The sequence below is a fragment of the Oryza sativa genome, chromosome 1, assembly GCF_034140825.1.
Source record: "Oryza sativa Japonica Group chromosome 1, ASM3414082v1".
Classification (NCBI taxonomy): domain Eukaryota; kingdom Viridiplantae; phylum Streptophyta; class Magnoliopsida; order Poales; family Poaceae; genus Oryza; species Oryza sativa.
The window spans coordinates 38570590-38631537 of record NC_089035.1 but is presented as its reverse complement, the minus strand read 5'-3'; the positions used below and the strand labels follow the sequence as shown (position 1 = coordinate 38631537).

Sequence of the window (60948 nt, the reverse complement as noted above, 5' to 3'; positions counted from 1 at the left end):
ATTCGAGGGCCCCTAAATAATACTCACATGACAAGGAAAACATGAAGCGGCATCCAGTCAAAGGCCCCGGCTCCTTAATCCATGGCTAATCAAAGATTTAATAACATCCATTCCGTACGCCATGGAATGGAATGCAGATCTTACTTAATCTTATCCAGAATCTACGGCCAATGGAGCCACAAGCTAGTGGTTTCTTCCGCACTGTGATCTTAGCAACATCACAGTACCCGCACAGTGAGCAACTTATTTTTGTCTCCCCAATCATAACGAGAGATGAACTACTGTGTTGACCACCTGCTGCCTCAACCATAGATTCATTCACAGGTTAATCCAGAAATATCATGACGCGACACAACATGAAGAGAGCAATCCAAGAACTTTCTCCAGTGCGATCTGGTGTCTACATATCAGCAAGTCTAAACACGAAGAAAATGACAATTATGAAATGTTTCATGGGCATCGCAATATATCATATTATATTATATCCCATTCCTTTTGGGCTCATAGAAGCTCGTTCATGCCTTCATGTTTCTGAATCATACAGTAGTCCATTGCAAACCTGGGAATGCAGTGCAATTAATTCCTTTGCTCGGGTGGATGGTTAGCATCCACAATGGCGACCCGTCAAGGGTACCTGGACATATTGTTGAGCAAAAGAGAAGTCAAAGAAACAAAGTGCCAAATCATGCTCATAACAGGTCGTAATCTAAATCTAGGTAGGATTTCACTTCGAAGTTGTTGTAGTATGCTACTGTACCAAGCACTATAAGCTTCAAGTTGATGAGCGAATCTGTAGCGATGGATCTCATTGCTGAGTTAAACTCCTTAAGAGCAGTCTGCCTCAATCGCAAGTGTTTTGGTGACCCCAGGGCATAAATCTTCTCCAAATCCCTCGTCTGACAAGGAGACGGTACAGCCATTCATGTTCAGACAGGCCTGCCAAGATAAAGTAAACAACAGTTCAGCACAATTATAAAGTTTGATGGTCAGTAATATCAAGATCTCCATATAACTTCAGTCCAGAAATAGTTATTGGACAACTCATAGGGAACTCATGGCTCCTTTGAAATGGAAAGTTTTTACCCTCCTATGTGCCCAACCCAGTGTTCCCTGGTTTGGAACAGTAAAAACATAATATAATTCCAGTTGCTCTATGGCTACAAGTCAGAACTGATGGATCTAAATCCACATGCATCGACGTATATCAGAAAGTCAGAATCAAAGGCTCTCAAGTTTTAGATTAGATGTGCACTTTTTGTGCAAGAACTGTGCATATTACCTTCTCAACAACAGATATTGAGTTCGGATGGTGGCAGCTTCCTTGTTGGTAAGATCTGCAGGTTCCACTGGGGTTTCCAAAACTCACAAACTTAACAGAAGAGATACTTTTACCCTTGGGGCAAGACAACTGTACTTTTGCTGCGTCTCTACCATCATTTTGGGTATTCCTATCCCAGGATTCCAAGTCAATGGAAGGGTAGTGCTCTGACACGAAGGAGCACACACTTGCCACAGTTCTTCTTGAGAATGTGATCTTTGTAGGATCCCCTCCCTTCTCCTCAAAAATCACAAGGGTGTTTCCTGATGGATGAAACCATGACCGTGGGACATGGTACCTTGACCAAATGCAAACAGAAATGTGAAATGTGAGAAGTATGAAAAAAAAGGTATTGTGAGCTGTGCCAAAAATCGTCACATACCATCTTTGAGTTGGCTGCCCACATCCTCTCCTGCACTTATTTGGAGAAAACGTTCCTCTATAGTCACAACTGGAAGTACACCTGTCACTGACAGGACTTATCCTGGGCCAATACCTCCCAATGGCATTTCCATTCAACCAAGCCAGGCCTTTCCCCATAGACTGCATATCTAATCCAACTGGATCATCTCCTTGGGGAACATCAACGTTTACCTAGAAGTATGTTGCATTAGTAGTTTACCGCAAGTAGTACGATGAGAAAAACACGTATGGAAAATATAGACCGAAGAAGGCTACCTTGTACCATGTCATTGGTTGATTTTTTGGTGGCTCAGACTGTGGCATCCACCTTATGTCCTTCCCCTTATCAGCCTTGAACAAACTATAATATTCCCCTTCCAATCCAATCTACCAACAAATACATAAGATTCACATAAACATTACACCTCACCTTGCCCCAAATACTGGATATGTCATCATAGAAAGCAAACCCAAGTACATAGAAAGAGAGGAGAAAAATTATAGAATGGCTTTGAAGGAACAGTATACTACTTTATCATCAATTGAGTTCATTACACAAATATCTGAACAAATTCAACAATCTTGTACCTTGTATTCCCATTTATTGGAAGACAAGTCAATTATTCTGTTTTCCATTCCTGAGATCTTCACACTTGTAATGCCGGCTCCTGCCCATTCGTACATGGGTCCTCCATTCTTAAAAGGCACACAGTTTTTATCAATCAGATGATTCAAGCATTTTTAACTTGAAGCTAAAATAGCAGGCTTAACAAACTATAGGGTACAGTTAGAACTTTCTTTTGACAAAAGTGGGTACAATTGACATGCCATAAATAGCAATTTGCATGTAAAGGATATGCCTCAAGTTTAGTCATACACTCGTATGTAAAACTCAGTAAACGTAGGCACTTACTTGCAAACCAACAGTCATACTCAATAGGGAAAGTTTGTTCTTCCCAGCCCTCAAATTGACGGGCATTTCCACGCTGAAATTTGATTTTGAGCCATTACCATATGCACTACCTAAGAAAGATTTGCAAGTAGTAATGACATTAAACAGAAGAACTCAATAATTGAAGAGAACTGTAAAGTGTATATATGCAAAGAAAGTGCTGCTGAAGATATATATGGTTGTCTTTTTGGGGAAAAAAAGATGAAGAAGAAGAGGTGACAATTATATAAAACTCTCATTTCAGGGATATATTTTGATTATATGGAAATGATTGGGCATTCAGAAGATTCGGCTGAACTGAAAATGGTATTGGATGGTGATTTGATGATGGTCTCTCAGCAAAGTAAGGGTAAGCAACAAACCTATAAGCTCATTGTTCAGGAAAGCCTGAACAGCATGGCCTTTGGATTCAATATGAAGAACATGGTTGCCACCTGCCAGATGACTTCCATCTACGTCAAAACTGCATATTCCACAAAGAATAAAGACCACATAATTAACTGAAAGTTCATAGTTAAAAAAACTTATAATATGGACAATACTAAGATCTCTTTTTTGGATTGTTACATGCATATCTATTTGCAATAGAAGTAGTATATATGAAACAGACTGCAGTATACCAACCTTGTTGTGTACCATAGGTAGTCAGTAGAGTCTTTTGTTGTATTAATATGGTCTACAAATCCATTTCGGACTAAGTCGATATTACCCCAAATCCCATATTTCTCTCTGAAAATGCTCCACCCATCAACTTTTGATGATTCCAAATTTGCAGGGACCATATCCATCATCAGAGTTTGAGATCGCACCTAAAGATGAAGAGCCAGGAGCTACAATTATTTGGGAGAAAAGAACTTCGTGCAATATGGCACTTTTTATATAACTCGGATTAAGCATAAAATATTCTGATATTTGCCATTTATTTTGCTCCTTTTTAATTCCTTTGCTATCCATGTTCCATTTGTTGAGAAGGGTGCTATCCGTTTTGTTTTGACAAGGCTTTTTTTCTTTTAAGAAAAACATTTTTTGCAGCAATGCATGTTGTAATTCAGAAGACCATTGACATAGAAAATCAAATACCTTTGCAGTGTTGAACGCCACATTCTTGCAGTCAGGCAGGATACTGACCGACCAAGCAGGAAGATCATACGACCGGCTCTGGAAAGTAACAACTTTGTCCTTTTCTGAATCAACATTAGAAAGGAATGCAACACATCCTCCTGATTGATCAGTGTAAACATCAGCCTGCAAGCAAAAATGGGACACTATCAATTCCATAAGTTGGTAGAAGAAAATAATGATTTAATCAGGGGATAAATACAGGAGCAAAAAGTGAATAGCAGTGTGCATTAAAACACCAATGGGTTACAGTATGGTAGACATAAGCAGCATTTAAATGTACAATGCTCCTTACAGCAGAGATGGGTTGAAGTTAATATCCATAAGAAGTTTTGATGCAAGCTTTCATATAATATTGAAACCAGATTTAGGTCAAAGGTTATAACGATAAAACCTACCTCTTGTTGAGGCCCCAGAGAAACAAATGACGAATTACCATACAACAGGGTATGCTCGCCCAATTTGATAGATTTGTGAAGGTCCCTTAGATGAGCCCATTTCGGAAGTCTCCTAAGGCCTGCATTTCAGATCAACTAATACTACTAAGAACTCTTTAGGCTTAATAGTTTGATGGAATTAATAACAGCAATAAATCCAAACCATATTCATCGATCGGTGCATCATAGTCATAGCTAGTAGTAATGAATGGCCCTCCAGTAGTGCGACCGAAATTTGTTCCACCATGGTACTTCAAAAGGATAGAGAAAACTTGATTCAACTTTCAGAAATATGGAGCTTCCACTAGTTATTCATACTGACAAATTGTATTCAAATGACTAAAAATGTATCAAGATGCTTGAACTTGACTGTAAATCTTTGGTAGTGCAATCAACAGAAAACAATTATCAGTGTGCCTTTATCAAATTAAAATGTAACTTCTGCAACAGCAATTACCACATAGTAATTCTGAAGGCTGCCACCTTTCCCAAAAAAACGTGCAACAGAAAATGCAACATCTTCAGGGGGCCTGTGGGGATTACTTTCGCCAAAGGTCTGGAACCTAAATTCAAATAGGAAGAAACAAGCAGCAGCACATCAATTAGCTTCTCTTTTAAAACATCTACAATATTAACTCCATATTGTGCTATAAAGACATGAGAAGTACTAGATGGAGTCTGTTGCTAATATGTCAAAATCGTTACCATCCTGGCCAATTCTCAGTCCAAAATTTTGGCTTGGTTGGTGAATTTGGCTTGAATTGATCACAGTAGAATGAATTGCAAGTGTTTATCTGCAAAAGTAAATTTGAATGCGTGAGTGTAACCGCAAAAGAAAAGTTACTGCATATGCAAAAACTTTATTTACATCAGTATCAATCACATGAATATGCCAAGATGTTATGAATCACACAATGACGGGAAGAATACTTGAAGACGTTATGGAAAGACAATCCTGATAGCTATAGCAGTACAAAAACACCAATTGCGAGGTTACGATTTCAAGTGCCACAGATTATCTGCTGTTCACTGTTCAGTTTGCCTACCACAATCTCTCAGATTTTGAAAAAACTTTTCAAAGGATTTTATACCATACACTGTCAGTGACAAAATATAGCAGATGTGCTGGTCTTTCAAAGAATTTTACACCATACACTGACTGCCAGTATGTTTCATGGAGCAATTCATGGTTGAAATGTTTCATTAAGCAAAATGTGTTGAATGTTAGAAACTAACCACTGGATCAGGCGCATCATACTGCTGGCACATGATCCAAGGGACACCAGTATTCTGAGCCAGAGCCATACTAGCTGCCCACATTGCATATGGCTTGGCACCAGCTCCGTACGCTTGTTCCATATCTCCGTATTCATTTTCAACCTACAGTGCACCAATTCTGCCGTCAATTGTGAAGTACACCTATCTCAAAGTTGATAGAAACAGATTGATGTTTCAGCGCCCCAATTAGGATTAGTATGACAATGTCCAGACCTGAGCTAGGATGATGTGCCCACCCTGCGAAGCGAAGAATTGTTCTTTCTTCATCATATCCACAATGTACGTCGTGAATCTCTTCATGTGAGACTGCGTAAGTAAATGTCAGTATAACCATCACCAAACTTGCAAACTCCCCAAATAAAACGCCACGAAATTCACAAGCCCGCCACACCTTGAACGGCTCATTGTTCGTCCGGAACACCGTCCCGGGCGCGTAATGCAGCCACACCGGCACGCCCCTGTACATCCACGCACACATAAACGGATAAACCCATCAACCCAGAGAAATCGAATCACCATAATTCTGCACAACTACAACCAATCGTGACACTGCATCAGTATAACGAAGAGGCAAACCCGAAGGTCCATTCTGCGGCGACGAACGGCCCAATGCGCAGGATCATGTACAGCCCGGCGTCCTTGACGATCTTCGCGAATCGCACCAAATCGAACCGCTCCTCGAAGTAGTACTGCAATCAGCATTCACCAATCGCACACAAAACACACAGGTTTATCACGGATCGAACATGCTAAATCCATCACAAATTTTGGAGAGGCGGCCCGGACCTGGCCCTGGGCGGGCTCGTGGCCGTTCCAGAACACGTAGGTCTCGACGCAGTCGGCGCCGCCGTCCTTGGCCTCGGCCACCAGCTTCGGCCACATCTGCGAGCACGAGCAGCGAGGTTACCGGTAGTACCACCGCAATGCGCGCGTGCTGGCGTTCGGGGTGGGGTGCATACCTCGGGGACGCTGCGGGGGTAGTGGATGGAGGTGGAGATGAGGAGGCGGCGGCGGCCGGAGATGATGAGGGAGCGGTGGTCATACGTGACGCTCGAGTTGGCGCCCGCTGCGGCGGCGGTGGTGGCGCCGAGCAACGGTACCAGCGGCAGCAGCAGGAGGAGTAGCCTCCGCAACGAGAAGTAGGAGGAGGCGCCCGCCATGGCCGCCGTCGAGGGTGGTGGTCGATACGGCGTATGAGCAAGTACCACGCGGTGGTGGTGGTGGTGGTATAAAATAGCGTGGGGAGGGAGACGCCGCGCCGGGGGAGTGGGGACAGTGGAGTGCAGTTGTTTGGATTGGATGCGGCACCTCTCTCGGTGTGCCGCGCCGTGCCCACAGTCCCGACGACGGTGTGGACGCCCCATCTCTCCCGCCGTTCCGCGCAAGCAAACGCAACGCGACACACGCGATGGGCACGCACGCAGTGTCACTCGCGGCTTGGGTTGGGCAGCCGGCGCGAGGACGGTGCGTGCGTGCGCTGCAGCTGGCCGTGGCCGATGGGTTCGGGGGATAGCGGACGCAGCGGATTGGGGATGGATATGCCGTACGCGACGCGACGCGGGGAGGGAGGGGAAGCCGGGGAACCGTGGATCGCGTCGGCGTCGCGGAGTCGCGGGGCGCATCCGCGCATGTGACCTTGGTCGGGCCTCGGGTGACGATGAGTCCATGAGAGCGACCGCTGCTTCGGCGGTGGACCCCCGTCCCGTCTCCTGGACGAGTGCCACGTTTTCGTGACGACCCCCGTGTGATGCACAGCCTGTACAGGGGTAGTGGAGTGAAGATGCGTTCAGGATCTGTGTCCAGCGAACGGCGCTCTGTCACAGCTTTCAACAAGTTTGATCCTAACTTCTCAACTCAAACTTGTACTACCAGAAATCGACTTCAATTAGGGTTCCACATCTACTTTCCAACTTCAACATACAAACAAAATCCCCGAAGGAAAAAAAAAACAGCTTTCGATCACAAAAATGAACAATCACCACTTTTCACATATCTAGTGTTTTATTTAAATTTCACTTTGGATACTTTTAGGAAGCTCCAGGGCAGGGGCATGTTGAAGCCAACCTCAGACATGCAAAATATAAATATTTGCCATTATCACATTTTGACAAGGTAGGGTGTAGAGTCAAGTGTTTGTTACATTTCCGAATTTCAAGGGGAAATTATAGTATTGCGTAGGTTTGAATTTGTTGCTGCGTATTTTTTTGGTAAGATAGTGGTATTTTTAAAGCATGTATGGTTTGTTATCTTACCAAAATCAGATGGTGCCAAAATCTAATAGTGTTAGAAATTGCAGCGAACCAAATATGCCATTGGAATTTGTTTTGTTCCAGATTTAGGCGCTACAAATTTTAGCAAACTAACAAATCATGTTGTTTAGCCCTTCTAACGCGTTGAATTGTGTTAAAAATTGATTTAGTTTTATTATAATAATATATTTATTGTTATGAATACAATTCTCTCTATTTAAAATTATTTTAGCTAGGTCGAATATTCTTACCTTTGACCGTATTTTCTTTTAAAAAATCATATAATTTAACATCATAAGATTTAGGTTTATGTTTTCAAATTCATTAGAGAAAGCAATTTTATGATATATGATTCACATGTCGTTAAGCTATATAAATTTCTAGTAATTAATGGTCAAAATTGAAAATATTTGACTTAGAACAAATCTCAGATAATAAGTAGTTCAAAACGAAGGGAGTGACATCATAACAAAATCAATGTTGAAGATACAAGTGGTTGATGGTTACTCAAATGCACAACGTCTAGATTACAGTCGCAAATGCAAGTACTCAGGATTCCATCAAAAAAAAAATAATACACAATATTTAAAATTTATCCTAAAAGTAGTAACATTTTTTTCACCTACATTCTAATTTCAATCAATCACAACATCTCTTTGTTCACCAGACATACAGAGCACAATCTAATTTAGAGCCCAGTCATCGAGCCAAGCGTTGTTGGGACTTAGGAGAGGAGAGGAGCGTGGTTAGGAGGGAGAGAGAGGAGTTTATGTGAATGATCGATCGGGTAAGAGTGTGTTTAGTTCACGCCAAAATTGAAAGTTTAGTTGAAATTGGAACGATGTGATGGAAAAGTTGAAAGTTTATGTGTGTAGGAAAGTTTTGATGTGATGGAAAAGTTAAAAGTTTGAATAAAAAGTTTGGAACTAAACAAGGCCTAAATTGGGTCAACCACATCAGTTAGTCACTTATAATGCCCTTATAACCTATTTGATAACACTCTAGCTAACTCCAAGAGCGAAATCTCAAGTATAGCTTTGGAGTAGTCTGAATCCCGCTTCATCTTTTTAGTTTATCTTTTCAGATCACTCTAACATGCTCGGCTCTTTTTAAAGGTAGAGTTAAAGCCTAAAATCGCATGGTTGGACTGCAGCTATAGATGATACTTTTTTCGTCAATAAAAAACAAACATAATACGACATTTGAGTATATCCAAATCTATAGTACTAAAATGTGTTACATCTAGGTGACACTTTTTTCATCCCATAAAAAACAAACATAATATGATAATCCATTCTCCGTAGTATTCTCGTATTAGGTTTGTTTTTTTATAAAATTTGTACTAAATATGATCTGATGGCTTAAAATTGTTGATGATGTGGCTTCTTGCATGTCTTACTTTATAGAAGTAAATGTCTCTTAATGGGTACCAACTATATAAGAAGATAGGATGGAGGGAGTATGGATCTCCAATAACAGTGCAGGCAGTGGCGGAGCCAAAGCCCGGCTTGAACAGGCAATGGCCCTGGCTCCACCAGCTGCACGCAACAATTCACCAGTAAATTAGTGCCTAATTATCTTAGTAATCACCTTTCTTAGTCACCGGCAAGACAGTACAATGCAACTAGTACAACAGTAAACGCGCTCAACACAAACTTTTAAAACAAATGTTCATACTAAAGTTATCTATGAATTATATAGGCTTGTATATACCTCATTTGTTGTTAGACTTGCCCGACTCATAAAAATTTTTGAATCCGCCACTGAGTGCAGGTTAGCCCATCCGTTCGCTATCTTCGATCTGCTGTTCAACAATTCCGCTTCCGCCTTCCAGTGGCGGTTACGTAAACGCCTGGCCTCCTGTTATTCTCCGCCCCGTACAGAAGGAACAGTAGAGCTGTAGAGCACACATCATTCTCGTTCTCCTCCCCCAAAACCTCCACTTGTTTCTTCAGACCCCAAGCCGATGGCGGAGGCGTCCTCGTCCTCGGCGGCGGCGGTCCCGCCGCTGGACCCGGAGGCGATTGCCGCCGTGGCGGAGGCAGCGCCACCGGAGGAGATGACGCTGGTGGCGAAGTGGAAAGGGAACGACTACACGGTGCGGGTGGTCGGGGACGACACGCTGGGGGAGCTGAAGCGGCGCATCTGCGAGGTCACGGGGGTTCTCCCTAAACGGCAGAAGCTGCTCTACCCCAAGTTCAAGCTCAACGAGTGCAAGGACTCCGAGCTCATCTCCTCCATCCCCTTCAAGCCCAACGTCAAGATCAACATGATCGGGTAAGCGCAATACCCTCCTTCCTCCTCGAACCCTACACCTCCATGTGCCGTCCCGTGTCTACTCTCGCTCGTGTTCTGCAGATACCTGACTGCGAAAACATTTGGTTACTCGTCGTTGAACTGGATGATTAGCTCGTAATTCGGGGGAATGTTGGATTTCGGTTGGTGATTCGACCGATCTATTCGATCCAGTGGCATCGCGTTGTTCATGATTTGAAATTGTTGTTTATTTCCTATGGGTTCTCAGATGCTGGGAACGGTATTTGAAGTTTGGGATTGACATCCAGTAGCAGTATGTGGAGACGTTTGTCTATTAGATTAGTTTCACGAATGGACGTGGAGTAACGTGGAGTGACTGAGGTTATGTGGTGTTCATCTGAGAGGAAGGAATAACCTTCTCAAACCTTGATTCCTCACAGTTTGAACACATTCGGGAGTGCTGTAGTTGCAATGGAATCATCCGTGGAGCATGTGAATTTATTGTTAAATTGATGCATTAGTGTTACCAATGGCTGCAAAATGATTATGGATTAGTGGGTTTTTTAAATAGAAAAACAGCAGGATGTTGTTTTTCTTAAATCTCTAGAGGCCCGTTATCGTTTCTTTTCTGATGTGTTTCTGATAGTGATGCGAAATTGGATGGTGGTTGATGTTATATGTTCAGTTGGCATGTTTTTGGTGGTGATTGAAGAACCTGAATGATGATCCAGGGGCAAACTAGTTAGTCTGTTTGTACAGTACCATTTAAGCCTATGATCTGTGTTGATGTGTTCTAATCTGAAAGTGTGCTTTGTTGAACTTGAACTTTAAAGAAAGTCTGTTTCGAGTTTGGACAATACCATTTAGGCCGGGAGATCAGATCATTTACCGTTTAGATGGAAAATTGAGGATTTACCCTCCTATGCCAATGACATGTTTGAGTCATCTAAGGTCATTTACATGTGGGTCAGCAGGGTGAATCCTCAATTTCAATCAAAACGGAGGGTATATGGTCAAAATTTTCGTTTAGGGTATAGATCTGTGTCCTATTCTGAAAGTTTGCTTTGTTGAACTTGAAACCCTACCTATGGACATAATTCGATTAGCTTCCTTTTATTCTGTTTTATAATGTGAAGTTACTCATTATGCTTTGCCACTTATGTGAATGTTATTTCTTGGTAAAATTTGCAAACTAATTTATATGTCAGTATGTTCTTGACTGTTAAATGCTTATGTGCTATGTGGTTTGAGCCACTGATGTAATCCGATATTCTGCACATGGTTGGATCATGATTCGTTATTGCTAACTAAACTCATGCTTTGCAACAGATCTCAAGTAAATATACCAGAAGAGCTAAACATGAAAAGTTGTATATGTTTCTCAGAGAACATATATACTTCCAACCATAAATCAATGAGATAACCCTATTACAGCACATGTGCACAAATGAGCTATCCACAAAAACCCAATTAGTTCAAGAGGTTCCTTATTATCCGCATGAATCGCACCAACTCAAGGAATAGTATTGTGATGGCAGACTCACCACCACCACCACTAATATGTCCCTTTTATGTAGTAGAGATCTTAATTATACACAGTAAGGTTGTATAGCTGGCAAATTGTAAATTGGGTGTAGATTGATTATTATTGTTCATTCATGTGATAACCTTCTAATGGTGTAGAAGACTAGGAGGATCTTATGCTATTTATATTGGGACGGCTGTTACAAAGAACTTTCATTTGACACACCTTTTTGTTTCTAATATTTTGTCCACTCCATAGTACTTCCATTTGTAGGATCAGTAGTGGATGCTTGGATGGTGAGAAAAATGCATGTAATTGCGCTAATTATGAACACTTGTAATGTAGTATTCCTCTTTAGGGAAAAAAACATGCCTTATGGAGGGCTTGCAGAGGAAGTTTGTGAAGCATTTACCTTGAATATACTTTGGTGTGACACTTGTGGTTTTTCTAGTGAGGCACTGTGAGGTGAGAGCTTTGATACCTTTCCTGATTCAGATCTGTTTTTATCATTTCCAAGATGAACCATGGGAGATGGACCTCCTCTTAATATTGATTTAGCACTCTGGCTTTACTCAACAGTCAACAGCAGCATATTCAAGTTTTCAGGGTTTTTTTTTTCAATGGTTCAAATCACTCTTTTGCTGCGTTACATCTCAAAGATAATGGTTCTGTTTGAAAATTTGAATTTGTACACCATGTACTTATGTCCCATTTGAAGGTGCTTTCTATTTACTTTGCATTAATTTTGTATATCTTTCAGCACTGTTGAAGATGAAATATTTGTGGACCAAGAAGATGATCCAGAGATACTCAATGATTATGAAATAGGCCAGAATGAAGTTACTGCTATCAAGGATAAAGATGTCTACAAGCAAAAACTAAAACGGCGTGCAAGTCAATATAAGGTATATTCCCGTGTCATTTTCGTTTCCTGTCATATGCTTCTTCCTTATCCATGCTTTTATGGTTCCACAATATCCTGTTTGTTCTGACAGCCTGAGCCACATCTTAGTGCTTGTTCCTTTGACCTACATGAAGTTGGTAATATTTCCTAGCGTGGTTCAGGTTGTTAGTATGTCAGCATGTCGATTCTAGAAATATTTTGTGGTTTCACTTGCTCATAGACCAAAGCCATAACAGTGACGAGGGTTATTCTCTCTCTTGTGTGGTGCTGATTGAAGCCATAGCCAGAAACTTCTTTTCTTAGCAATGATCCATAAGTCTAAGCCCCTAGGGGAGGTAGTTTTTGTGGATAGAGATTTTGGACATTTGTGGGCGCTATAGCGATTTTCAGGTTACTGCAATGTGCTACTATGTTCCACAAGTTATCGTCAATTCCTCATCTAGCTATGTAGATGTACTAGTTTTACTTCTAATTGTTGTTTTGCATGCTTGGGATTTGTAGTAGATGTCTTATTGTGCTGAAAGGTATCATATAGGCACTTGGAGTAGAATAGTAAGTAGTTTTTGAAATTCCTCTATAGGCTGGCATCTGCTCTATTACCCACTATCTGTTGTCACCTTGTCTATTTGCTACTCCCTCCGTTTCATATTATAAGTTGTTTGATTTTTTTCCTAGTCAAACTTTATCAAGTTTGAACAAGTTTATAGAAAAATTCAGCAACATTTAAAATATCAAATTAGTTTCATTAAATCTAGGATTGAATATATTTAGATAATATGTTTGTTTTGTGTTGAAAATACTATTATATTTTTCTATAAACTTGGTCAAACTTAAAGAAGTTTGATTAGAAAAAAAGTTAAACGACTTATAATATGAAATGGAGGGAGTATTTTTTATCTGACTCTGGCGTGTGTCTTCTACTTAATGTAATAATCTACTACTCATACAAGTATAGTGCTTTTTGATGCTGTTGGTTGTGAAAGCAGGTCACTGATCTAATTGCTATCTTGTTAAATGTACATAGACGTCGAATTTATTATTTATCTTTTCTTCTTCCTATTTCTGTAGATCAAGATATTGAATCCATGCCGCAAAGGGAAAAAACTGCTTGTCTTAGACATTGATTATACTCTATTCGACCATAGGTCCGCTGCTGAGAACCCTATCGAATTGATGCGTCCATGTAAGGGCATCTCCCATCACCACTATTATGTTTTCCAATGAGCTGTCATGAGGATTGATGCCATATTCCTCTTCACAGATCTACACGAGTTCCTCTCTGCTGCATATTCAGAATATGATATCATGATATGGTCAGCAACTAGGTAAGCGTTTTGTGATCCTGATCTATCAGTTAACTGGTTATGGTTGTGCTGTGAAACAAGTAAAGAAAAATACAATTGGCCTTTGAATGCAGCATGAAATGGGTGGGGATGAAGATGGACCAACTTGGAGTTCTTGGCAACCCCAACTACAAAATTACTGCTCTTATGGATCACTTGGCGATGATAACTGTGCAATCTGAAAACCTGTCAGAAAAGAAAACTTTTGATTGCAAGCCTCTTGGTGTCATTTGGGCTCAGTTCCCCGAGGTTAGTAGTGGCGTGGTACTGTGAATTTGTGACTGATTCTCATTGAATTATTTGCTCATTGCTTCTGTTTCTTTCATATGCAGTACAATGAAACAAACACAATCATGTTTGATGACCTCAGAAGGAACTTTGTCATGAATCCACAGAATGGTCTTGTGATCAAACCATACAAGAGGACCCATTCAAACAGAGGCACTGATCAAGAGCTGGTGAAGCTTACACAATACCTGCTTACCATTGCAGAGCTAGAAGATTTGAGCAAGCTTGACCATAGTGCATGGGAATCCTTCACAGAAGAAAATGCCAAGAGACGCAGACACAGGTAGTTTTTTCTCAGTGTATTGATCAGCAGGAAAGAAAAGTTCGCCCTCCTTTTTGATCACTGCTATTAACTGCATAGACTAGAATATCTTGGATTGACCATGACAACCACAATGCTACTTAGAATACTCTACATATATCCCTGCGTTCGATCTGCACAAAAACATTTCCAAACTGCAACAGTTATTTTTTAACCTTCCTGTGTGCATTTCAACGTTAAACCTAGAAGCTTTGCACTATGCTCATTTTTCATTTACATATGCAATTTGGTTTTTGTCTATCAATTCTTGTCCTCACTGTCTGGCATCTAGCTTGCATTTGCATGGGCAGTGTTCTGCAAGAGTTAATGGGACTGTAGAATCATGAGCTTGTCCCTTGACTCCCATGGGGGACTTGACTGGGTTTGAGTTACCACTGCCAGTATGGCGTGGTAATGATGAGCAAGGCTAGCCTCTGGCTAACTGGCTCTTCCAACGTATCATTTCAAGTACCATAATGGTGCTGCAGCCTGTTTGGTATCTCTATGTAGGTAATCAGGACAGCCAATGGTCCCTGGTTAGTGGCTGCATTTGTCTCCGTTTTAGTAGTGCTCTGTCCCCGCGCGGGACGAACTTGATAAATACTTTCTTTGGCTTAGCTGAGCTATGTACTAGAACTGATCTCTGTATTAGTACTCTTCCCTGTCTGCTTTAGACCTCCGTTACCGTAAATTCCATCGACCATAGAAGAATCGGGCTTGTGTATCTATCCATGTTGATCTATTATCTATTGGCCGTGCGCCTTATGGTAGAATCTGGAGATGTAAACCATTTCCATTTTCTTAAAAAAAATGATCTACTATCTATTGTATAACAATCTGTGCATAAATTGTGAGTTACCAGTCCTTAAGTGAGAAGTGTGAGATGTAGTATGACTAGTATGAGCTACCATAAGCATTAGCTGCAATATTTTGAGGAGGTTGGTTTTGCCATCAGGCTATTGGTGGCAAACTGGGGATCTTGATCCTTGCCTGGTTGTTTGCCCCCTAGGCCCACGACCATTGAAGGCGGTGCCCCACGGGCAGGTGTGTGCTAGGATTCAGAGAATAGCGGTAAAGAGGACCACGCCCAAGCCTGAAACCAACCAATGCAACTGCACCTCTCGTCCTCTCCTGCTCCTAAGTGAGAGAGAGCTAAGCGAGGTCCCCCCTCAGTAGCCACACTCCAGTTCAAGATTTGAACTAAAAATGTTACTAGCTGTTAGATCTTCATGTTTCTAGCTGTTGCATTGGAAATGCGACCTTCAGTTATGGAAAATAACCTGATGTTGCTCTTGATTTCTTGGTTTGTAGCAGTAGTGTTAAGTTGAGGAGTTGTTATGAAAGTAAAAGTGTAAAACACGTGACAACAGAAAACGGCCATTTATGCAACATTACACAATAGTACAGCACAAGATTACACAAACTGAACTTGAAAAGAAGATGGGAAGTAGGGTTTGGTCAGATCTAGGGCTCCTTTGGGCTTTACAACGGATGGTAACACTTGCACGGTGACGCAACATGGCAGCGGGGAGGCTTTTATGGCGCACTCAGTTAAAACAGAATGGCAGATATACGGGGGTAAAAATATGATTATGTAGAGACTTGAAAGCCTTGGCAGAAAATTGAATAGTCCTTGGCTTTGTCAAGCCAGGAGCCAGAAGTTCTTCTGCCACCGTGTGCTGATGAGGTACCCGCCGACGCCCTTGCTCTGCTTCCTCACTGCCAACGTCAGGCACTCAGCCTGGTTGATGCATTGCTCGACGAACTCCTCGCTGCTGCTCCGCAGGATGCTGTAAAATCGCAGGCAGACATTTGCATTTGCTCAACAAGGACCATAGCTATAGTTTACGACAAGATGAAAAGTAACTTTTCCTGACTCAACTTCAATGTGTTGGTGATGGTGATTGTTACATTGTCCACGTGAACGTAGCAAAAATTAGGTGAGTGAAGTGTAGGAGTCTTGCTTTCATTTGGTTGAGTTGTGACCAAAAAAGGACAAGGAAAGCATCTGTGATTTATGGATAGCACATGGAGGCTGCTGCCTGGTGTTATTTTCCCGAAAGGCAGGGGACCCTGCTATTGAACGGTGGTGAAGGAGGATTATTTCCCAAACAGTTTACTCATTGCTTGTTAGTGGGCCTGCTTATCATAAAAGATGACCAGATCTCTCCCCATAAATTTAGATCTAGTGGTAATTATGTATCCTGATAAACTGATACTTGTACGATATAAAAAATGATGTACAACTAAAGGTTTCTATTGGAACCTAGCCATATGCATTAATCTGGGCATTGTTTTAAAATAACACTAGGGACTGACTGACACCATGATACTATATTCTCCCCGCCAGTTTCCATTCATAGTTGACCTGAGCCTCACATTTTTAACACATCCAATAGGGATGAGAAAGATAGAGCTACAGTGGTAGGAGGTGAGAAATGCTTACCAACTCAACCAACAGAAATGGGATGGCTTGGATTGGCTGAGCACAAGCACAGACGCCTCCAATTTCTTCACTTGGCTGAGGACAGTGGCCAGCTTTGGTCCTTGGATCACAAGTGCTTCAACCTCCACCTACCACATTCACACCCATTTCGTATGAGCCCTCCTTTGCACATGCTATAGTAGGACAAAGGAATAGTTCATGGCTTCATGCACGGTACTGTTGCTCTTACGCAGGGATGTACTACTAGTAGTACACTACTACATTGAAGTGCTGACTTTTGATTCAAGCAATGCAAGCAAATCAAGGAAGGAATGATGATATGATCTCATAATGCCATTGTTTACGGCCGGTTTAGGTAGGATTTTACTGATGCATTTTACTAATGGTTTTAGAACCTGGGATGAGCATGAGCCCCACAAATTGTTCTTTTCTAATTACTTCCTCCGTCCCAAAATAAGTGTAGCCATGGTTTTCCGCGCCCAACTTTGACCGTTCGTCTTATTAAAAAATTTTTGAAAAAATTTAAAAACATAAGTCACAAGTAAAGTACTATTCATGTTTTATCATCTCATAACAACAAAAATGCTAATTATAAAAAAAATTCAAATAAAACGGACGATTAAAGTTGAGCGCGGAAACTTATGGCTGCACTTATTATGGAACGGAGCTGCACTTATGCACTTATTATGGAACGGAGGTAGTACTTTTTAACTTTTATCAAAGACTCGAACCTTTTTGGCCTGCCAAGATGCAAGATCCGTTCATCCATGAAAAGTGGAATACGATCCCCTTTTCATGTATGTTCTGATATCTGATCTGATCTACTGTATGATTGTCCCCCAACAAATAATACTTTACAACTATCCCTCTCAGGTGACCTTCAGGATTGATAACTCTACAAACCGTACAGTAAATTATACTTTATTTTTATCCTTCAGTTTAGTCAAGTTCTCATGAGCCAGTACACTAACAAAAGCTTTTTTTTCTAATTCTTTGTGAGCTAGCAGTAATAATTCCCTCGTGCATTGCCTCCAAGCAGATGCTTCCAAATCCAGAATGACCAAAGCTAGACAGCAGAGATCAGACACATGATTCTCTAATCGAAGCGCCTAAAATTTTGTAATTTGAAAACACATATTAGAGCACAAAAGTAAAAACAGCACACAAAATGACATGCATCCCTCTAAAAAAAATAAAGAAAAAAAAAGAAACATCATGCACGTATGATGTACGTATACGCGTATACGCTACCTCTGGCCTGCAGGCCTTGCAGAGCGTGCCGAGGGAGTTGGCGAGGGAGGGGGTCTCCTCGCCTCTGCCGGCGCCGGCGTACGGGAGGACGTGGAGCAGCGTGAGGAAGTCCCCCTTGTTGGCGACGTGGGTGAGCGCCCACATCATGGCGTGCTTGGCCCCGGAGGTGTCGTCCACCACCACCATCACCCGCTTCCTCCCGGCCACCGCCGCCGCCGCCGCCGCGGCCGCGGCCGCGTCCCCCTTCCCCCCGCCGCCGCCGCCGTACCCGCCCCTCCCCGCCCTCTTCTTCGACCACCGCTTCGAGCCCCTCCTCCTGCCTCCTCCGCCGAGCTCCACCTCCTCCTCCGCCACCACCCCTCGCCCCATCTGATACTGCGCCGCACCACCGTATCCCCCGTTGCTCGCGCTCAGCTGCCGCAAGAAGTGCTCCCCGCCACCGCTCGCCATGCAACCAACCAACCAACGACCTCGAGACCTCGATCTCCTCTCCTCCTCCGCGCACGGCGATGGCAATGCGTGCGTGCGTGCTCCCGGCCGGCGCGGTGCGAGCTAGCGAGTGAGCGAGCGATATAAGGGAGTGAGATGGAGGGGGAGGGACCGAGGAGCTGAAAGGACAAGGGCCGCTTAAAGAGTGGGAGCCAAGGAGAGGGGATGGGGGGGTGGTCACGAGAGCGTGTTGCACCCGTGCTAGCTGATTAGTGAATACTCCTCCACTGATTACTTACTCTAGCTCATCTTTAAGGTTCTAGCTCGGCACAGTAATCTCCTAGTGGTATACTCCCTCCGTTTCGAAATGTTTGACACCGTTGACTTTTTAGCACATATTTGACCATTCGTCTTATTCAAAAACTTTTATGAAATATGTAAAATTATATGCCTACATAAAAATATATTTAACAATGAATCAAATGATAGGAAAAGAATTAATAATTACTTAATTTTTTTAAATAAGACGAACGGTCAAACATGTACTAAAATGTCAATGGCGTCAAACATTTTGAAACGGAGGGAGTAGTATATACGTGCAGAAAAAAACTTAATGCAGACAAAAGAGTACTGCTGCATATCTGTGCAGAGTGACACGATAATATATCATGTATACATAAGCTTCACGCGTACATCAACTAATAAATATTATCGAAAAATTTAGAAAAATATGTGCATATACTTTCAATAATATTATACTTACGTGTAAAATATGTTAACATTAAATTTATTATATTTTAGTCCTAAGAAAAACTGACAATTTTAAGACTATAAGTCTATTTTATGTATGATGAATTTAAAGATGAAACTTTACACGTAGATGTAATACTATAAAAATACATATGTGTTTTTTAAAGAATTTTTGGGAATTTATTAGTTAGTGTGCACGAGAATGCTTGTGTACATATAGGATAGGATATGTTCCTGAAGTACATAGGCCGTGTCCAGAGGGATTCTAGGCTCTGGCAGCCTCAAATTCTCCTAGAATTTTAGCTCTTTAAGGCTGTATTCGTTTTAAGGCGTTGGGAACTAATCTTTCATGCACGTTAAAACGGACCGACTCATTAGTGCATAATTAATTAAGTATTAGTTATTTTTAAGAATAGATTAATATGATTTTTTAAAAGCAATTTACGTATTTTTTTTTTATAAAAACACACACCGTTTAGTAGTTTAAAAAGCGTGTACAAGAAAGGCGAGAGTTGTTGAGTTGGTAACTTCAATAAAAGAACACAACCTAAATAATCTACTAGCTAGTATATTCTTACTTAGATTCAAAGAGCCCATAATTATATCCAAATAATGAACTAGAAGGAAAACAAACTGAAAATCCAGACTTTTCAAATCCTCAAAGTGCATATGCTCGTGTTTATTAATTAATCTTGGGCCTTTGATCATCTCAGTGTGAAGAGATTATTTTTACTCACTGTTGCAGTACACTGAGGCTGAAGTGGTAAATTAATGCCACAGTAATAATCGAATCGACGTATATACGTATGTGTACTATCTACTGTTGTTGATCCGGTGGCCTATACTATACCCTTTCACATGCTTACGGATATGTTTCGTGCATGCCCGGGCGCGCAAAAAGAATCTGCCGGTTTTCGTTGGCATTATTGTTAGCTCCAAAAACCAAGAGATGGATTGGTCAATACGGCATCAATCGTAATGTGCGGGATTCTTGGCAGGACATCCACATATACGTATCATGCACCGTAAGCATTCCAAATGCATTTTTTTCCTTTGGAAAATGATACAAATTAAACTCCTGTTTTTATACATGCATGTGCTATGCTAGCCCTACTGCCCCTTTCCACTGTTTTGTTTTTGAAGCTAGCTTAGGGTCAGCCAAGAAGAGAAGAAGAAGAAGCGCACTGTTTTCAATACTGCTAAGACACACCCTAAAACCATATAGATTTCCTGGGACCAGTCTGCAAGTTATTAACACCTAAAAACACACTTAAATAACTTAATAGTACTACTATATGTCTCTGACAATTCTCACGCACGCAAGGCTAGCTGGATGAACACGCATATCTCTACGGTCTGTGTAATTTATCGTGAGAAGTGAATAGTACTTCATGGCCGCTCAGTGAATATGGATGGACGAGACAACTAGCCCCTCTGTTGCTCTGCATGGCTGCAGCAGCATGGCAGCTGGGTACGTAGGAGTAGATTCTTACGTATTCCTCGCTCCTCGACGGAACAGCCTTGCCATTTTTTAGTACACGCAATTGCTTCAAGGGCGACCTGATATTGTTTGTGTCATCTGCACAAGATGATCGCATGCCATGGGCAGGCTTGCATTGCAATTGGCAAATATACTACTGCATGCAAGCCACAGAGCTCATCTACTGCGAGAGAGCCCATATTGTGCTTAGTTTGCTTGCAGAATTTATTACAGGGAGACATGCTGCTCTCGTCTAGGTTACTGTTGCTACTTGCCGGTTTTGCTGCGAGGGCAACCCAAATGGAGCAAGGAAATAAAGAAGCCATGAAGTGCATAGCCTGAGTTTTTACTGCTCTGTGGACCGGGAAAATGTTACAAATGAACATCAGGTGTAAATGTTGCGCCGTGGAAATTCGTTGCACCTAGTACTACTAATCGATTTTTATATATGTGTATGGAGACATTATTGAGCCGTGGATCTACACTATACAATATTCCTACTTGGCGTGTATAGAATGTATAATTAGATTCAACACTACTACACGAGATCCTTGTTTGATCGATCGGCTGTGGCCGAGTTTAGTTACAAACTATTTCTTCAAACTTTTAATTTTTTTTATCACATCAAAACTTTTCTAAACATATAAATTTTTAATTTTTTCGTCACATCGTTTCAATTTCAACAAAACTTCTAATTTTAGCGTCAACTGAACACACCCTATACTACTCCATTAAAGGAACCGTTTCTAGTACTATTAAGAAAAGGCCAAGAACGAATAAAACATCAAATCAAGGCAGAGAGTGGGCAGGAAATGTCACGTAACTGTGGCTCTTGTGAGGTTGAAGGCCAAAAAATGAGGCCACTTTGATTTGTAGGAAAAATGTAGGAATTTTGGAGGATTTCAATCCTATGAAAAAAAATCCTATGAAGGCCTTTGAGACAAAGGATTGAATCCTATCCAATCCTTTAAAATTCCTATGGAATGGGTAATCCTATGCACATTTTGGAGGAAAGTTAGCAAGAGGTCTAACCTCTTGGAACATTTCCTCTGAGTCTATCTCTCTCATCTGATTCCTGCGTTTTTCCTGTGGTCCAATCAAACTGCCATTCCTGTGTTTTTCCTGTGTTTTGCAATCCTCTGTTTTACAATTGTATTCCTATCAGAATCCTGTGTTTTTCCTATTCCTCTGTTTTTTCATTCCTACGATTCAAAGGGCCCTGAAATTGTTTTTTCTCTTCCAGGCACAAGCAATCGAAGGCTAGCTTGTGAAGCTTCCATCTCCACGTCAAAACTCACAAGCACGGAGTACTATTCCACGCTGGCAGTCAGAACCTCATTTAAGCCCTGAATTAAAATCGTGACGTACTCCGCTGTGCTAACTGCCCCTGTACGGTGTTAATCACCTGGCGCTTGATTGCATTCGCGTGAGCGGTGAGCCCGAGAGTCGATTAATTATTTAACAGATGCGTGCCCATGTTTCAGGCACGGAAATTCCACACCAATAATTCGCTGATTAAAATCGAACGTGCACACGCATTTCTTTGTTGAACGCTGCTATACATACGAATCCAGCGTTCGACTAGCGTCCGACTCCGTTATGGCATCACTACGTATGTCAGATTCTATTACGGAGTGAGACTTTTACCGTCTGTGTCTTTCCATGTGACCAGAGTCATACACAGTAGCCGGACAACAGGGTCATATGTATATCATTTTCGTTCTTTTTTCCTTCTTTCCTTTTCATCGGACATGCACACGCATTTTTCATCGTGATTTGTGGTTTTGTACCCTACGATGACCGTGACTCTCGCCTCTCGGGATGAGGAGTGGTCACAGTTTCACAGCGGTACATACTACTCCCTCCATTCCAAATTGATCTACATATAGTTTTTTTTGAGGTTATTACTAAATGATCTATATATTTGTGTTCATTCATTAAGTCTATTCGTTATTTGTGCATTGGAGTAAATGAACATTGATACATGCATCTATGCACACAAGTATTTATAAGTATTTATAACACATGCAATATATTGATTTGCTATTGTCTAGGAAAATAGTAGGGATGGTGCATAGAGTTTGTTGCTAGAATAAATATAGTATGAGAGAGTTATTAGTTTTTTTGGTCTTAGTGTACCTATGAAATATGTAGATCAATTTTGAATGGAGGGAGTACGTAATGATTTGAGCTCAGCTTTATGCACGAACGTTTGATGCAGTGCAACCATGGATGCAGCCACTGGTAAAAGAATTTGTTTTTACTCGCTTGAGTAGTTGTACGCATCGTAGCAAACCTCCAATTACCGGCGGGTAAACAGCCAACACGGTATATATAGCCAGTAGAGTAAATCCAAAGAGAGGAACAGTAACTCGACACCGGGGCTACTCGTCTCCAACCGAGCCGACACTTCACCGATATTCAGCGACAAGAACCCCGATCGGTGGAGCACGTCACGTCCCGAACCCCGGGACAAAATGTTGCGTCTCCGCGTCCGTGCGCGCCGGGGCGCCGGGCACACGCATGCCCCCCGCGCGCGTACGAGCCAATCGCGTCTCCGTCCCCGTCCCGGCGCTCGATCGGGCAGGGGCGCGGGCGCGCGTCGTGGTGGGGGAGCCCGCGCGACCGTGCAGACGCGTCGCCCCCACCACCGTGCACGCGTCGTACCGGACCAGATCTGCGCGCGAGCCAGCAAGCAATGCCACCGAGTCTCGTGGCCGCAGCGGATGGATGCGGGGTGGTGCAGCAGCGGCGCTGCCAAGCGGGCGTACAGCGGAATTGAATGCTGCCCGGGTATTTCGCTTCTTGAGCTCCTGACCGCTGGATTTTACTACAACTCTCGCAGCAGCAGCAGCGGTCCCGGCCGAGATCCGGATCACGATGCATTTTAGCCGTTCATCCGCTCCCATCGACGGCTGCGGCGGTGTCCCCACCGGGACCCGTTTGTGATACGGGGCCTGTTAACCGGACAAAGACAAGAATCTGTAGACTGTGGCCTGTTCACCTGTGGGCACATCCTTGATAAGTTTACGCAAGTTTGAGAGTTGAGACATATAGTAATAGTAACAGGGTATAGTTGAATGAGCGTCTCTCTGTTTCAGACCGATAGCTAGGGCCTTAAAGTGTTGTGGTTGCAGACTTGCATTCACAGATCTAGCGGCAGCGGTGCACCAGCTGAAGTCCAGATTTGTACTCGAGTTTGCGACTGTTGCAAAGTCCAGCTTTGCGAGAGAGCGCCGGCAGAGTCCACTGTGCAGTGCGTAAGGGAAGTGAGATGGTACTGTAGTCGTGTTGATGAATCCACCACGGTTCAGCGCCTGTTCGTCGTAGACAACCGGAAGCGGACAACCGACAACAATGCACCTTGTTTCGCTCTCGTTGTTGTCAACCTATAAGGTTCTATCATCAGGCGAGTAGCAAAAGAAAAGCGTCAGCAAAGCCGGAGCAGCTGCAACGCGACCGGAAAACTTCAAAACTCGTTGCATCTTCTGAGCCTGCAACGTCAACATCCATTGCATCGTTCATTGCAACTCGTGACGCCTCCTCGGTGGCGAACTGGCGGGTGACACCGAATCGGCCGCCGGTTGCGTGTGGGCCGCCAATCTACAGCTGGGGCAACGTGTAGGAGACGCGACGCAGGCAGAACGTGCACTTGGTTGGTTTGGGCCGCGCCGCGAGGTGCTCCGCTCGCGTACGCTGTGACTGTGAGAGCGGACCGCATGCGTACGGGCCGCGTTACGTCGTCGCTGCTATTCGGTTGGTATTGGGCTTCGAAAGCGCAGGAGTTTGGTTCTAGCCCACACAACGATTGCATACATGACTTAGGCGGTTAGGCCCGCGGTTTTTTGGTTTTTTACTGGACCAGGCCCGATGGAAAGTCCGTGCCGGCATGACTGAAAACTTGTAGATCTTGTCCGTTCACTAATAACCCCTTTACCTCTGCGCAGCAGATGAAAGCAAAGCAGCAGGCGAGCATGTGATGCTGCGGCCGGCGGCCCCTACAACTCGATCGACCCACCCGGCCGAGCCGGCGACCACTCCTGACGCAAACGCACCAAGCCATTTCCCGAGCGGGCAGCCAACAAGATCGATCAATCCGAAAGAAGCACACGAGGAATCCACCAACGCCGGCGCCGAGCGGGCAGCCAAAACCAGCACCCCCCCCCCCCCCCCCCCCCCGCCAAATGACTCAAATCCGGCACGATCGATCCGCCCCGCGATTCGCATGCAACCGAAACGAACGCGTCACGCAGCGCGCGCGCGCGCCGTGTCGTTTCCCCGCGAGGCGCAGCGCCACATGGTTGACAGCGCCGCGCGCGCGCGCTGCCGATCGGAGCCAGCCAGACCGGACCGAATCATGCCTTGCCTGGCCGGCTGGCTGCGCACACACTCGCTGTCTCGTTCTCGTCTTCCTCCGCCCCGTCGACGCGGAGGCTGCAGGAGCAACGGCTGAGACCAGCCAGCGTCCGTCGATCCGTCCATGCTGGCGTGTCGGCCCGACAAATGATAGATTTCGCTCGCCCCAATATTGAACCACATGATGACGGCGCCACTGCAGCTGCACCCATGCACACACGCATCCATCTGTCCATGCATCCAAGCAAGAATTACTCGTGCTCCGCGATCTTTACAGCCTAGCTCAACTCTCCGTTCTGCAACTAGGAATAGTAGTGCTAGTAGTTGTAGCGGTATTAAAAACCAAGCGGATCATTAGCAGTACTGATTCTGAGATTGTGTTACCCACCGGCCAAGACAAGCCCTGCAGGGAAAAAGAGACTGCCCGTACTATTAAATACTGGCCCTATTGAATTAGGCCGGGGCCATTAGCTCACGCACTGTCCAAAAAGAATCGAAGGGGAGAGGAGAGCTTAGGCCGGGGCCATTAGCTCACGCACTGTCCAAAAAGAATCGAAGGGGAGAGGAGAGCTCGAGCTCGAGCTCGAGCTCGATCGGCCTCACTCTCAGCTCACATTGCAGCTGCAGCAGATTTTGCAGCCTTTTCGGGGGTTCTGTCTAGGCCGAGTGCCCTACAAACGCAGCACCATCATGCATGGATCCCTTTGGCCTTTGTGTAGTGTGTTGTGTACAATCCACCCCTGTGATTAGTGCTGATATCATCGGTGGTCAAAAGCATCAAACGAGGAAATTATTGCTAATCCCCTCCATTAGGGTCGGTTGCATACTTGCATTTGGCCCTGCCCGCCCTGTGGGCTTTTGGGCAGGCATAATTGCGGCCATAATTACTGCCATGAGTGACCATGATGGGACTCACTCAAGAGGCTCAGCAGCAGTCTTTGTCCCCCTTGAATCCTTCATCCATGTGGGTTGGTGCAGCGCAAATCTCATGCCTTCCAACTCCATCGTCTCCCTGTCTCCTTAGCAAACAAAATAAATGCAGGATTAAGTGTACTCCACTGTATAATGCACGCTGATTTGCTCATGTGTTCTTCATAAAAAACTTGGTCACACATGACATTTTGGGCTATTTTATATTCAGAATGCATACACATGACAATAGTGTATTCACTGTATTTGACAGTACCTAATTCGGGGATGGATACAGACCGGATAATCATGTTTGGATCACACTGTCAGAAGGCAAGAGAATACCTAATTCAGGGATGGATACAAAACCGGTTTATCATGTTTGGATCACATTAGCAGAGGCAAATCAAGCTTTGCCGGTAGTATTAAAATGCAAGCTTCTAGACACCTATCACATGTTGGCGATACAATAGACCGTGATTAGATTACGCGAGATCACGGTTTAGGATCCTGTTTGCTTCTCCAGCATTTGTTTATACCCCTTAACTGTTTCTTTCTACAAGCATCACATTCTCCAAGATCCCACGAGTAGCAGCTCTAACAACGCATGCGCACGCACACACCCGAAATCTCTCCCTTTTGCGAAGATTTATCCATGTGATTAGCGATTGCATCCGTTTGGTTTGCAGATATGATAAACCACACGGTTCTTCTAGCGTATCAAGTGGAATGGAAAAGCGTCGTTAAATAATGAGTTGGGGAATATGTCCAATGGAAAGGAACAATTTGCTGCCGCTAGCTTCTGCCAATTCTTAGTCAAAAGTGCAGTTTAATTTGGGGACCCTAAGCATGATAGTGTTGACCAATTTTAGCTCAAATTGCTGTAGTTATTGCAAAGATGTCTCATTACAGCAGGTGACAATACAAAAGTGTTTCTTGCATGCGTTTACGGTAAGCATAGTAGCTAGGGGCTCCTGTTCCATGTTCATGGTCTAGTAGACCGGTTTTTTAATTAACCACAACCCTGCTTTCAGATGTTTCCAAAAGAAATTATGCAGCATACAAAGAAGTTCCATTCAGACATTCAGAGTTCAGAGTTCTCATTTCTGAAGAAAAAGCCTTCCGTTTTTGTCCTCTTGCTTGGGAGCTGCCATGACCACCTTCCATGGCTGGTATCATCATTCATGTCCCTGCTCGACGAGGCTGTTTTGCCGTGTCTCCACAGGCTTTACGCGCACAAAGAGCAGGATTAGGATTGATCATCTTTCAGTGCTTGACAAGATGGGAACACAAAGGCGCAAAGGCGCATCACAAGAAGTTCGCTGCTCAGACCGAAAACCATGCTAATCCCATGCATGTCGGGTAATTGTCCCTCTCTGAGCAGGGAGTGGTGATCTGAGTACACTAGCCCTGACAGTTAACTCTTCGTCTGAAACTTACTGAGACGGCCAAATGGCAAGCAGACAACGCTGAAATCATGCCACACAATGGCGCCAGTTAATTTGCTACTCGCTCCATTTCATGTTATAAGAAGTTTTGAGTTTGGTCAAAATCAAACTGCTTTAAACTTAATCAAATTTATAGAAAAAAATAGTAACATTTTCAACTCAAGACAAATTTATTATGAAAATATATTTAATTATTGATTTGATGAAACTAATTTAGTATTATAAATATTACTATATTTATTTATAAACTTAATCAAACTTGAAACAATTTGATCGACTTTGACTAAAGTTAAAACGTCTTGTAATCTGAGACGGAGGAAGTATTAGCCACTGTTCATGTAAAGGAGGGGAAACAAAAAAGGGGTCAATTTGACAACCCGAATAAACAGGAGAATAGTGCATGATTTAAAGCTCAGGATGTTTTCTACTGGAATTCTATAAAAGTACAAAATAGCCTTACCTAGGTAACTGTTCGTGTATTGCAATAATTTCGACTAGATGTCTCTGGACTCTTGTGATCTTGTCTGAAGATACAGAATGAGTATAATTGTTTTTCGTTGGTGTAAAAGTAGTGAAGATCTTTAGCTCCTTGCTAATGGGAGTTGGGATGAACTGTAGAAGAGAATTCGAGTGAGCTATGATATGTAGTGGCTTTGGCAGGATAAGATTTGCATCTCTGAGTTGGAAAGGGAATAAAGGGGGAGGAAAGGGAGGTATAAGATTGAATCGAATAACGCATGCTTGGGATGTCAAATGGACTGATGGGATTGATGGTACTAAATATCGCATAGCTTAATTTAACCCTACGCTGTGTTGTCGGAGCGTGATCCACAACCTACAAAAAGGAAACTGCTTTTTCTGATGATATTTGTAGTACCAGGCAGAATACTGATGCAGTTCACAATTCGCAAGCAGAACAAGTTGCCTCTACTTTGTACTATCTGCGTTGTTGTGACAAATAAGATTAAGACTGAATTGTACTTTATTATCAAAGTTTTATTTTGTACCACCCTGTACGTAATCTTTTCACTTTGAACTAGTTAACTTTATCTTTGTTGCACAATGGACAACCCTAACTCTTTTCGCTTGTGATGTCTAGCGTCTCTTTCGACAAAGTATATCATGCATATAGATATGAAAGTTTGCTGGTATGTCGTTAACAATTTGCTCGAAGTCATCGAAGAAATGAAAATGTGTTTTGGGGTGGTCCATTATGCGACAAAGGTAAAGTTACCTAGTCCAAAGTGAAAAGATTAGATAAATGGTGGTCCAAAATAAAACTTTGGCAATAAAACATAGCCCAAAGTAAAATTAACTCATTAATTAAATTGCACCATCACTCATCATATCTGTCCCTGTGGCTAAAATAAGTTAATCCTACCAAGCTATAGAAAAACAGTTTTTTTTACTGAGAGAACTGAAAACTCTATATTCCTCACAGCAATAATATATTTTTCCTCTATGGAAAAGAGCCTTTTTAAAAAAAATTGATGTTTTTGTATAATGTTAAAAAGGATATTTCTATTTTGCCGCTTCATATAGTGGCTTTTGCTTATTTGTTATCCTGGTCCATGCCATTGGTTGTTATAGAAGTATGAACGAAGCAATCAGAAATGATTTATAGATAAAAATTATGTTATTCACAGACTAAAAGACGGTATTGAAAAATAGACAATGATAGAAAACATCCCAAATTCAACTTAAAATTAAGTTTAAAATTTAAATCTTGGCTGCGCAAACCAACAAATAGGCTCCTATCGGATGGCCTAATCAGCCAAAAAAAGGCAATTTTTAAATTTTTAAACTTAATTTTGAGATTTTTTTTATTATAGTTTCTTTTTCAGTATTAGCTTTTAGGCCACCAATAACACATATATAAAATATAAATTTATTTTTATAGGGAAAAAGCCAAACGATGGGGCTGCAGATGCTAAGAGTCAAGTCAGTAGGTGGCAACATAATCAAAGTGACAATATTTAGTGGCATGACAAGACAATGTTACCACATGGGTTAAAAACTATGGTGTGGTAATGATTTGGTTACTCCACAATAGTATAGTAAATCACCATCGCCACATCTTGGCTTTTTGCGCTACAAAAATTCTTTGGCATGACATTTGGCCTTAAATTTGGTTGGTATGGACGATTTATTTTCAAATTTTTAAATGAACAAATGTTGAAAGAATAACAAAAAAATCTAAAGGATGGATGAGAGAATCCTTGGTAACTGTAACTAGAGGTGGCTACAATGTGCAGTTGGTTTGACATTTTAGCCAACATAACCACTCAATGGCATCGCTAGAGCAGCTGAACTATTTGCAAATATTCAATGCCAAAAAAAAAAGTCTACTACTACTATACTCTCCAAGTTCAGTGAACCATACAAACCACACACGACCAAGTCCCTCTCCAAGACTGTTTCTAGTGCTCGATTGTTTTGTTTCCGTAGTCAAGGACTGGACGTTCCATGCCATGCCATTTTGACCGCTGAACTATGCAGAAAGCGCAATATTCCGGTGGAGAAATTTCACCAAAAGCTGATAATCTGGTAGGTATGTTTTTCCCCCCTACCGTAGGCGGGCCACCCCATGGAGCAACAACCTCCCCCACCAACGCCCCCCTGCGGTACGCGCTAGAAATGGCTAAAAACACATGGGGAATGGATCTTGAACTCTACTAGTAACATTATGTTTGCATTATAAAATATTTTTTAAAACTGACAAGATATATTAATATGTGATATGCCACTCTAAAATTTAACTTGATTAATATTGTAGGCTTATGGAGTTTGATCTCGTTAAATTTTTATACTTTTCCTAATTATTTTGATAATATGTAAATAACTAGCGAACTAAACGTAGTTTAACTAGTTAGTTTTCTTGTGACGGAACCAAATCACCCATTAAAGTTCTAGGCTTAAGATGGGTGATATTCTTTCGGTGCAGGCGACGTAATCATCGATAGTGAGACGTTCATGATTGACGAGGATATGTCGGTCTAGTGTTTCAAAAATCGAAAATGCTATGTATACGATTTATATGTACGATAATTATACGATTGCTAACAGATAGTGAATGTCACGTGTTACTTCGTTAGAAACGGCTAGAAAATACCATGGGATTTGGTTGTGTAACGCTACATAATCGTATATACAGTAACTTTTTTAAAAAATGTTTATAGATGTATTGTGTGCGTGTTTATTTATAGCGATGAGTATGCGTGTTTTATGATTACCTATGTTTCTGTTGTGTTTTAAAAATACGAGGATGCCCTCTAGAAATTAAAATTGTTTCCCACAACATCCGCAGTGAAACCGAAGAAAGACGGCGGTTAAGCCTAACCTCCTCCGGAAACCCGGCAACGCGCGGTGTCGCGAGGAGGCAGCCATTAAACGCGCCCCGCTCGTACGCCGCGCGCGGAGCCACAGACCAGACCAGAGCACCGCACACAGCACAGCGAGCAGCAGCGAGCGAGCGAGCGAGACATCAGCCATGGCTGTGCCTCTGCCTCCCCCCAACCTCATCATCACCCTTCTCCCCCTCGTCTAGACACCCATCATTGCCCCTCCACGCCCCCCGCCTCCTCCTCCTCCTCCCCGATCGTCTCCTCCTTGCCCTTCTTGCACCGCGCGCTATATATAGCCAGCCGGAGCTCGACCTTCCAGACGCATCGATCGACCGGTGTTCGATCTTTCTTGCTGTGGGGATTTCGCCATGAACGCCTTCTTCACGTCGCTGGCGAGAGGGCTGGACGACCTGAGCAGCGGCGGCGGGCTGTCGTCGCTGCCGGCGCTGCTGCGGGCGGCGGCGCTGCTCAGGGGGCTGCACTCGCAGCTCACGCTGCTGGTGGGGCAGCTCCACCTGCCGCCCGGTGGGCGGTGGCTCGACGAGTACATGGACGAGACCGCGCGGCTCTGGGAGGCTTGCCTCGCCGTCAAGGTCGGCCTTGCCGCCGTCGAGCGGTATTGCGCTGCCGCGTCTTGTGCTGCGGCCGCCATGGATGACTGGCTCCAGGACCCTTCCCCTCTCTCCACTCGCCAGGTTGGTTGGTTGCGAAACGTGTTTGTTTCTGTGCTGCGACACGCCATTAGTGGTTCTTGCTCTGTTTGTGTGTTTGATCGATTGATCGCTACTATGTGTTCTTTGTTGGATGCTCTGTTTTTTTGTGTTTATGGAGATTTGTTTGATCGGTGCAGGTGATGAGGGCGATCTCTGCGTCGAGGAGGGAGGCCATGGCGGCGGAGGAGGAGAACCGTGCGCTGTCGGAGGCGAGGATCGCGCCGCTGTCGCTGCAGCTCGACGAGCGGCTGCTGCTGCGCGCCGCGGACGCCAGGTTGAGCGGCTTCAACGGCTTCCGCGGCCTGCTCTACGCGCTGCACAACGCCAGCTCGCTGCTGCTCCTCGTCCTCGCCTCCGGCGCCGTCTCCTGCGCCGCCGCCGCAGCGGGGCCGTGCTCCGCGGATGGCGCCGCGGACGCCGGCGGGTTCGTGGCGTCCATCGCAATGCTGCAGCAGAGGATGGCGGAGGAGGCCGACGCCGACGGTAGCGCCGGCGCGGCGCGGGGGGGCATCCGGATGTACGAGTTCCGGTGCGCGCGCGCCGCCGTGGAGGCGGCGCACGAGGAGGTGGAGCGCGCCGTGGCGGCGGGCCCCCGCAAGCAGCAGTGCGAGGACGGCGACGGCGGCGTCAAGGACAAGGTCGACGAGCTCAAGGCGTGGCTCGACGTGCTCCGGACCGGCACCGACGGCCTCGTCTGCCAGCTCGACGACTTCCTCGACGACATTGTCGAGGGCAGGAAGGAGCTCTCCGACCTTTGCAGCCACTGATCGATCGACTGCAACACCATCATCATCGCCATGGATGATGGCATGAAATGCTTCATGCTTCGCGTGGTAGAGTACTCGTACTGTACGTAGTAGTAGCAAGCATAATCTTCAGTAGCGAGTACGAGTAGTAGTTAGTGGTACTCGATGAGACAGAGTGTGTCGCTGTCACAGCATTTTGCTCATGATGTTGTTGTTGCTGCTGCTGCTGTTGTTTCCATCCTGTTGCTGCGTCTCTGCCATGAAAGGTGCCATGAAAGGAGAGGCATGATGGGGATGAGAGAGAAAGGAAATCTTTCTTGTTGCATTGCAGGAGTAGCACAGGCAGTTGCAGTTGCACGACGGAAGGGGTCGCCTTTTGTTTGTTCGCCTGGGGAGGCAGACGTGCCGTAGGTCGGGCTACTATCAGAGTTCTACCATAATGCGAAAAATGGCCGAAACTTTGGTTCTCTCCTACGCCCAGTAGACCGTAGCTTCCAGCTTCAGCATCAAGAGTCCCATTCTTTCTTTCTCATGGGAAGCATGAAGCATCTGCATGAGAATTACGTCTACCATACTACTTTCTCCTTTATAAATTGATCATCGTATAAGTTTATACACCAAAACTAAGTATAATTTAAATCACATCAATAAAGATATTATGCATACATTCTCTCATAATGTATGCATCGATTAAAACTCCATGTCAATTAAGAGTATACCCTAGCACGCACACGTTCTCTCATACTGCATTAATTGTATTCCTATAAAATCCTTGTCCATATAGTTATACAATGATCAATTTGAGAAATTTTAGATTCTATTATATGATGATCAATTTATAAAGGAGGGAGTAATTTATTATGTCTCTCATTTTAAAATAGATACTAAAATGACATGGTATGTGAGTATGTCTAATTGTCTCTTGTTCATATTAGAACTGTCAGCTATCATGAATTGGGATAGGCTTGAACCAAAAACCTTAAAAAGCCCTTGTGATGACTGATGAATCTATGCTAAGACACATCCATTTGCTATCAGCAACTTCTTTTTCTAGGTTAGGTGATTAATCAATCACTGTGAAACTTGATACTGAGAAACGAGAAGACCTTAAAAGGAAGTGTGAAATGCCAAGATCTCGCCCTCTTTTCTCTCTCAATTGTTTTTGTCCCTTATACCTAGTGATCAGTTCTTTACTGGTAGTGGCGAGCTCACTTCCTCATAAGTCATCATTAAGGACTCCACTAGAACAAGAATAGGGGGAGAAAAGGGGTTTAGATTCCTTATATCCCCCTCAATGAGAAAAGAAAAGGCAACAAAAGGAAAGCTTAACTAATGTTTCATTGTCTCTAATCAGGAGAGATGCTAGACAGAGGCCGAGTTTAGTTTCAAACTCCTTCAAACTTCCAACTTTTTCATCACACTAAAACTTTCCTACACATACAAACTTCCAACTTTTCCGTCGCATCATTTCAATTTCAACCAACCTTCAATTTTGGCGTGAACTAAACACACCCAGAAAGATAAAAGGGATTCGGGAGGAGTGATTGAGAGTCAGAGAGATGAGCAACTGAACACCATCAGTGTAAAACACAACACACACTGCGACTGCAGCTGCGACCTGCTAGTCTACTCCTCCGGCTTTTGGTGTTTGTCTGATTGGATTGATGTCCCAAGAAGCAGAGCAGATGGTCGCAATGATTAAAGGGGTTCTGGAACGGCAGCTGGAAGCTGCGCCGCTTTCTGCTCCGCATTGAAGAAAAGGACCTGTGTCGTGGCTTTCTTCGCCTTAAGCCCCCCGGATCGGGCGATCGATCGATGGATCGGACGCCGCACACCATCATTTGCACGGAGGAAAAACGGAGCAAACCGATGTGATGTCCATGGATCGGCAACAAACCGGAGCGAAGCAAATCATGGCCGAAAAGAAGCGTATCAATGGTCAAGTACGGGCAAAAACAAAACCGAGCGAGGGAGGCGGCAGGCAAGGGTCAAAAGAGGAGATGATAACCCATCTCAGCTGCAACCGGAATTAGGCTGCTACTACTCCTACTCCTACTCCTACCTAACATGCCAGCTATACCAAATCTTCATGATGGGTTTCTCCCTATACAGCGAACAGGGGAGTACCATGATGCAACCTGCACTGTGCTTGGCTTACAGCGTTTAGCGAGTAGGAGTACTCCAGTACAACAAATAGTCAGATCTTGACAGCCATTATTGTCAATGCGTCAGTGCTATACTGATAGTGTTACTACTAGTCTCACTGTAATGTCTTGGTTGTTCAGGGCTTCTGGTTATCAACAACAACATGCAGGCAGGGCGCACGTAAGTCAGCTACTGATATCACAACTACCCTGTAACATCTGGATCAATACAGTTCAGGCTAGACATAAACACAAAATAGATTTAAGATCCTTACGCATGGAGGAAAATTATCTCCTATACAAAGCCGTTATATGAAGGTTCAATACGTTACATAAATGACAACTCAGAAGTATGCATGTACAGCTTCAGTCAAGACCAATTTCCAACAAAAGAAAAAACGATCTTTCCCTATTCTGCTCCTGTTGAAAGAAACACTTCGGCAAAGAGTGAAACGGTTGCTAATTCCTGATGAATCTGGACAACCTCACCAAGATATGTACACATACATGCACACTCATACATCAAAACCTGGCATTGCAAACTGCGATGCAAAATTCTCAACCTGGTTACGGAGTTCTATGATATCTTTATTGTTCTGTAGGCCTCTCAGGAATTCCTTCTGCATTTTTCCATGTTCTTTCATAAGATTACTAGCTATTTGGGTGGCTCTGATGAGGAAATCTGCGATCACCTCAAAGTCATCTTCCAAGCAACCTCTAGTAGTCATTGCAGGTGTTCCTGTATGTAACATGACAGTAAGTAGAATACAATAGTCTATGTTTTATGTAGAAATGACAAAACAGTAAGAAAAAACAGCCATGGTGTATGCACTAACCAATCCGAACACCCCCAGGAGATATTGAGCCATTATCCCCATATATCGGCATCTTATTTATGGAGATGTGGCATGCCTCACAGACCTTCTCAAAGTTCTTTCCTGTAAAAATTTGAACACAATACATTAGAAACCACATGCATTTCCACATCTAAATTGTAGAAATAAAGTGTCAAAGAGCAATAGTACTAGAGACATGACTTTAAGCAATTAAAGAATGGATTTTTTTTTACAAAACTCTTACAAACGATGATATCAACCGTTTCGTTTATCTAGATGGAAGTTATAACATAACTAGATGTACTCATAGCATGACACACGTCAGAGTTAGTAAGAATTTAATAAGAAAAACTAAGTACGTATAGACTTTTTTTCCAAAAACTAAGTGCTAAGCTACATTAGCATAGCAGAGATATTTCAGTTTCCAGGCACCCACTATGAAATTAACACACCCCCTGATCACAAGTTTACAAACAGATTAATTAAGAAAACAGTAGGCAGAATTATACCAGTCAAGCCTAAATTTCTGAGGTCCCAAAGTACCAAGTGGTTATCGGTGCCACCAGTAACCAATCTGCATTTTCTTCTGAGTAAGGCTGATGCCAAAGCTTGGGCATTTTTCTTAACTTGTATGATGTATGCTTTGTATTCAGGTGTTGCTACTTGCTTCAGAGTTATCGCCAAGGCTGCAATATGATTATTATGGGGTCCTCCTTGCATTGAAGGGAAAACTGCAAAATTTATCCTGTCCTCGAAGTCATAATCATTCTCATCCGCTTGAGAAAAAGATCCAGTACGCCTCCTTAAGTTTTTCCCTCTCCTGAAAAATATTATACCACCTCTAGGACCTCTCAGATTCTTGTGAGTAGTTGATGTAACCACATCACAGTAATCAAAGGGACTACGGCATTCCTGCAAAAGTTAACAAGAAATAAACTGTCAGTAGTCAATAAATGCTCAGCAACCACAGTATGAGCATCTTGTATAAATAAGAATCTCGCAACAGTAAGGAGCATGCAACAATATCACTATTACAATATGAACATCAAGAACATTGAACTAGCTAGATTTAGCAGTAGAACCAACTAAGAACTTTTGTAGTTATTTATTTTGATTCAGGGGGCAGACCCCCGGCTTCACACAATGATGCCACACATTAAGGAAATAAAACATTTCTGAAGAGTAGCAAGTGTAGGTAGCATCTAAGCAAACATGAAAAATGCAACAAACTGATTAAGGATAATTCTAACAAAAGCTATTCTATATGTTTCTAAATGTATAACCTAGTCATCATTCTCAAAGTTTGACATAACATATATGTGAAACTATCTCAAGTTGCCATATAAAAATGACATTGAAAAATGCTTTGAAAATATTATATTGTGTATTAATATTAAAACAGCAGTAAGACGTACATGGAGACTGCAGTTTCTTAATGGAATGAATATTGATAAGATATTGCGGTTAATAACGATAACACATGCTAGTAACTTAGTTCATCAGCATGATTTCCATCACCAGGGGAAAACCCCATAAGCTAGCACGAATCGATGTGGACTCGCAGAAAATATAGTTATATAGTTATCTTTAACAGATGTAAACATGACTAGAAATGTTACTCCTGCCTTAGGTTCCCTAAAGATCAAAATGTTCTATGATAAACTATGTTCAAACTCAGTTTGAATATGATACATAACTAGCTGCAAAATAGTTTCTTCAGGACTACAGTATCAACTCAGTTTGAATATTGTGGTTAATAGCGATAACATGTGCTAGTAACTTAGTTCATCAGCATGATTTCCATCACCAGGGGAAAATCCCAGAACTAGCATGGATCAACGTTGACTCACAGAAAATATAATTCTGTAGTAGTTATCTTTAACTTATGTGAACATGACTAGAAATGTAACCTTAGGTTCTCTAAAAATAAAAATGTTCTATGATTACTATGCTCAAACTCAGTTTGAATACGATACATTGATAACTGACTGCAAAATAGTTTCATCAGGACTATAGTATCAGCCTAATCGTCACATTAGAAACATGATAAAGAAAATCTTGCATTGTGATGTTGAATGGTTCAAATCAACAGGACTTAACAGATAGCCAGGTAATGAAGGTAGCCAAAGATTGAAACTCTTCTTCAACACGTTTCTGGGCAGCTAGCAGCAAACCATACTAACAACTAGGCTTTTCAGTCGTGATTTGAGTAATTCTGCTACATTTCATACAACATAAATAAATGATCCTTTATGGTAGTTATTTACCTTGGCCGCAACAAGCCCGCTGATATGTGCCATATCGCACATGAGCACCGCACCGCACTTATCAGCAATGAGCCTCATCCGTGCAAAATCCCACTCCCTGGGGTATGAGCTCCCACCACATATGAGAATCTTAGGGTGGAAATCCATTGCCCGCTCCTCAAGCTTGTCGTAATCAATATACCCAGTCTGCGGATTCACCTTGTACGACAAGCTCTCGAAGAATATGGATGCTCCAGACACCTTCTTACCACTTGGTGTGTAGTACCCGTGGCTGACATGGCCACCGGAAGGCGGCTCGAGCCCCATGATACGGTCCTTGGGCAGGAGGAGACCTGTGTAAACAGCTAGGTTTGCAGAGGTGCAGGAGTATGGCTGGACGTTGACCCCCCAGCAGGCGGGGTCGAGACCGAAGGCGGCGAGGGCGCGCTCATGGCAGAGGCGCTCGATGCCGTCGATGTGCTGGTTCCCGCCATAGTACCGAGCCCCGGGATGGCCCTCAGAGTACTTGTTGGTGAGGTGGCTGCCGAGCGCCTCGAGCACCGCGCGGCAGACGAAGTTCTCCGACGCGATCAGCTCGATCCCGCGCACCTGGCGGTCGCGCTCGAGCTCCATCAGCGCGTGCACGTCCGGGTCGGCCTCCGCCAGCGCCTGGTTGCCCCACGCGCGGACGGCGCCGCGGCGGGCCTCCAGATCCGCGCCGCGCTCCGCCGTCGCCTGCCGCTTCGCCGGGTGCAGCGACGAGGAGGAAGACGAGCAGGAGGACGCCTCCCCTCCTCCTCCTCCTCCACCTCCTGCCCCGCCTCCGCCTCCGCCTCCGTAGAGCGCGCGGCGTGGACGCTTGACGCAGAGCGCGTGGCCGAGGAGGGAGAAGTGCTGGTCGCCCCCTTCCTCCCCATCCTCCTCCTCGCCTCCTCCTCCCCCTCCTCCTCCGCCGCCACCGACGCTCTTCTCCGGCTTGGCGTCCTCCATGTCATCGAACAGCCGCAGCGGCCCCGTGACCGCGTGCCCGCGGGCGTGGCCGAGCGAGTGGAAACCCAGCGACAGGTCCGACGATTCCGGCCGCGAGAGATCCATTCCCCCTTCGAAATCCCCCAACCAATTGGCCGCAAATCCGCAACCCTAGCCCCTCTAACCCCTCACCACCACCACCACCACCACCGTTACCCCCTCAACAACAACAACACCGGCGACAGCAACAACACCGGCGACAGCAGCAAAGGAGGCGGTCGACGTCGGCGGAGGCGATGGGAGAGAGAACCATGAGATGTGGGGAATTGGGGCTTGGAATTTCGCCGAACAGCACACGCGACGCAGCGGCGGATTGGGTGGAATCTGAGAACCGGAGAAGGGAAGGTGAGGAGGGGAAGGGGGGGGGGGGATGTGTGGTGGACTTCTCTTTGTTTTGTTTTTAGGGGAGGCGTACTACTATTGATGAAGACGGAAGGGGAGGGTTGGTGGGTGGTGGTGTGGGCGTGACGAGAGACGCGGATGCGGCTTGGAGCATGGAGCACGGACGACGGGGGGAAGAACCTGGACGGGAAACCGGCTGGGAGGTGGTCGACGCACCTGCCGCCGACACGTGCCGGTCGGGCTACCCCGTGTGGGCTGGGCCCTTTTTCTGGGCCGTGTCGACGAATCGACGATTGACTTCCGACATACTGCAGGTAAAATTTGTTACATGACAAGAAAAAAAAGTTAGTAAAAATGAAGGATAAATTAAACTCGATACAGTGGGATCAATTGTAATTTTAATATAGTATATTTTTAAAAAAAATTACACAGTACAACGTAGACACTCACACGAACGTACCCTCACCCCTATAAACAAAGTAGAAAACATTCTTATTATTTTATCTTTGTATTAATTACACAGTACAACGTAGACACTCACAACGAACGTACCCTCACCCCTATGAACAAAGTAGAAAACATTCTTATTATTTTATCTTTGTATTGCTACGAAGTTATTTTTGGACGATGAAACTAGGTAAATTCATAGATAATTTCCAAATATTAGCCGTCTGCTTGGTTAGCTAAGACATTGGCATTGCTAATTATTTGACTTATTTGATTCTATAACGTATAGCTTTGGTAGTAACGAAACGAAGGGCTAATCTTTTTTTTTTTTTTGCCAAAAGTTCTGGCAATAACCAAATTCTTTCTATAGCTACTAAAAATGACAATTTTTTTAATACAAAAATGACAAAGTTAGAATAGCACTAAACTAAAACAAGGCAGTTCTTCCCTTTTACTAGGTTTCTGGGGTGACAGTGACACCGTGGAGTAGACCGGTAGTACTGTACAGAAGAACTTTGGCCCTGTTTCTAAGATCACGGCGGTCCAACGTGATGCACATGTAAAGCGTCCGGGTTTCGTTGCGATATTATGAGTTTTTTTAAGAACTCAATAAAAATATTATGAGTTAGTGTCCATTTTTTTTAAGTTGGATAAGCTTGCGTTTGATGTGCTAGTGCCTGCACATGTCACAGATTGGGACATCCCTGCGCTTTGCATTCTTGCACACCATGGATATGGTGGATGAATGATGAATCAGCTTACATTTTTGGGAAAAATTCAGTGGCGTATGAAGGCAATATTTGTATTCTTTGCCAAAAAAAAAAACAGATACGAGATAGATTATCCTCCAATAATGCGCACCTTTTCTATACTTTCAGGAAAGCGGAATTCCAGTACCTCGTATCCAATTCCTTTGCACACAGCAGTTAGCTAGCAAACGTACCAACCTCTTCAGTGAAAACAGAAGTACCAGGAGGGATCCTTTCAAAAATACTCCCTCCGACTCAAAATATAGTAACGATGAGACCTATCGACTATGAATACGGACATAAAGTATATCCAGATTCATAGTCCAATAGTGAGTCTCATTCTATATTTTAGGATAAAGGTGGTAGCAGTAGTACAGTACTGTACCAGCTGGGTTTACATCAAACAATGTTTATTATCAGGACTAATCTTTTTCGCTACTAAAATTAATGGAATTGTAACGTAAAATAAGCATTAATAGAATTTTGTACTCCTACTTACCACAGAAAACGGGCAAAAGAGACTTGCCGGCAAAGCATAAGCATCAAAAGAAGTCTAGCTTCTGGTCTTCACTGTCACAGGTCATAGATACACTGAACTTTCCCTGTTGTTGCTAGCCAGACAACCTAGTCCAGGTTCAGTGAATCTGTACCACAAATCAAGTCTAGGATATTTCAGCGTATTACTGGTTGGATTCAAGCCGGGAAACGATAATAACAATGTCTAAAAGAATAAAGTTATTTTCAAAAGATAGTACATGAATACTTGTCGGTTTTGTCACGCCGTGATATGTCTCCCTCTGAATACTTTCACTAGTAGAGGTACATGGTTGCAAAGTTTTTACTGTTCCGTCCCATAAAAAACCCAATCCTAGCAAACAAATCCGGACACATACTAGGGTTAGTCTTTTTTTTTTGGGACGGGGTAGGTTAGAGATGAGAATAAAGGTTTCGACCCATATACTTTATGGCGGTCCATATATTGCTAGAAAACTTTCGCAAGTTTTTTACCCTCGAAACTTTTAGATTTGTGATCATCGGATCATCCTGAAATTTATGCATGAAGGGAAAAATTGCTAGAAAGAAATTTTCACACACGTCACGCGCAAAAAATTCACACCTAATCGTCGCGGATCCACTCGCTCGACCTCCTCTTGGCGAGGCTGGTGAGGGGGTTGGGAGGTCGGTAGCGGCGATGACATCGTTGACAGGAAGGGCCTTTGACCGCGATGACAACGGCTTCATCTTTGCCACCGAGCTTGCGCGCTCCATGGCTGACACCAACACCGACCTCCACGTGACATCTCCCACTCCGGCGGCGCGGCGCTCCCATTGGCCGCCCTTCTCTTTGCTGCTCACGGCTAGCCGCCGGATGCCATCGGGGAAGAAGCAAGAAAAAACAAAAAGGAAAAGAAAACTAGAAATATAGAGAGAAGAGGGAAGTAGTGATGATGACATGTGTGGCCACATGGGCCCACTTGTTTTTTTGTTTTGTTTGTGTAACCGATATGTGGGCCCCACATATTTTATTATTTTTCCGCATTGAATTGCCATGCAAACACTATGTTAATGCCACGTGGCAACGAAAAACTAGTCAAATGATCCATGTATGCGCCACGTTAGCTAAAACCGGAGTCAATACTGATGAGGAAACTCGTTTGTACAGTTTTATAAGTTGGAAGATGCTTTGTATCCTATTTTCTAGACCGAGGACAAAAAAAAATCATATTGGACGATAAATTGAGGGACCTAGAGAGAGAACTTATTCATTTTATCTAAAAGCTTCATCTTTTCGCTTATGCTTATGCTTATCATGCAAAATTTGATTTTTTTAACCTTAAATTTGTAGTTGATTTTAGGGTTTTCTCATTGAAGTTTATTTTTCAGCCTTTACTTTTAGATTGCTAAGAACACATATATAAAAGATTTATTCACATATTATTTTCTGTTTGTAAATACACTGTTGGACTTATTTACATAAATTCACTCATGTCTTGATCCCTGCTGTGCCGTGATCTTCCTTGTACACACATGCACATCTCTCACTCAACTCAACTTACTCAGCCTTGTTTATACTACTTTCTCCGTTCCAAAATATAGCTACCTATTACATGATGGGACATTATCTAGTACTACGAATCTGGACTCCAGATTCGTGATGGGACATTACCTAGTACTACGATAATGTCTCATCATGTACTAGGTAGTTATATTTTGGGACGGAAGAAGTAGGTATTTAGGAAGCAGTACTGGGCCAAATACATCATGGCCTTGAGAGCTTATTAGCAAATGGGCTTTTGGCCCATAACTTAGATGAAGTTTAGTAAAAAGCCCAGCAATATTTGGATCTCTCCTTTTTTTTATTTTTTTATTTCAGCCCCCTTTATCCACATCCCCATCTCCGCTTCCCACCAAACCGAGCGCCATCGCGATGCCACCTCCCGCCGTGAGCACGGCGCCGGTAGCTCCGGTCGTCGCGTCGTCGTCATCGGCGGCGGCGGCGGCGCCCCGTAGACCTCGCTCGCTCCGCCTCCGCGTGACCCCGTACGCCTCCGTATCCTCGTCGTCCTCCCCTTCCACCTTCGCCGTCTCCATCCCACCGCCGCCTCCAGCGAGGCATTCCCGCAAGCAGCTGGTGGGCAGGGACGGCGCCCCCGCGAAGCCCGCGAAACCTCGGGTGTTCTTCCTCGACGTCAACCCTCTCTGCTTCCGCGGATCCCAGCGCAGCCTCGGCGCCTTCGCGCGCTGGCTCGCGCTCTTCTTCGCGCACGTCAGCCTCCGCGACCCCGTCGTCGCCGTGAGCACGCACTCCCAGACCCCAACGAAGGAATCGTCCTTACATGCTCCTCTCAGCTAGTCACTTATGAAATTATCTCTGCTTCGTGTTAGGTTTTGGACGGGGAGGGCGGGAACGAGTACCGGCGGCGGCTGCTACCGTCCTACAAGGCGCACCGACCTCGTGGCCCTGGTACAGGCGCCGATTCGCGCGTTATCGATGTTCTTCGCGAGTGCAATGTTCCGGTAGGTGAACCAGATCTTTTATATACAGATTACTAAAATCGAGAAATCGGCAACGTTTTCTTAGGTAGAGCTCTGAGTTTCTGACGCTGAACAAATCTGCAAACGGCAAATTCAGGTCGTCAGAGTCGATGGGTATGAGGCAGATGATGTAGTGGCTACCTTAACAGAGCAAGTTTTACAGAAAGGTTTTAGAGTTGTCATTGGCTCACCAGATAAAGACTTCAAGCAGCTGATATCTGAAGATGTTCAGTTAGTTATGCCCATTCCTGAGATTGGCCGTTGGTCCTTTTATACGCTGAGGCATTATGTTGCACAGTACAAGTGTGACCCAACCGCAGATTTGAGCCTCAGTGAGTATATGTCTATATTTTATGTATTATCCTACAATGTAAAGTTAATTTTATCATTATTAGGAAATCTAGCTAACTGATGCATCGAAGCTATTCTGCACAGGGTGCTTCATAGGTGATGAAGCAGATGGTATTCCAGGAATACAGCACCTTGTTCCTGGTTTTGGTCGGAAAACTGCAGTGAAACTTCTAAAGAAACATGGTTCATTGGAAAATTTGCTTAATACAGCTGCAGTTAGAACTGTTGGCAAGGACTATGCCCAGGATGCTCTAGTTAAGCATGCAGATTACCTGCGGAAAAATTATGAAGTTCTCAGCTTGAAGAGGTATGCTTTTTTCAGTAATCATGAATATTCAAATCTTATGTCTGGTTGTCCTACATTGTTATAAGTACTTAATGTCTTCATTCTTTGTTGCCATATAGATGGTTTAATGCCCTACTGAGCTGCAGAGCTTACCTACAGTTTCTTTTATCAAGTCTATCTTGAAGTGTAGGTAGCACTCCTAATAGCAAATGAACTTATGCTTTCTCCTAGCACAGGGATGTAAAAGTTCAGCTTGATGACAGATGGTTATCCACAAGGGACTCTTGCAACGACAGCAGTGTTTTGTCTGACTTCATCCTTAAATTTAACGAAGGGCAGAATATCAGGTAAAACTCAAATTCTGTACCGACCATGTTTCTTCATCACAATCTCTATGTAAATTCAATAAAAACGAGGAGTTGGTAGTTGAAATATTAGTTAGAAATAGCTAGTTCCTGTCACTCTGATTGTGCCGTTCACTTGTTTTGGTATTTTTTTAGTTTTTTTTTCAGAGAATTTTGTAACATATCCTTTCTGGTAAAAATATGAAAATGGAAATCTTTCTACACTGGCCATTAAATAGATGAATTTACTTGCCCAACTCAGAGTACCTGGATCACCTTGGCTATATGCAGAAACTTGTGAAGTCAATCTTTTTGGTGTGGTTGGTTCTAGGAGTAAACTGAAATTAGTATATTCTTCTTCTTTTTGCAGAGGAAATTAGTGTATTCTTGGATCCATCAAATAACTCCTTGCTACGGGATTCCTGATAAGTTATTCTTCTTTTAGCGGCCTATTGTTGTAGTATCATTTCAGAAATGCAGTTCATTATAGATGCAGAGTAGAAATCGCATTGCCAGCATTACAGTCGTTTTCCCCCAAGTCACTCATGCCCTGGGCTAGATATAGCATACGTGAGATGTACTGCCTCTTCAGTTTGGTTAATGTTGTAGTCTAGTGCTAGGACTGTAATTTTGTATCAGTAGCCGTTCAAGGTTCTAGAAGAGCAAGGAGTAGTATCTAACCAAGTACCAACCCACATTTTGATACCAAGTGCGTGGTTATGTGCAAGCTATACTGAGTCATCAAACAGCTGCCTACTCAATTCTTCTCGTCTGTCACACTATCAACATAGCTTAAACCAAGAAGATTCAAGAAGTAGCAAAGTGTGCATTCTGAAGGGCAGTCGTGATGATATATTGATATGAAGTGTCCTCCGATGCTTTTAGTGAGAATTGGATCTTCAGGGTTTTTTCTTTCTGGCATTCTGCAATGTTATTAAGGTGTAGCGGCAGTTTAGGGTACTACTCCCTCCGGTCACAAATAAATAACATTTTGAAATGCGTACAACCAATATGTTTAAACCTTGATTGTCAATTTCTGTTTAAATATTTCAATTCAGCATTCAAAAGTAATATGGTTAGACTCGTCTCAAAAATATTTTCAAAATATTATAACTTTGCTATACTTGTTGTAGTATAAGTTCTATATTGTAAAACAAGTGCATTGATGATTGTGTCATTATCTAAAATGTCACTTATGTATGACCGGAGTAATATGCTTGTTTTTTTAGATAATAAAGAGTAATATGTTTGGCTTGTGAAATCTGCTAACACCCATGGACAGAGAACCCTTTATTTTTCTTCAACAGGAACTGTCATCATTAAGCGACTAATGTCGCTTCTTCTTTTATTAATCAACCACATTATCTAAAAAAAGATCATTGGATATCCTAATTCTGCAACCTTAAACGTTGCAAGGATAATCAACGGATGAACACCGAACGTTGTAAAGGGTTTTCGAAAGAGCATCTCGTTGCCCCGAGACACGTGGCCTGAATCTCGGTGACTTTGGTCGCGTATACTCATACAAGGCTCCAAAAAGGGTTAATAGCCCAAATAGTGGGCATCGGTTTTGCAACCGTTGCCATGAAATGGAATCCGAGGTTCAGCCTTCAAGTCATGCCCATCTTCAGTAGAGTACTCCAGTACTACTACTTGTGTATACAGAATTCAGCGCTTTCAGGTTTCAACTGTTTCCTCACTTTCTCGGGCAATCGTGAGTCAGTTTTTTTCAGCCTGTTTCAGAATGTTGTTTTACTGTCTAACTTAACCCAGCTCTTGAGTCGATGAGTGGTACTTCTGTTGCTCTGGCACAAAATATAGTACTGTCAAATCTGCAGGTACATAATTAACGACAGGAGATTTAGGATTTACAATCGGTCATGATGATCAATCTGCAGTGAGGATGCAAGAGTTGAACTGGAGAGCGAGCGAGCACCGAACAGAACTTTTGCAGTTCCCGAAAACATGGTATGCTTTAGGTTTTCGCCTTTCCCTGCTTTCTTTCTTCACTCACTACTAGTACAACTTTGGAGCTGGAGTACAAAACGATTCACTTTCATTTCCTAGCTGTTATATTCTCGCCTTTATACCTCGCCAAATGGAGTGCTAATCCTAATTGCGGTTGCCTAATTGGGAGCAGGAGTAGCACTGAAAACATCTCCTTTAGCACCTATGCATAATGCGAAACACGCTACTTGTTGGCGGTCTGGCTGGCAGATTTGGGTACCCAAATGTATCTGGTTGTACCTGGTCTACTGATAGTTGAAATGAAGTGGCTCACTTATCCTCATCATGTGCTGTGTTTTTAGCTCTTGTGTTTGATGGCAGCCGAAATAACTCGACGCTCTCCTTTGTCATGCCAGATTGCCAATTGCTGGCTTCTGCTCACCTTACATCTGTTAGCAATTAACAGTACGGGTTTGTGGTGCAATGCAAGCACGCAGCCGACCGGCTGGCAAACAGTCTGTGTGACTTTCATGTCATATCTTGGGGAAAAAAAGGTACTAGAGCACATTAATCTCTAGACGACATAGCACTGGATCTGCTCATATGCTCTCTGGACATTGCACAAGTCAGGCATTGTGTTGAACTGACGAAGCACCGATGCTGCTGCTGCTGCTGCAGCACGAAGCATAAACCAGACACGCCTAATCCTGCACAAATCATAAACCAAACAGCTTTGTAGCCACACGATATGGGGTCACCAACCAACACAGGTTTAATTTACCTGCATCGCCAAGTTACGGAGGAATCCCATCCACGATTACACTGCTCAGGCCACCGACCGCGCTGTGGATCGCGTACGCGTGCGGGCAGCGTGGCAGAGTAGGAGTACGAGTCTTTTGATTGCCGATACGCCGCGCGTGATTCACGGCCGCAATCCTGCAAGCATTGGCTGGACTGACCAGCACCAGCGAGTGGAGCCGCGGCATCCGTCGTGTAGCTGAACTGGAGAAACGACAGGGACACCTCAGTCACGAAACCCCCCGCAGCACACACCAACACGTTCGAGCTGCAAGCGAAGCCCAGCCCAGCCCAAGGCGAGATGCGTGCGCGACCCCGTCGCCTCACGCGCCCGGCGCCCGGTTAGGAGGACCGCGAGTCCGCGGCCACATGATACCCTCTGCGGCGCGCGCGGGAGGACGAGACGAGCAGCGGAGAACGACCAAAAAAAACGCAGGAGGGAGGAAGGAATCGGAGCCGTTTTAATCGCGCGCCGTCCTCACGCGTGCTCGCGTGTCAGATCCGCCTTGCCGCTCTGTCCGTCCGTCTCCCCGGTTGCGCGTGCGGCGTGACCGGTCCGCGCGGACGCCAGTTGGGAGCGAGCAGCACGCACGCACGCATGCACGAGCTGTGTCCGTGTACGGGCAAACGCATCAACCCGCTACTCAAATGCACTGTCACTGAGAACGTAGTACTACAAAATACCTCAAAAGTTATTACTATTAGCGTCTCACCGACCATGTCCTCGTCGGGGACGGGAGGGGGAGTCCGGTGTACGTACGGCAGTCTGGACGGCCGTGGCCGTGGACCGGCGCCTAATCGGTGGCCCCCAGATTGTCGCTGGCTTAGCTATAGCTGGTCCCTGCACCGCGGCGAGCCCAATCCGGACTGGTCACTGGTCCAAGTATCGTTCCAACTGCCCCCATGGATGCGCACTTCCCACCGCCTTGTTGCAACTCTGTCGCGTTCCAATTTATTAGCCCACGACGCGAGAGCGATCTCCGCCGCCGCCGCCGCCGCCGGCGGGGACCCAGACATGCGCGCGCGCGAGGACGGAATTACTGAGGCTTCCACCGTGCTCATCTCAACTCCTATCAGTAGCACTCACTCCGTTTCATTTTCAAAATGTAAAGTGGGCCACTTTACATTTTGAAAGGAGGAAGTACTCCTCAAGCGAGGTGAGGTTGAGGCCAGCCGTCAGCCGGTTGACACGGAGGAAGAAATAAACTCATGGTGCTGTCTGTCTGGCATATGGGCGAGTCCCTACTTACACAAGGTTTTCAATATCCCGATTATTATAATAGTATATTACGATACTACGATTCTACCATGTGAAAACGATACCGATCCCACATAGTATCCTAAATTTCATAGTATCTCGATCCTACTATTCATTACTATACGATCCTACGAAATCTTAGGTGATATCCCGATTGTACGATCCCTACGATACTACAAAATATTATTTAAAATAAGATGGTTTAAAAATAATGTAAATAAATATGCTCAAGTTTATATAGAAATCAGTTAAATATATCAAAACCAACGTGGTTTCTCTTGATAAATGTCTATATTTGCATGACATATATTATTACTATATTTTTTATATAGAATGGCTATATGCAATTAATTTAAGTATTAATTAAACGTAAAAAAAGAAAATCTCATAATATTCCGATATGATTCTACGATATGATACTATTTAAGCAAAACGATGCTACCTAGTAGTATCTTGATACTGGCAACCTTTCTTACAACCGGAGACACGTCCTGTGGCCGCTGAATAAATGGGCACGCAAACGTCAAACATGACAAATGGTGCATGTCGATGCCATTGCCTTGCCACCACTAATCATCAATCATCAGGTCGTCTTCTTCTTCTTCCTCTCGCCATTAAAAACACAGCCATATGCAGCCATGCAGGTATGGGACCTTTGCCTCTAGCCAGTCTCATTGGTTCAAGCAAAGACAAGAGGGCAACACACAGGGTGTCAACACTTGAGACTCAAAACCAAACCTGTCGAAATGGCTGGCCGGAATGCCCGGGCGCACACACACAAAGCTGAAAGCTCTCTTCTGCTCGTCCTCCAAGGGAATTTTTTTCAAAGCTCCCTTGCACTGCACATGGCCAAACTGGATATGAGGCCTTTTGGCCCTATGTTTTTTTTATTCTTTCCTTTGCTGTCGTGGTCAAAGGAGGAGAGGAGAGAGTTTCTTGCACTGCTGCATTGTTCTTTTGCCTTGTTTATCTGCAACAGCTGTTTCTCCTGTGGCTGATTGGCGCTGGCGGATTGTTTTGAGGGACACGATGACAGCCTTGGAACAAGGTTCTGGATGTTGCTCCACCCACGCTTAGTTTATGGCCATCATTAGCAGCACAAACACCTGGAAGATGCCTAATCGCTTTCCTGCTTGGCCTGCACATCTTGTCCTCATGCTGTTTGTTCGTTTAAGGCAAGTCAGGCAGTAAGTAATTTACAAAAGGGAGAAGTCAAAAAACATGTTTTCTTTTCAGTCAACAGGAGATACAGAAAAGAAATGGATGGAGGGTAGTTCTCATTTTGCAAGTGAAACCATGATCATTTTGCAATTGATCCTTACTTGCAGGAAATGGGCAAGCAAAAGGTTAGAGAATGGAAATCAAGATTATATAATTCCCTCAGATTCTGAGAGACAAGGAAATTAAGAGGAGAAATATAAAGGGTAACATGGATTGGTGAATGATGACAAGTACTTCTAAATTTAACATGTCCATGAGAATCCAGAGATGCAATGTACAGACAGATATACAAAGCAGCAGATATTCTTCAGTCCTTCCACAATTTTTGTCCTCTGCCCTCAACAAACCATCACGATGTCATTATATCATATCAACCCTCTCCTTCCAACTATCACAAAAACAAGCTCACTTTGGTTTTTAATTAAACAAATACAAAATGTGAACCAAAACAGCAAAACCAATAAATTAAAGAACCAAAACCAAAAGGTTTCTCTTCCATCAGGGAATGAGTTCAGCTGCCATTGTGGTGAATCTGGTGATCAGGCAGCTGCAACCTCAAACGGACTCACTGGTGCTCTTGACCTTGGATCTGTAGAGGAGCTTCTTCTTCTTTGATGCAGGGTTGTTGATCGTTAGCACAATCTTTCCTGGCTCGCCAACCTTGAAGCTGCCTTTCATGATTGGTTCCTCATTTGCAGGCACCTTCCTCGTTTTCTGCACGATGACTGTGTATCCACCCTCGGCATCAGGAGTGAACTCTGCTCCGTAGCTCACCTCCCATCCAAGCACCCGGAGCTCCCATCCAATCGTGGAATTCTACAAAGGTTGCAAATTTCATATATAGGGAAATAATCAGTATCAGCGATCAGTGCATCTAAAGATTGTTCTAGGTAATTTGGCACGTACACAAGGACCAACCTCAGTGACAGGAATCTCAACGGTTTCTTTCGATGAAGGTTTGATAGTGAGCTCGGTAACGGCGTCTGAGGTGGTGAACTCAGGATCATCTTCCTTGAAGAGACCTCCGAATTGGACAGGGACTTGCTCTGGTGCGATATATCTGCGTTTAGATAGCAATACATGAGCAAATTAAACTTGGAAGATCGAAAATACCAAAAGCATTGATTCTCAATGGTTTCTGTGTGCAAAACCTGAAGAGGGTCTCAGCTGATTTGGCTGGGCTGGCAAAAATGAACTTGCTCTTGGTACGCTGCGTGAGGAACGGGCTCATCATTTTGTTGGCAGCGAGATACCACCATGGCACATTGATGAACACCTGCACACCATGACCCAACCAAAAACATTTGATCACATTTCATTAACTGAAACTATTGGAATGAACTACAAATTGGTATATTAACAGCCTTACAGAACTCCCTCATCTGATCGTACCAGAAAAAGATAGAACAAAAGGAAAAGATCCCAGCTCGCGCTATGATTAACAACAAAGCACACGCCAAAAGACAACAGTCAACTCAGGCCAGTACTAAAATTGGTGCAAAAGAGCTAGCAGTGACACCCTAAAAGTTCCAACCTTTATCACATTGCCTAAAGAACAAAGTTTTAGCCCAATCATTCACTTGCAACGTTAAACTACAAATGCATTAATTAAGAATTGAATCCTACAAACACAAATAGCTACTCTAAAATTGCTTCAGTTGCAAAGAAATAGCTACGCAAATAGCACTAATCAATGGCAGTGAAATCATTAGTACCTTCTTGGCGATGAACTCGGGGTAGTTGTCCTGGAGCAGAGCAACGGCCTGGCGGGTGACGGCGCGGTGCTTGCCGAGCATAGGTGGCGAGTTCTTGAGGTCTGTGACCTGAACCATGGAGCAGATGCCACTGGGCGAGAAGTCGAGCTGCGACAGGATGCCGCGCTCCAGCAGCTGGATGCGCCACTTGAGGAAGCGCTCCCGCTTCTCCTCGTCGCCGAATGCCTTCTCGTACAGGTCCTTGTCCTGGAATTCGCCGTAGACGTTGTAGCACACGGGGTGGCCCTCGCGGTCGGCGCCGCGGTAGAACACCACGCTGTCGAGCTCCGGCAGGGCGAGGTCGGCGTCGAGGAGGGACTCGATGCCGAAGCGCTTGCGCCACAGCACGGCCGACCTGAGCATCGCCATGGCCTCCTTCACCTTGAACTCGCGCGCGCGCAGGAACTTGAGGAGCACCGTGTCGGTGCGCTCGTCGTCGCCTACCAGGGGCACGCCCCAGATCAACACGGGCTCAGGCGCCGCCGCCGCCTGCACCTCCGGTTCCGGCGCCGCGGCTTCCTCCGTGGCGGCGGCAGCAGGCGCAGCAGCAGCGGGCACGACGGTTTCCTCGATCGCTTCCACCGTCTTGGTGGCCGCCTCTTCCTCGGTGACCACGACGGTCTTCTCCTCCGGCTCCGGCTCGGCCGGCTTGGCTTCCTCAGCCGGCGCCGCCTCAGCTTTGGACTCCTCCTTGGCCGGCTCGTCGGCCGCCGCCTCGGCCTTCGGCTCCTCGGTCTTGGCCTCTTCGGACGACGCCTCCGCCTTCGGCTCCTCGGTTCCTGCCTCCGGCGGCGCCGCCGCCGCCGCCGCCACCTCGGCCTTGGGCTCCTCCTCCTTGGCCGGCTCCTCAGCCTTGGGTTCCTCCTCGGCCTTGGTCTCCTCCGCCTTGGTCTCCTCAACGGCGGCTTCAACCTTCGCCTTGGGAGGCGGCGGAGGGGGAGGCAGATTGAACTCACAGGCGGCGAGGGCGGCGGCGATCAGCTGCTTGAACTCATCGAGCGCCTTCTTCTCCGGGTCAGGCAAGTCCGCCACCAGGTTGCTCTCCTCCTTGAACGATCCGGTCCCCTCTATCGCCCCGGCCTCATCACCTCCCGCCGCCGCCGCCGCCGCCGCCTCATCCTTCTTCTCCTCCTTCGCCTCGGCCTCCACCGCCGGCGTCTCCTCCTCCACCTTCTTCTCCTTCTCCGCCTCCACGGGCGCCTTCTCCGCCACCGCCACCTCGGTCGTCGCCGCCACCGCGGCGGGCGCGGCCTCTGGCTGTGGCTCCTCCGCCATCTCCCCTCCAAAGAACGCGCTCGCGAAAGGAGGAGAGCACGAGATCGAGAGAGAGTGAGGTGGGGGATTAGGGTTTGGAGGATTGGGGAGGAGGCGGCGAGGGAGGGAGGAGAGATATAGGGGGAGGAGGAGAGCAAGGCTGTCAGTGTGAGTGCGAGGCCAGCTTTGGGTTCGCTTGCTTTGCTGCCTGCGTTTCTCGCGTTGCGGACTTGCGGTTGCTAGCTGGAATGGAAGGAAGGGGAAGAGAGAAGCGAACGAGGCGGGCGGCGGGGGCGGGGGAGAAGCCGAACGAATAGGTGGGCTGGCGCGGCTGGGTGGGGCCCACGTCATGTAACGGATTAGTTTCCGTTTAATGACGTGTTATTTGCTGGGTTTTTTTTTAAGAATTTCTGTTTGTACTTTTTTTTGTTTCTTTGGGTAAAAATGAAATGGACGGCGGAAATCGGAAGGGGGCTGCCGATTTATAGCACTTTAGCAGAATCCAATGCTGATAGAAACTACAAAATACAAAAACTGAAATGTAGTTTTGAATGCATACGATTAGATTTATATTGGAATAAGGAGGATTTAGTGCATGTTCTTTTTTTTCAACTCCGTAGTATAATTTTCTCGTTTCCTGTTAACACGTTTTTAAACTATAAAACAATATATTTTAAAAAAATCTATATAACTTTTTGAATAATCAAATAAATTTTTAAGTTTGTTATAATTAATATTTAATCAATTATATGTTGATGAGCTTTTCGTTTTACGTATCATACTGAAGGAACAAACGCAGCCTTACATGCTGCAGGTCCCTGATAGCTGAATTTCTCAGGAGAGAGATCTGATTTATTTTCAGCTGAAGAAGCAATAGGAATTCAGAGCTAGCATAACTTGGCATGGTTGAATATATTGCAAATCTGACTGTCTGTTCAGTTTTAAAGTTCAGTTCAAATGACGGCCATAGAGTTATGCTCAGCATGCTTTGTACCTAACGGATCGAAAGCTCTGTGATCTGATCTCGATTAAGAAAGCAAACATGAACTAATCAACGTATTCTTGTCAACACCATTTTGGAAGCACTCCAGTAGAGTTGCCAGGCATCCATTGGTGTTCACCAGAAATGCAGGGCCACATCGATCGATCAGAAACTCTCCGTCATCTCATCTCGATCCATCGCACAGGACAAGCAGATGAGTTCTAGAAAGAACGGTTTTTTTTTCTTATAATTAGCGTTTTCTAAACCATCTTGGATTCTTCCTAAGATCTTAACTTTGGAAACAGGTGTCTAGGTGCCATGATATTTTAACCCAAGACAGTGTGCCATAGTCTCTGCAGCTGCAGACTTTAGCGCCACTGGTGTTAGTGACTCGGCCAAAGAGAAGGAAACGAAGACGAGACCCAAGAAATATTGTATTAGCAAGTCGCAATCAGGTTTAGCCAATCTTACCCGACTCTACCGCTCGAAATTTCCGTCCTCCCTCCATCACATGCAGCGTCATCGTTGCTCCAAGGCTGAAAAAAAAACCGAATCAATGAAAAGTAGTTTAGGGGTAAATTTTTTATATGTATTCATACGATTTAAAAGTTAACGTTGGAAATGAACTTAATATTTGTTGAATTATATAGAACGCATGCATATGCATACTCCAATGTAATATTCATAGTGAACGGATAACGTGGCTCAATCAGGATTGGAGAAACATTAGTGTTTTCACTACTTTAGATATTTCACTGTAATATTTCAACACGTTCGGATGGAGACCAACTAACCAAGTTGCTAATGAAACCTGTTCGTCCAATGTACTGATCTAGTGACCTCTGAGTCTCTAACATTGGATGTCTAATGTACGCCATCACTCTAGGCAGTCACCCATACAGCCATACTCCCCAGGAGTGCGAAATAGAATAGGCATGTAATAACTGTATTGAGTTTCATCTAGACTTCACAAATTTGGTTCGACTCTCTATCTACTACTGTCACTAGTTCAAATATCATCTTTAAAAAGAATCCAAATACCCAATCGACAAATCTGTTTCTATTCGATCACATGGATACTTTCATGGAGGAGATTCACTTCACCGCCCGTTGGGCAACCGACCAGGCGTCTTATTGCAGTCCGATTGGCTGCTATCTCTGCAACTGACGAAATAGAACTGTATTTTTAGAGGCAGAAAACCCATCTTTGTACATGTAAGACTGGCTCACTGACATGTCAAATGCATGACCGAAACTTGCACGGATCCTATGTACCTTTATTTTTTTCTCACCTGGTAAAGAAACAGAGAAGGTATCTCTTCGCCATGAGAATCCTATGCAAAGCCGCTGCTGATCTAGACGTTGGAGGATGATCCGTATTTCCCTAAGTTCCACGTGGTCATTTTCTATGAAACCGACGGATCAAGGCTACCGGATCCTATTGTCGTTTTAACCATCTCGACCATGTTTTCTTCGTCACAACCGATGCGAATTCCTCTACCAAATCAACGGCACAAACATGGGCAATTTTGAAGCACGCATTCAGACATTCAGACATTGAAACCTCAAATAAAAGGGGAATAATGTTGGTAGAACTAGAACATTTGACAACGCCTAAACTAAACGGAATCTCTGTGACAACCCATCGAACCGAAAATCTAACTGCAATCTCGCGTGTCAGTGTCATATCATGTACTGTTCTTTATGCAACCAACTGTTGGTTGGCAACTGAACAATCATCATATACAAAAATATATACTAGCATTTTGCAGTACATATGCATATGCATGCCACTAACTCAGCGCATTCATTTCCACGACGCTTACCTGCATGCACGGCAACAATGTCGTACCACCAAAAGCAACACCTAATTAGCAAAGCTAATCCCTCATTTCCGGGGGTGACACGGGCACCTGTAGGATGTGATCAACCATTGGTATCCATAAAAGAGCCAGGTCCCCTTCTACATGATGGTTTCAGTTCCATGCTCAGAAAAATGGCCTCATTTGCAGTAGCACAATTCAATAATATAATACCCCATGCATGGAATATATTTTTGGAGCTTTGCTCCAAATTAAGTCCCAAGATGAGATGGATTAGCTCCCAACTAATACAGAGAAAATGGATCGATGATTGATCCAGGCATAAACCAATGCTGCAATTAAGGTCCCCCAGGATGATTGATTGGGACAACGATTGAATTAAACCGGTGTTTGGAGGTGTGATTAGGCGGTGTACAGCTCGCTCATGGCTGGGACAGACAAACCATCACCAACCCTTTTCGTTTTCTTTTCTCTTTTCTTTTCTGTAGACAACCATTACCAACCTGACCACATCATTCTTCGATATCGTACTAGCATTTCCTCTCCTTTTCCAAAGCTCCAATTGGTGATAGATTAGTAGTAGTTGATGCATAGTTAATTTAATCGTAAATGACTTAATTGAGCACTGAACTACCTCAACTAATCAAAATGAAAAGAAAAATAAAATGAAGTCTCTAACCTGAAACTGAAAATGTGACCTCCACTACTGACTGACTCGGCCATCCCTGATTGGATTCCTGAAAACGTGGGACCTGGAGATGCATGGTGCCTCTAACGTCTCTGTGTTCATGTGTCGTGTTTGTCCTCAAGTCTGAAGATTATACGGCCGGCACATGATCGGTATCCCATCTGGATTCCATTCGTTTTTGTTTCTTTTTTTTCTTCTGTTTCCTCGCCGAATTGAGCATCAATTACGCACGTTATACGGTCGCATATATTATACAGTCGTCGTGCCAGTCTGGGAACAAGTAGCCGTGTTGCCGTGTCGTCGGACTTATCGATTGGTCGAGGTGATCTGTGTAGGGTTGATCCGTTGATAACTAGGGTCCTACCACATATCAACTTGTCGAAGTTGATCTTCTTTCTTTTAGAAAATAGGATAAATTCGACCTCTTACACAGCCATGGAGTCGAGCGACCTGGCGTAGCTTTCTTTTGTTCTGCCTTTGTTTATGTCTTGTTGCTTTGTTTAGTTTCCAATTTTTTTAAAAAAAAATCACATCGAATCTCTAGACACATACATAGAACATTAGATATAAAATAAAAAACTAATTGCACAGTTTGTATGGAAATCGCGAGATGAATCTTTTGAGCCTAATTAGTCTATAATTAGCCATAAGTGCTACAGTAACCCATATGTGCTAATGACGGATTAATTAGGCTTAATAAATTCGTCTCGCGGTTTTCAGACGAGTTATGAAATTAGTATTTTTATTCGTGTCCGAAAACCCCTTCCAACATCGAATCAAACGCCCAATGTAACATCTAAAAATTTTCATTTCGCGAATTAAACATGGCCTTATTTGATTGGTCCGCGTTGGGTGGGAACAAACTTGGGTTGTCAAATGTCAACTTGACATGCATATATTTATGGGATAATCATAGATGGGAAACGGTCATGGTATGGAGTAGCTGTACTGCCAGTGCCTGATGCGATATTAACACCTGCAACAAGGCTGCACAATTTCATATACTTTTCTTTTCATAGGTCTTTTTTTTCTCCAACAAAAGTGAGGATAAAAATTTTCGTGGCACACTTTTCAAACTGCTAAACGGTGCGCTTCGTGTGAAAACTTTCTATATGAAAGTTGCTCTAAAATATCATAATAATATATTTTTCAAGTTTATAATAATTAAAACTCAATCAATCATATGTTAATACCATATTGTTTTAGTAAAAAAACTTAATCTTTATTCTCATCTTTATCTTCAAAAGAAAAAAAAAGAAAAGAACATCACCTATGTTTGCATACGATTGTTCCTCTGTTCATATTTCTATTTCCGCTGTACTCGGACTTCTAAGCTTTTGAGTTGTCTCAAACTGCAAACTAGAAGAACCAGTTGCACATACGTGTTACGGAAAACAAAGGAATAAGTTTATTTTAGGTCCCTTAACTTGACAGTCAGTTCGATTTGATTTCGTCCGATGTGGCAATCTAAATCAGCGTGGGCCTTACATGTCAGGGTTCCCCTAGCTTGTTCTTCCCCCTCTCTCTTTCACTTTGCCCTTTTCTCTCCCCTTCTTTTTATGAGTCCAATCCCGCCAGCCGATGAAGCAGGGTTGAGGGACGCTTGTCGGGGAGGGGGAGGATGTCAGCATCGCCCTAGACGAAGCTGGTCCCCGGTGGCGGCTAGGCTGGCGGTGGCTGTAGGCCCCTCTCTCGCTATCGTTCCTCTCCGACGTCGTCATCTTCCTCGCGCCTGACGTCGTCATCGTTGGCTTGTCTCGTCACAATCTCCCACACAATGGCGCAACCCCATATCCCCATTGCCACTGTGTCGGCCACACAGAGGAGGAGGATGAAGAGAGCTTGTCAGCGATGAGATGCGGCGGGAGCGAGGACTAGCGGAGGAGTTGCTGGAGTGAGGCGACCGTGGTGGCCGCTGGAGTAGGGGGCACAACGGTTCATGGATGCCGGTTGTCGTCCACCTCATTGCACGTTGTCCTTCTCTAGTGACGCCTTCACCGCCTCCACTGACATCGACCCAAACACCTGTGAAGTCGTCCCCACCTCTACTAGTGAACGTGCCATCACCTCCGCCTGTCACGAGTGAGCTCGCCGCCGCCCGATGTCCCAACCTTTCGCCGCAACCGCCCACAACGACGCAATTGGCCTACTCCAGCTCCAAGTCCTCCAACAACTGAACTGTGGCCAATGTGGGACCCACATTGACTCGGCACGGTTGACTCGGGTCAAATTGCCACATCAGATAAAAAACACCCACTATACTGTCATGGAACCTATATTGCACCAATTTTGACAACGGTGGGTCCCGTTGTACTTGTTTTTTCTTCAAGGACGAAAATCGAAGTTGCTGTCAAGTTAAGGGATCTAAAATAAACTTATTCCCAAAAAAAACAAAAGGACACCATGATAAAAAAAAAAAGGCAAAAACAAAAGGAAACCACCGGTGGAAATCCAGCCCACTCGCCAAGTACACAAAGCCTTTCTCCTAAAAAGGAAAAACTGTCTTGTGTAAATCACACAGCCCAAACGTACATCGCCACCCTCTCGAAAGCTCAATTACCGAGTTACGCCGCCGTCTTGTGGCCCAACCCCTCACCTTCAGTTCGGACCAGATTTCCAGCGGCATGAAGAGCCCGTAAACAACGGTGTCTCTCCGCATTGCTACTTACTTGAGGGCCGTATTATTTGTCGGCCTTGTGACCAATATGCGGCCCACAATAATTGGTCTGCACTGTGATTGCTAGGTCCGTGTGTGGTCCAGCAGGCCACATATTGGTACGCGAGGATGCAGGCCGAAGAGGATGCACCAAAGCCCGAAGAGGATGCAGGCCGCGAGTACGCGTGCTACTTACCCGTACTCCGTATTATACAGGAGTACTGTACGAATACGACTAATACAAGGTAGTACTTAAATTGGCCTGGTTCGATTTGGAGAGGAGATAATTGAGGAGAATAATTTCACTCCATAATAAGTGTAGAATAAATCACCTCTAATCTTTTTCTCATGGGGAATAACGGAGATTGGTTCAAGGGCGGCGTGCCCAAAGCCTGCAGGTTTCAGCCGTCAGCGTCACGCGAGGTCACGGGCTCGTCCAAGTTTTCAAGGGAGTCAATGCAACACTGTACTGGACCATTACTGCTCCGTTCCCTGCCGTGAGGAATAAAAACAGGTCGGTATTTGACGAAAGGAGCAGAGCGTTGTGCACCAGCACTACTGACGCGGAGTACATAACAACGACGTTGTCGTCAGACAGTAGGTTTGACAAGGTACAGTATAGGAGTACTCCGGTAGGCAAAACTTGGTGGCATCTTTCCCTGCCTCAACCAGCAGACAAGAAGGGATCCTAGCAAGTCAAGCAACGAGCTGGTATCCAGACACGGAAACGACAATAGAAACACATGTGTAGAAAACACACAGTGCCATGATACTCGCAAGAGTCAATGAGGGCATGTTCCCGCGAACCTAACCTGCACGGCTGCACCACACCCCGACGAAAATTTGCAGGATTAAACTGAAAGCAGCTGGAGAGCTGACCGCGGCCAAGGCAATCTCGAGGTTAGCAGCCGGCGATGCGTGTCGCGTCGCGTGGCACGAAACGACGGCGACGTGGAGCCATCGCTGTACCGTGAATCCATGGGGAGAGCAAGACTTTATATCGCGCCGACCTGATTCAGTTAACAAAATGGCACTGTGGCCCGGTTAATCGGCACGTCCGCACATGCCATAGACAGTGACCACATTGGCACGGCAAGGATAGTGAGAAACATGGAAGGAGTAGAAAGGGCATACTAGCCTGAAGTCTGAAAACCATACGGTCTACTCATTAGTTTGTTTGCATTTTGCCAAGACAAAAGTATTCACGTCTTCAACAAAAGAAAAAAGAAAATGTATTCACACGGCACCTAGTTTCTGTAGGGTGTGTTTATACATCCTATTCTAAATTCGTTTTTTTGAAGGAGGTAACATGTAATAGAAGTTTTTTTTGGCCGTGTTTAGTTCACCCTAACTACCCCAAACTTCCAACTTTTTATCACATCTAAAACTTTTATGTACACATAAACTTCTAAATTTTTTTTCAAACTTTCAACTTTTCTCAAACTTTCAACGAACTAAATACAGTCTAAACTTTCAACTTTTTTCGCTAACTAAACACAGCCTTTTCCATAAACTGAAAAGGAATAAATGGGTGTCATTCTACCATGGTGTACCAGCTCCTATACATACCGGTCCAACTGACACCAAAGGACTGGAGTGCGTCAAAAGAGTACTAGCCCACTCTTTTTGGCAGACTCTACCTATGATGTCCCAGCTTTTCGAGCATCTGACCATTTTACCTCTACTTCCAAAGTCCCATTTTACTCCTACTCCCTCCGTCTCAAAAATAAAAAAAAAGACAAACCTGGTTTCTGTGTTTAACGTTTGACCCTCCGTTTTATTTGAAAAAATTATGAAAAAAATTAAAAAGACAAGTCACGCATAAAATATTAATCATGTTTTATCATCTAACAACAATGAAAATACGAATTATAAAAAAAATTCATATAAGACGGACAGTCAAAGTTGGACACGGAAACCTAGGGTTTGTCTTTTTTTTGGATGGAGGGAGTACTTCACATGAATGAAAATTCGGAGGAATAGGAAAAACATATGATTCTCACAAGAATACAAGTGTAAAACAGAGAATTACAAAACACAGGAAAAACATAAGAATGACCGTTTGATTGAGCCGTAGGAAAAATATATGAATTTGAGGAGAGATAAAGAATCAAAGGATTCTTAACATGAGGTTCTACCTCATGCTAAATTTCCTCCAAAACTTGCATGGAAAGAGGCGTTTCATAGGAATTTCATAGGATTCTATAGGATTCATTCCTTTGATTCAAATGGCTATATAGGAAAAATTCCTATAGAAATGAAATACTTTAAAATTCCTATGAATTTCCTTTGAATCAAAGGGGGCCTAAGTGTTTCTTGTCTGATGAGAACCATACTACTCCCTTCGTCCCATAAAAAATCAATGTACTGGATGTGATACATCCTAGTACTATGAATCTGAACATATCTATTCAGATTGAAGGCCCCTTTGAATCGCAGAAATGAGAAAATATAGGAATAGAAAAAACGCAGGATTTTGATAGGAATGTAAGTGTAAAACAGATGATTGCAAA

The 60948-nt window shown here is 44.1% G+C and overlaps 7 protein-coding genes and 2 long non-coding RNA genes across 13 annotated transcripts; 4 read left to right on the top strand and 5 right to left on the bottom strand.

The window, feature by feature from the left end:
• Positions 1–298: 298 nt before the first annotated feature.
• LOC4324777 (beta-galactosidase 3-like) lies at positions 299–6931 on the bottom strand. Of its 2 annotated transcripts, NM_001396873.1 has the most exons (20): positions 6466–6931; positions 6293–6388; positions 6083–6195; positions 5898–5964; positions 5720–5812; positions 5465–5608; positions 4934–5022; positions 4686–4791; positions 4392–4479; positions 4190–4308; positions 3753–3917; positions 3297–3481; positions 3035–3135; positions 2634–2743; positions 2309–2416; positions 1997–2107; positions 1701–1912; positions 1280–1616; positions 758–936; positions 448–634 (listed from the first exon to the last, which is right to left on the bottom strand). In NM_001396873.1, exons 1-19 carry the CDS (start codon positions 6868–6870, stop codon positions 826–828), a joined length of 2760 nt encoding a protein of 919 aa, NP_001383802.1. In that variant the 5' UTR covers positions 6871–6931; the 3' UTR covers positions 448–634; positions 758–825. The 2 variants fall into 2 exon arrangements, with proteins under 2 accessions (NP_001383801.1, NP_001383802.1); NM_001396872.1 differs by having other exon boundaries at positions 299–936.
• A 2717-nt stretch (positions 6932–9648) lies between these two features.
• On the top strand, positions 9649–14592 carry LOC4324776 (ubiquitin-like domain-containing CTD phosphatase). Its single transcript, XM_015765397.3, has 6 exons — positions 9649–10032; positions 12297–12441; positions 13509–13623; positions 13702–13765; positions 13858–14032; positions 14116–14592. The coding sequence occupies exons 1-6, from the start codon at positions 9722–9724 to the stop codon at positions 14356–14358; spliced, it is 1053 nt and encodes a 350-aa protein (XP_015620883.1). The 5' UTR covers positions 9649–9721; the 3' UTR covers positions 14359–14592.
• Positions 14593–15733: 1141 nt separating this feature from the next.
• On the bottom strand, positions 15734–18671 carry LOC4324775 (uncharacterized). The gene is made up of 3 exons (XM_015765398.3): positions 18070–18671; positions 16819–16946; positions 15734–16162 (listed from the first exon to the last, which is right to left on the bottom strand). The coding sequence occupies exons 1-3, from the start codon at positions 18517–18519 to the stop codon at positions 16015–16017; spliced, it is 726 nt and encodes a 241-aa protein (XP_015620884.1). The 5' UTR covers positions 18520–18671; the 3' UTR covers positions 15734–16014.
• Positions 18672–26859: 8188 nt separating this feature from the next.
• On the bottom strand, positions 26860–28088 carry LOC136354717 (uncharacterized). Its single transcript, XR_010738326.1, has 2 exons — positions 27902–28088; positions 26860–27771 (listed from the first exon to the last, which is right to left on the bottom strand). It is a non-coding gene; the product is annotated as an uncharacterized lncRNA (long non-coding RNA).
• Positions 28089–31102: 3014 nt separating this feature from the next.
• Positions 31103–32569, top strand: LOC4324774 (uncharacterized). Its single transcript, XM_015776890.3, has 2 exons — positions 31103–31480; positions 31636–32569. The coding sequence occupies exons 1-2, from the start codon at positions 31154–31156 to the stop codon at positions 32263–32265; spliced, it is 957 nt and encodes a 318-aa protein (XP_015632376.1). The 5' UTR covers positions 31103–31153; the 3' UTR covers positions 32266–32569.
• A 2097-nt stretch (positions 32570–34666) lies between these two features.
• LOC4324773 (serine hydroxymethyltransferase 7) lies at positions 34667–38846 on the bottom strand. Its single transcript, XM_015766253.3, has 4 exons — positions 37492–38846; positions 35734–36136; positions 35225–35326; positions 34667–35127 (listed from the first exon to the last, which is right to left on the bottom strand). Exons 1-4 carry the CDS (start codon positions 38563–38565, stop codon positions 34904–34906), a joined length of 1803 nt encoding a protein of 600 aa, XP_015621739.1. The 5' UTR covers positions 38566–38846; the 3' UTR covers positions 34667–34903.
• Positions 38847–42447: 3601 nt separating this feature from the next.
• LOC4324772 (uncharacterized) lies at positions 42448–45087 on the top strand. 4 transcript variants are annotated; one of them, XR_001546879.3, is made up of 6 exons: positions 42448–42831; positions 42924–43055; positions 43171–43405; positions 43509–43731; positions 43942–44057; positions 44425–45087. XR_001546879.3 is itself a non-coding variant. In XM_015787910.3 (6 exons), exons 1-6 carry the CDS (start codon positions 42466–42468, stop codon positions 44432–44434), a joined length of 1077 nt encoding a protein of 358 aa, XP_015643396.1. In that variant the 5' UTR covers positions 42448–42465; the 3' UTR covers positions 44435–45087. The 4 variants fall into 4 exon arrangements, 2 of the variants coding, with proteins under 2 accessions (XP_015643396.1, XP_066162318.1); XR_010738273.1 differs by having other exon boundaries at positions 43830–44057; XM_015787910.3 differs by having other exon boundaries at positions 43947–44057.
• A 798-nt stretch (positions 45088–45885) lies between these two features.
• LOC136354699 (uncharacterized) lies at positions 45886–46347 on the top strand. Its single transcript, XR_010738275.1, has 2 exons — positions 45886–46022; positions 46195–46347. It is a non-coding gene; the product is annotated as an uncharacterized lncRNA (long non-coding RNA).
• A 3152-nt stretch (positions 46348–49499) lies between these two features.
• Positions 49500–52568, bottom strand: LOC4324771 (patellin-3). The gene is made up of 4 exons (XM_015765817.3): positions 50994–52568; positions 50430–50554; positions 50197–50338; positions 49500–50094 (listed from the first exon to the last, which is right to left on the bottom strand). Exons 1-4 carry the CDS (start codon positions 52305–52307, stop codon positions 49834–49836), a joined length of 1842 nt encoding a protein of 613 aa, XP_015621303.1. The 5' UTR covers positions 52308–52568; the 3' UTR covers positions 49500–49833.
• Positions 52569–60948: the final 8380 nt, after the last annotated feature.

Bases quoted from the DNA above. Each gene is read 5' to 3' on its own strand.
- LOC4324775 (XM_015765398.3), bottom strand. From the start codon at position 18,519: ATGGCGAGCGGTGGCGGGGAGCACTTCTTGCGGCAGCTGAGCGCGAGC. The intron at 16,947-18,069 runs GTAGCGTATACG...TGAATGTGGTAG, and splicing joins GCAAGGCCTGCAGGCCAGAG to GTGGAGGTTGAAGCACTTGT. The intron at 16,163-16,818 runs GTAAGCATTTCT...GCGATTTTACAG, and splicing joins CATTTCTGTTGGTTGAGTTG to CATCCTGCGGAGCAGCAGCG.
- LOC4324777 (NM_001396872.1), bottom strand. From the start codon at position 6,870: ATGGGGCGTCCACACCGTCGTCGGGACTGTGGGCACGGCGCGGCACAC. The intron at 4,309-4,391 runs GTTTGGATTTAT...TCTGAAATGCAG, and splicing joins TGCACCGATCGATGAATATG to GCCTTAGGAGACTTCCGAAA. The intron at 3,482-3,752 runs GTATTTGATTTT...CTTCATCTTTAG, and splicing joins TGGCGTTCAACACTGCAAAG to GTGCGATCTCAAACTCTGAT.
- LOC4324776 (XM_015765397.3), top strand. From the start codon at position 9,722: ATGGCGGAGGCGTCCTCGTCCTCGGCGGCGGCGGTCCCGCCGCTGGAC. The intron at 12,442-13,508 runs GTATATTCCCGT...CTATTTCTGTAG, and splicing joins GGCGTGCAAGTCAATATAAG to ATCAAGATATTGAATCCATG. The intron at 14,033-14,115 runs GTTAGTAGTGGC...TTTCATATGCAG, and splicing joins TTTGGGCTCAGTTCCCCGAG to TACAATGAAACAAACACAAT.
- LOC4324773 (XM_015766253.3), bottom strand. From the start codon at position 38,565: ATGGATCTCTCGCGGCCGGAATCGTCGGACCTGTCGCTGGGTTTCCAC. The intron at 36,137-37,491 runs GTAAATAACTAC...TAACTTTTGCAG, and splicing joins GCGGGCTTGTTGCGGCCAAG to GAATGCCGTAGTCCCTTTGA. The intron at 35,327-35,733 runs GTATAATTCTGC...AAATTTTTACAG, and splicing joins CAGAAATTTAGGCTTGACTG to GAAAGAACTTTGAGAAGGTC.
- LOC4324772 (XM_015787910.3), top strand. From the start codon at position 42,466: ATGCCACCTCCCGCCGTGAGCACGGCGCCGGTAGCTCCGGTCGTCGCG. The intron at 43,056-43,170 runs GTAGGTGAACCA...CGGCAAATTCAG, and splicing joins TTCGCGAGTGCAATGTTCCG to GTCGTCAGAGTCGATGGGTA. The intron at 43,406-43,508 runs GTGAGTATATGT...TATTCTGCACAG, and splicing joins AACCGCAGATTTGAGCCTCA to GGTGCTTCATAGGTGATGAA.
- LOC4324774 (XM_015776890.3), top strand. From the start codon at position 31,154: ATGAACGCCTTCTTCACGTCGCTGGCGAGAGGGCTGGACGACCTGAGC. The intron at 31,481-31,635 runs GTTGGTTGGTTG...TGATCGGTGCAG, and splicing joins CCCCTCTCTCCACTCGCCAG to GTGATGAGGGCGATCTCTGC.
- LOC4324771 (XM_015765817.3), bottom strand. From the start codon at position 52,307: ATGGCGGAGGAGCCACAGCCAGAGGCCGCGCCCGCCGCGGTGGCGGCG. The intron at 50,555-50,993 runs GTACTAATGATT...CATGGTGTGCAG, and splicing joins CCGAGTTCATCGCCAAGAAG to GTGTTCATCAATGTGCCATG. The intron at 50,095-50,196 runs GTTGGTCCTTGT...CAACCTTTGTAG, and splicing joins TTGAGATTCCTGTCACTGAG to AATTCCACGATTGGATGGGA.